The sequence below is a fragment of the Girardinichthys multiradiatus genome, chromosome Y (genome assembly GCF_021462225.1).
Source record: "Girardinichthys multiradiatus isolate DD_20200921_A chromosome Y, DD_fGirMul_XY1, whole genome shotgun sequence".
NCBI classification, from domain to species: Eukaryota; Metazoa; Chordata; class Actinopteri; order Cyprinodontiformes; family Goodeidae; genus Girardinichthys; species Girardinichthys multiradiatus.
The window spans coordinates 7,211,646-7,283,734 of NC_061818.1; the positions used below are offsets into that span (position 1 = coordinate 7,211,646).

The 72,089-nt window shown below is 40.2% G+C and overlaps 1 protein-coding gene across 1 annotated transcript; it reads left to right on the forward strand.

Moving 5' to 3' along the window:
• The first annotated feature begins 47,562 nt into the window (after positions 1-47,562).
• LOC124863874 (neuronal pentraxin-1-like) lies at positions 47,563-51,922 on the forward strand. Its single transcript, XM_047358409.1, has 5 exons — positions 47,563-48,116; positions 48,333-48,540; positions 49,058-49,302; positions 49,877-50,056; positions 50,609-51,922. Exons 1-5 carry the CDS (start codon positions 47,670-47,672, stop codon positions 50,828-50,830), a joined length of 1,302 nt encoding a protein of 433 aa, XP_047214365.1. The 5' UTR covers positions 47,563-47,669; the 3' UTR covers positions 50,831-51,922.
• Positions 51,923-72,089: the final 20,167 nt, after the last annotated feature.

The window sequence follows — 72,089 nt, forward strand, 5'->3', positions numbered from 1 at the left end:
TTTGTGGAACAATTTTGGAACTTATTAGGTACCTTCCTTTTATCAACATTTCCATGTACTTTCTGGTGCCTTGATAGAACTTCCTGGTAACTATTATGGAACATAATTTGAACGTGTCCAGAACGTGCAAATTACCTTTCTAGAACTTTCGTGCAATATCTGATTTAATTCCTGGAACTTTTATGGAACTCCCAAGTCAGTTCAAGATACTGATTTCTTACAATACAGTGATCATGGAGGGCTTATTTTTGTGAACGATTAGGTAATGACACCAGCTCTATCCCCAATGTTCTGGGAAACCACCTTTTGTTACCTCTGATAAATATGCTGACGAACTCAAAGCAGTTACATGTTATTCATCAATAATGATTACTGCAATACAGTGCCTTGCAAACATATTCATTGTCCTTGATTGTTTCCACATTTCTCCCACAACAGCCACAAAAAGAAACATATTTTATATCTGGCACTCAAAAATCTAAAAGTGTGGCATGATTGTTTCCATGCTCTCTGTTTTGGTACCTTGTATAACCTGTCAGATCCAATGAAGAGTTTCTGTCAACATCAGCTTTCATATCCTATCACAAACTTTCAATTGGATTTAGGTCAATTAGATTAAACATTGACTTACACATAAATATGTGCCAATCTAATGTATTACATTGTACATCTGGCTATTTATGTAACATGGGTGATCTGCCGGAAGGTGAGCAACTCCAGCCTTAAGTCTTTTTGCAGTCTTTAGCAGGTTTCTTTTTAAGGTTTCCCTGTATTTAACTAAATTAATATTCCAACATCTCTGACCAGCTAACTCGTCCCTTCTGAAGAAGAACAACCAGACAGGATCATGCTACGGCCACTGCATTTGACCTTAGAGATGGTATGTTCAGGGTTACAGTATCTCAAAACATGAGTACACCCCTCACATTTATGTAAATATTTTATTATGTCTTGTCAATTGACAACACTGAAGAAACAACACTTTAATACAATATATCCAGGTCTAGTTTTGCTTTAAACATAGCATTTTGCCTAGGACTTCTGGCTTTTGTTCAACAATCGTTTTCTTCTTGCCACTCTTCTATAAAGGCCACATTAGTTGTCCATTTAACAACTGAGCTCTGGAACTGCAGCTCCTTCAGATTACTATGAGTTACCCTGCCTAGCTTGTCAGCTGCCGTGGATGACCATGCTTTGGTAGGTTTCCACTCATGTCCTACTCTTTCGGTTTTTGAATGATGGATTGAAAAGACCTCTATGAGATGTTAAAAGCTTGAGATATTTTTTAATAACCTATCCTTGCTTCACAACTATCCATAACTTTCTCCATGACCAGTCTGCTGCATTTCTTGGTCTTCATGAACTATTTGTTCACTGAAAGTCATGTAACCCATTCCTTCCACTTTACAAGAAATACATTGAAGTTTGTGGTTTTAACTTAAATAAATGTGTAAAGGTTATGACTAGTTCTGCAAGGCACTCTCATTTTCCTAAGAAATGTAAGCATTGTTGATGATGCACCACACATTATTATGTTAATTTCTTTACTTGCTGTCTGATTTCCATCACACATTACATGTGTTTGTCACACAAATTGACTGTGCCTGGTAATGAGGGAATATATATACTATGTATTAACTTACCACTGTCGGATTTTTATCATCTCATCCTGGCTCAGTGAATCCCCAGTAAGTTAGAAGGCTGGTCAGTTTGACTTTGCAGAAATTCACAGCACTGCATTTTAAATCCCAGGCAGAGGGTAGGCTTTGATCGATGCAGAGACTTATGAGAGGCAAAGGGGAGCTGTCACATGTGAGGCACATTGAGTTCGAAACTGACAGCAGCTCAGCTTAGAGATGTGACAAGTGTAAGCAGGCTGAGCCTCAGAAACTTTCTGTTTTCCTGTAAAATGTCGGGAAAACCACGTTCACTGAAATTAACGCTACATCTGTTGAGTGTATAGTACCTAAAAAGAGCTGGGTGTAAAAACATGACAGGAAATCAGCCTTGTGAAAGCAAAAATAAAAGCTGTGATAGAAGTGATTTGTTAGAACCTTGTGCACATTTAATGGGTTACTTGTAACAAAGCAAAACCTTGGTCAAGTTACAAGAAACTCCAAAAAGAAACAGTTAACGTTCACCTCTGTTTTCATAAAGGGAACTGTTGACCCATTTTGACTTCTTAGTTATGAGTGCCGACGCTTTCAATTCTACATTCATTAGCTCACAACCACAAACTTTAATATATTTTATTACTACTTTTAGGGAAGATAAACCTGGTCTTTTGCAAAGAAAGAAGTGGCATTGCTGAAAGAAAGTCATAAGAAGTCATATTTGGAGTTTTCCACAAGCCACGGGACACGGGACATAGGAACCAAGAAGGTGGCAGTAAGTGCTCTGTCAGATGACACAAAAACTGGCCCAGGCCAGCTGACAGCTGTGCCTCCATATTATATCAAGGGATTTTTCCTCCTTAGAACAGGTTCTAGATGACATTCCTGCTGTAGAAGGCTAAAAGTGACACAAATCCAAAATCCCAAATAGACATATCATATAAATAATTAAATGTTCTCATATATTTTAAAGGTCTCAATTTATTACTAAGTTAAGGGATTAAGTAGGGAAATCTAATTTAAAGTTTGAAGAAATTATATGGTTAAATTCTACATAAATATATCTATTTTTTCATAACTTATTTTTATTTCCTGGACTGGAGTACATGATGAAATACTTTAAACGGATTCTGTGTCTCACTAAATAAACTCTCATATCTGCTCATATAGCTGCTGACCAATCAGTTTTTTATAGTAGTTTCAGCCCCCTTGATGGATTTTGATTTCTAAGGCTGACAGAACATGAACATGAAATGAAATAATAATTAAATTATTACTAGTAGTTGAAAGTCTGAAAATCAAGACAATAGTTATTCCTTTTCTATGATAAAATGGATACATTTATGTGAAAAATCTCCAGTTTTATTGAAAGTTTCACTTTATTCTGTTATACAAGCTGTACACTGACTACATTGTATCAAAGTATCATATCTTCAACGTTGTCCCATCATCAGATGCAATACAATATTTACAAGAAGGTGGAGTGTGTAGTCACTTTGCGAGATACTGTATACATTTTTGGCAGTCTCTGAAGTCTTGTATCTTGTATCTATGTTAAGCCTCTGTGTGGAGTAGTATCTTAATTTTTAGATGGGCTGCTAATCTCCATCTGCAAGTAGAGACAGAAAGATACGCAGTAAGAATCTGTCTCTCCACTTTGGGTCAGGTAGCCGCTCCTTCTCTTTGGTATAACGAAATAGTACCTCCTCCTCTGAGGAACGCCCCTATAACCTTTTAGTTTGTTCTCCTACTACACTGTCACCTAGAGATTACAACTGGACCGCTCTCATCTGTGTCATATGGTGTGATTTTGTTAACAAACTCAGCAGTTTCTGTCGTTTAGTTAATGAACGTTATATTTAGAGCAGGTCTGTAAGGTAAAGTTAGTCTGGAGATCAGTAATGGCTAGGCTGTTTCTTACTTTAGACTGATGTATCAACCAGACACATCCTAACTGCTCACCAGATTTAGGTGGCTATTTAGACATTGTACTGGAATGGCAAAGTTGTGCCAGCAACATGTTTGTGTTTGTGATAGGAGTGTTCTTGTACTCTAACCCATGAACAAATATGGCCTTAATTTTGTTTCCACAAACAGAGTGATTTTGAAAAAAAATATCCTTGGTCATAATTTGATAGTTGTAGGGCCTAAATGGGCATCGTGTATTTAAATACCCCACAAACTTGCAGCTCCAAGGTGGTTCTACAAAGAACCTCATAAGGCCTGAATAACAATTTATGCCATACTTTTCAGTATTATTTGTAGAAAGATTTTTTATCATGCACCTATTTCTTTCCACTTCACAACTATGCATTTATTAGTATGGGTATATTACATCAAATCTCAGTAACACAAATAAATAAGTGTATTCTTTTGCAAGGTATTTTACCAGCAGTGTGAAGAAATACTCTCCTCAAAAAATAGCATCAAGATTCTTTGCATGTACAGATATTCCAAAATAGAAAGTTCATCTTTTAAAAACCCATTGACAAGTGAAGACTATCTACTTTAAAGATGTTTTCGCAAGGCTGAGTCCGAAAGTACGCAGAATTCTCAATGAGCTTGGCTTTTAAAGAGTAAATATAGAGGCACAGTGTTTATGTGCATGCAGAGCACCCGTAGGCCGTTTGTGAGGATGCACTGCCGCAGCATATGCTGAGGCCTTGGAAAGTCTACTGGGAAAACGTAGCTTTTAGTGTTTGCCTGGGCACAAATATCCAGGAACACACAGTGATGAAACTCCACTTGTGCAACCACAAACATTCAGCCCAAGCCTCTCTGAACTAGTGATGTAATTTATGTTCTTGTTGAGCACATTTTACAAGCCTGAAACAGTGAAAGCTAAGAGGGCTGATTACTAATGAAATCCACCCCCCACCCTGTGTTTACATGATCCCACAGCTGCAACAAATCATGCTTACTGTAAAAAACAGAGGAAAGATTTACAGGCAGAAAACTGAATATTGCCTGACTCAAAATGAATGAAAATGAGAAAAAAGGTGAAAAGAAATAGATATGAGCTGAAAATAAATCTTGGTAAATGAGTAAGATTACCCAGGAGGGAGATGGTCTCTCTTTCAGTACAAATAAACCAGTTTCTCATTTTTAAAAATGGATTTCAGAGAAAACCTAATTGCTTGGTGGAGTATGTTTACCTGAGATGGTTTTACAGTTCAACAACTGTTGTATTTAGTAGAACAGATATTTGTGTCATCCCCACAGTGGCTACTTCAGCTAAGATTAGTGGCAGATGTTCATTCAAAGGTTTTGATTAGCTTAAAAATAGTAATCTTCTTTATAGGTCCAGGCTGTCAAGGGATCCTCCCTGATGCACTGAGCTCATTATTTCACCAGTTCATTTTGTTGTGCTTTTATCAAAATATTGCATGATATAATATACCTCTCTATTGTAATTTGTGTCTTTTTCTTGTTGTTTTCTGTTCATTTTACATGCATTGGGTTATTTTATGATCTGTGATCACACAACCAACCAACCCGACATGTCTGTTGCTTGTTATTGTCTCCTCTCATTCCTCCCGAACCCTAAATGATGGAAGACGGAGTCATAGTTCTGTTAAAAGACAACTTTTACTATTCACTGTTGGTCAGTGTATGCATGAAGGGATCGGTCTCGGTGGATGGATGGATGGATGGATGGATGGGTTTTCACACTCCTTGATTTTTTTCAGAATTTCTCACTTTACAACCACAAATTTCAATTTTTGTTAATGACATTTTATTTAATAGAACAACATAAAGTGCATTGTTGCATAGTTTAAGTAAAATGATAGATGGTTTTAACATCAGTCTATGCTTTGTAAGACTGCATTAGGTTACAATATTTGCCTATTCCTCGTACTCGTACTTGTCGTACTCATCGTCTTCCGCTTTATCCGGGACCGGGTCGCGGGGGCAGCAGACTCAGCAGACTCAGCAGAGACACCCAGACGTCCCTCTCTCCAGACACCTCCTCCAGCTCCTCCGGGGGTAGCCCAAGGCGTTCCCAGGCCAGCCGAGAGACATAGTCCCTCCAGCGTGTCCTGGGCCGTCCCCTGGACCTCCTCCCGGTGGGACGTGCCTGGAACACCTCTCGAGGAAGGCGTCCAGGAGGCATCCGGTATAGATGCCCGAGCCACCTCAACTGGCTCCTCTCGATGTGGAGGAATCCTTCATGAGGACTAGTAGATCGAGGCACATGACGTTGCCCGGTATGGCAGAGCCGGAGGCCTGGGTTTCGGGACTCGCCAGAGAGCACCTGGTGGCCAGGTTGCTCCTCGCGGGACCCGGCCGGGCCAAGCCCGAATGAGAGGCCATCCCCCAGTGGGCCCACCACCTGCATGGGGATCCGTGAGGGACCGGTGCAAAGAGGATTTTGCAGCGGGGCAGACTAATGTGGAGACCTCAGCAGCCCAATCCCCGGATGCTTAGGCAGGCTCTAGGAAGGTGGAATTTGCCTTTTCCTTTTCTGCAAAATCGATAATCTTAGTCAGATTTATTTAGAAACATCTGTGAACATCAAGTCCTGCCACAGATTTTCAGTTGGACTTTGACTGAGTATTCTATCATATGCTTTGATTTAAATCATTCTATCGCAGCTCGGTCTGTATATTTTGGGTTGTTGTCCTGCTGGAAGATGAATCTTTGACCAGTTTCAAATCTTTTCAGGCCTCAAACAGTTTTACTTCCAAAATTTACATATATTTAGCTCCATCCATTTTACCATTAACTCTGATCAGCTTCTCTGGTCCAAATACCAAATGAATTATGAAGTTGACAGATTCTCCCACCTGAGCAGAGGATCTCTAAAGCTCCTCCATCCATTCTTCCTTGGGCTTTATGGTGCTTTTTGATACTGATAGATGTATAATATATATATAGATATATAAGAATAAAAAGCATCCCTTTTGAACATAAATCTAAAAAGAAAATCAGCTGACAATAATAGTTTTGTGGTATGTTTTGTGCAGACAAAAAACATAAAAAACACATGTAATTGCAAATTCCTTCTTAAAAATAAAAATATTTGAGGTGCCCTACCAAAAGATGTTTATTAAACCTTTTTTTTTTTGTTTGGATGTTGTACTATTAAAAAAAAATATTTTTGCAATAACTAAAGATGCAAACAGGAAAGTTGTTTACAGTTGAGATGAGCTGATTAAACTTTTAAGAACTCAATAAATCCCAGAAATCTACAGAAGCTGATAAGGAGAGTTTAGCATACAGGATGGGGGTAAATGTTGGAGGTTTAAACCCTTTAATATTTTTCTCATCTTCAGGGATAACACAATTTCCAGATGCATTTCCAAAATACCTCTGCAGGAACCTATTCTGAACTCAAACAACTGTTTGATTTTTACATGGACAAAGAGAGGGGTAAGAATAATGATTGGGGATTACAATGGATGATGAATTGGCAGCTACAGTGCTGTGAAGTTGCTGGACCATTAGAGATTTCTGTTTTTACTTTTCAGACTTAAATGTTTCCGATCAAACATATTTTAATGTCAGACATAGATAGCCTTAGTAAACACAAAATGGTTTTTAAATGATTATTTTATTTACCAAGGTAAAACGTTACTGAAACCCACCTTTGCTGTATGTGAAAATGTGATTGCCCCTGAAGCTAATTTTGCCACCCTTGACAGCAAAAACTGCTTTCTTTGGAAAATTGTTTTGATTCAGCCACATTGGAGGGTTTTGGAGCATGAGTAAGCTATTTGAGTAAGCCAAGCACCAAGGTGGTGGTATGCTTTGGATTATTGTCCTGCTGTATAACCCAAGTGTGCTTGAGCTTAAGGTCACAAACTGATGGCTAGATATTCTCATTCAGGACTTTATGCCACAGATCAAAATTTATGATCATCCCTGAACCATGTTTCTCTGATTGATGAGAAAAGAGAAAGAATCTTATATTTTACTTCAGTTGATTCAGTTTACTTTAAGACTTTGCTTTCCTCTTAGTGTGCATAAACAATTTAAAACACACACATTTCTACTCACTGGAGTGAGTGAACTGCATTTAATTCAGCTTGTTCTGCCTACATGCTGTTGCTTCATAGCTTGGGTGCATTCAGTGCACACTGATAAGATCTGACTGCTGAAACAAAGCATTTCAGAGTTGTAGGCTTCCCCTTCCCTGGCTCACATGCGACACCAAATGCAGCAGAACTCGGTGTCATCTGTGAGAGGATCCATCCATTAATCCCTGCTCAGCTACCTTGCAAAGGTTTGTCAGATAGTTTCACTCCAAATCTGACAGAGTGCTAAACCATACATTAAAAATTCTCCCATAAATTTAGATTTCCAAATTGTGCTGAAACTCAGAGCAAGATGTAGGTGAGGTAAAACTAAAGAGAGAAGTTTAGTCCTCTGAGAACAGAGTTTTATACAGTGATTGATTTTGAAGTAGGTAGAAGGCTGCAATCAATCGCTCCTGAAAAGTCCCTTCTGATACTAAGTTCCTGCACCTTAGTTATTTATAGTCTAAGCCTAAGTCTAAGTCTATAGTCCAAGTTTTCATCAAACCTTCCAGAACATATAAACAAAGTATTTCTCATTAAAGATGCACAACTGATAAATTAGACTTGAATGTTGCTACAATTTCCTGCCTAATTCATGTTTCTGTAAACCATTGTAAAACTGACCCGGCCAATATTCTGCAATAAAACAAAGTCTATCATCATCAAAATTAGAAGCTCATTCAGACCTCATGCTGAGACAATAATAACATTAACAATAAAGATGCTATTGAAATCCAAGCTGCTGAAACCAATTTTCACATCTCATTACGCTGTGCATGTTTGTGAACAATTTAAAGCCATAATCTCAGATGATTTATGAGGCCCAAACAACAGGAATTAAATCATTGTTTGGTATTGTTTGGAGTTAGCGTAGCAGAGCATGCAGCTGAAAGAAGATGAATAATGAGCACAGTGGCTAGCTAAACTCAGATGTTACAAAACAGAACATGGCAGTGTGGACCTAAATTAACAGTTGCATCAAAGTTTTATTCTTAACCACAGTAATCATAGACATGGTCTAGCAGGACCATCTGCCTATCCATAAGTTCCAAAAGATGTCTTTTCCGGGCCTTTCAAGTGGCTCGTGTTGAACATTGTTCATTTCCTTAAGCGTAGCCTTGGAGCAAGATCTAGAAGAAATTCAGAAAGATAAACACCAAAACAGCAACAGCTGATTTAATCTAAAGCATTTTGGAAATTATATCCCACACGTGAAGGATAAAAGCTCACACACACATAGTAAATGCCTTTATTTTGTATTTTGTATGTGACCCATCAGTTAGACATCACAGAAACCTTTTATTTAGCTAAAACAGAAACAGAAGGAAACTCTTAAGTCAAGTCTTGATCACATTAAGACTACACATTTTATTGATATATTACATTTAAAAATAATATAAATGACCTAAAATAAAATTAGTAAATGTATCATTAGTTCAGTATTTTTTTGTCTGTGGTGTGCCACAAGGCTCTTCACCGGAGTCCCTCCAATTTGTCATCTATATTCAGTCTTTGTGCAATATTTATGAGAGTATCTACCCATAAAAGCTTGGTGGCATAAAAAGTGTTTTTATGGGAGCAGTATGTTCTAATGATTTTAAGATTTTAGGACTAAGAAATATTTGAAACATTTTTTTTCATATGCACACAGTGAAAAAAACCAAAATGGTTTAACTTAAGAGACTTTCAAAAGTATGGGTATTGTATAAAATAAATAATTCACATGGAAATTGAAGACTTATACAATTTATCCTGAATGCTTATTGCCTCATATTCCATAACTGTATTATTCATCATGATAAAATGCAGTTCACACTCCAAAGACTTGGTAAGGTAAAATTGTCACCTTATCTTCTGAACATTTGTTTACTATTATTTTCCAAATGCTGTAGAGTTTAACACAAGGAGACCAGCTTCCAATAGAGCAACAAGGGGGGCTGCTGGAACACTCTGTTGTTAGTGACAGAAATGGCAGCCAAACCCAACTGGAACTGCTGCTGAATAAGCAGCAGAAACATTATCACAAATTGTTGTACCGCAATAGGTTTGGATTGGCCACAAATAAGGTAAAAGAACAGTAAGCCCTACACACATATAAAAAAGAAACACAAACAACTACTCTCCAAAATACAAGTCAAGAAACTCTTTAGCTACGCTAGTAATATTAAACTAAACTACTAAGTGAAAAAGGAAAGAATAAGGAATACTAATACATTATGGAAAGAAATAGGAACAAATAGGACAAAAAAAGGACAAATAAGAAAAAAACTGAAACCAATAACCAATAGAAATATGCAGTGTGACTATTTATGTGTAAGAACCAAGGCTTGTTTTGAGGAATTTGGACAGAGACCAAATTAGCTTTAACCTCTTAAGCCTAAAGGACTCTTGTAAAGTTTGAGCTCAAAATAACGTGCAAATCTAACTATCTAATTTTTTTCTGAGAATTGACATACTCTGTCTAAACAATCATTATGTTAATAATTAAGTTTCTCAAATGGGAGTGATAATTCTGGCCTTCCTTTGCTGCTGGTTAAGTAAAACTTGGTTACGATGCGACAAAATGTAATTTTTTGGAATCTGTGAGCTCTCTGCTTACAGCAGACATGCTGGTTGTGTGTGTAGAAGCCGTGTGGTGAACAGCTGAGACTGAGTTTTGCTGTAACGTCATTTTGTGGACTTTGTTTATTTTCTGATTCAACTTCCTTTAGTTCAACTGTTTTTAGTGTCTGTAGAAAACAAAAGGACAGATGGCGCAGTGATGTCACAGCCGCAAGTAAGAACCACAGCCAAAAAAGCATTGCGTTTCATTGAAAAAGCCGTCAGACTTTTGAATAAACTGCATCAGGCTAAAAAGTCTCAGACCAAACAGAATCAACCTAAAAACCCTCAGACAAAACAGTATTCAACAAAACAGTCTCAAAAAATAGCATAAGAATGGCATAAGACAATATAGTTTCATGCCATTCTGTTGTCAAGACGCAGCTGAATTGTTTTGCAAATACGTCATAAATGTGTGACCGTGGCAAAACATTAGGTCATTGACATCACCAAGCTGCCACAACAGTTCAGGTTCCTAACGACATCACAGTGAGCCTAAGTTGTTCTCCCTTTTCTCAATACTTTTGCTACTGTTATGTTAAAGTGCGTTCAGGATGTGAAATTTGTATAAAATTATAGAAGGAAAGTAAATTTTATATGATAATCTAAAAACAAGGCCCTTTTTTTCAATACATTCTAGCTAGGGCCAGTGTTGCATTATGTAAATTTGAACTGGCAAGTAATTGCCTAGTATATGTTTCAGAGGTCACGCTGAAAGATTGTCAAGATATTTGATAAATTAATTTTATTTCTTTCTGACATTGCTATAAGATGCCATCTAACAGTGATGATGAAAGGAGTATCCGACTTTAGCTAATTAAAGCCGTAGTATGCACAGTCTATGACTCTTCCACAAATTATTCAAGAAGTGCATTAAAAATAAACGAAAAAAGTACAACTTGTTTAGTGACTTCTTGTCACCTGCGCCATATTAAAGAAGAGTTTTTATTTGCTGCTTAAAACATGTTTGTTATGGACTCTGAGTAGATGCTGCTTTTAGATTAATTATAAAAGAAATAATTCACTGGTTATAGCTTTATATGTTCATTTTAAGAGGTGCATGATCAATTAGACAATGCTTGTCACACTAAAGCTTTTAAGGTATAATAATAACTTTCTTCAACAAAGACTTGAAACAAAGGATGATCAGCTGTGTACTGACTTCATATTGGCATAAAATAAGGCAAGTCTGCATTTTACAAAGCATACGTTTTTTGAGAAACAGTTGTCATGACAAATCTCTAAAATGACAAAAGATGCAGCATGTCTTTAATAAAATGAAAGTCTTTTGAATAATTGTGTTTTACCAGTGAAAGCCATTTATAGAGTTTTTAAACTTTTACTTTTACTGAAATCACCACCTGTAGCCATATCAACTTGAAAGATCAAGGCCTGACTTGAGAAACTTCATGACATCAGATGCCGAAGACCTCAAGTATAGGTCATAGGTCACCGACCACCAAGAAAACTGCTTCTCACTGAGATGTGATAGGGCATGTGTTGGGGGTTTGCTAGCCATTAGTGTTTACAGCTCTCACTTTTTAAACACCATGGAGCGTACCCCATCAGGAGCTTCAGATATGTGGCTCCAAGGGACCGCGTGTGTGTTTGAAGTGAGGTATTTTCAAACATCACTACGCATTCAGGGGCCATGTAAAGATATGTGCCACGAGATGGACCATCTCCATGTCTCCATGCATCTCCATCTCCATGTCTCCATGTCTCCATGCATCACCATGTCTCCTATGTTTGCCATGCCCCAGTCTGTCAGGACTGCCTTTTTAGATGAGGTTGTGAACTTGTAAGATTTGAAAATATTAAACTTTCCAGCTGGTCTAAAATCCTATAACAGCATTTTGTGGCCCTAGTGTTCTTTATTTTGTAAGTTAACTAACAGGAAATGGGGTGGAGAGAGAGGGGAACACATGCAGCAAACGTCATGGGCTTGAACCCGTGATGGCTGTGTCAAGGACTGTAGCGACACCGCCGTGCCCAACGTTGATCAAAAATAGCAAAAGAAAACTTAAAATCCTTTATATGAATGAGAGAATTTGATGGCAGAGGTAAAAATGTGTCAGTGAGCAAGGTGGACACAAACTTGGCTCAGTTACACCAGTTTTGTCGAGAGCAATGGGCCTAAATGTCCGCAAACTGTTGGGAGAAGCTTGTGGAAGGATACCCAAAATGTTTGACCAAAGTCATCAATGGTAAAAAGCAATTCTATAAAACATCAAGGAATGGATGGAAGCTTATGAATCTGAAGAAGTTAAGAATATTATTTAAAAAGAGAATACCTTTTACCTTTTATCAACTTGTAAAAATGTCTTCTCTCTTTTTATATAGTGTATATTAATCCTTATTTATATTGTGTTTAATAAAATTATGTAGGTGATCATTTTAGCCTAATGTTCAAACAAATAGTCTTATTGGCACTTTCACCTAGTAGTTGTCTGTTGGGAACACTCAAGAGTTAATCCATGAATGTTTTCAGCTGCCCACAAAAAGCAGGACTGAGTCTGATGATGTTAGGATGAGAATCCAGCCACTTTAGTTTCAGGATCTTCAGAATTTGTCTACTGATAAATCTAAAAAAGAAAAAAATCCTTACATGATGGTAAATTTGGAGTTGTGTTTGGAAGAAAATATCAAATTCTCAATATTTTCATCACCTTCAGATACTTCTTTAGCTCTTTTCATAGCTTATTTTGCTTCTTCAGCTTCTTGTGGTAACATGCCTTGGCTCACAGCTCCACCTGGACCCAACATTTACCCTATATTCATCTTTGGCTGGCACTGATTTTCTTTCCGACTCACCGTTTCAAATTTAGCCAAGCTAGATATCTCTGGATGTAAATCCTATGAACACATTTAGCCGAAATATACTTACTGCAAGCTACAGTGTGGATTAATTCATGACATTATGACATTCATAAGATATGAAATTGTCAGTTTAAGATGAAGCCATGGTCTTCAACAGCAAATTAAAATGCATTCAAATTTTTGAAACTGTGCAACAAAATAATCACCATAAACAAGTGTGTAAGGGTTGGAGATTTGATGGCAATAAATGAAGCAAATTTTATTATTTTAGTTAGATGTCCAGGTACTCACTTAAACTGCAACTTTCAACACCACCCACATCAGTTTCAGGGTCTTCATCTGTAAATTAGGACATCACACCAAAAATTCAGGAATTGCATTATTTATAGACACAGTACACTGGGTTGGACATTCAATCACCCACCACATAAAAACATTGTATTTGGTCTTGGCTGACACAGCTGAGATGTTACTTTGATCATCAAAACACATGATGTTTACACAAAAGGTAAAATTATTTAATTCAAAATCAGTTTAAGTTTACAAGCGAGACAGTAGTTAACAGCAATATTGATCAGTCTTTTGCTAATTACCCAGTTGTCATTGGCCATTATAGTGTTCTTTACATTGATGTTTAAGATCAGAAACACTTCCTTATTCTTTGTGGAACTCCTCCGTACTCCACCTAGTCCCATCTGAGACTTTTTAGTCTGATACAGTTTTATTTTGAGACCTTTCATTCAGATGCCATTTAGTCAGAAGCCTGACGGTTTTTTCAAGAAACCGCAGTTCTTTTTTGTCCATGCTCTGACATCTGAAGCTGTTTAACCTGATGCCTGAGGATGTTTTTCTGAGACACAAGGATGTCCTAAGCCCATTTCTTTTTGGAGTATTGTTGGCTCAGATTCTTTCTGCAGAAGCTCAGGGTAGTTGTGGCTACAATGTAGCCTACCGATGTCAGTGTGTGAATGCGCTTTGGACTCCTTGGACTTTATAAAGCACTATATGAGTACAAGCCATTTACCAAAAATTTATGTTAGGTAAAGCAGGAATTCCTAAACTTTCGATGCCATGGACCCCCAAATAGCATTCGATTCTGGCTGGGGAGCCCCTTTGCAAACCCATGGACAATGCTACAAAATATCTAAAGAAATATAAACTTCTAGAACGTTTTTTCATACTCTTAATGACTATTCAGTAATTATTATATTTGATTAGCATATGAATATAATTAACTGACATGTTTTCAACACTATTATATTCCCACTGAATAAAAACATTTTCAAGAAACTGTTGACAAAAAAGAACAGAACTAAAGAAATCAAACCTCTCTCAAGTGTGTGTGTGTGTGTGTGTGTGTGTGTGTGTCGTGAAGTGACAGACAGAGATTACACTAGTGGAAGGGGTGGGTTTGGTGGCTCCTATACAGTTTGTCAAGCCTGGGCTTAACGATTGTCAGTGGCATACGCATGTCATTGTTCCCGTGTAGACATGCTCTATATTTTGTTTTGAGAACTTCTAAGTTAAAAGCCAGACTCACACAAGTAGGTTGTTGCAAAAGGGAGAAGGCATTTCAGTGGCCTGTCAGCCAAGGTGGGGTAGTTCTTTCTTATATATATATATAGCCAGTAGTTATACAGGTCCTTCTCAAAATATTAGCATATTGTGATAAAGTTAATTATTTTCCATAATATCATGATGAAAATTTAACATTCATATATTTTAGATTCATTGCACACTAACTGAAATATTTCAGGTCTTTTATTGTCTTAATACGGATGATTTTGGCATACAGCTCATGAAAACCCAAAATTCCTATCTCACAAAATTAGCATATCATTAAAAGGGTCTCTAAACGAGCTATGAACCTAATCATCTGAATCAACGAGTTAACTCTAAACACCTGCAAAAGATTCCTGAGGCCTTTAAAACTCCCAGCCTGGTTCATCACTCAAAACCCCAATCATGGGTAAGACTGCCGACCTGACTGCTGTCCAGAAGGCCACTATTGACACCCTCAAGCAAGAGGGTAAGACAGAAAGAAATTTCTGAACGAATAGGCTGTTCCCAGAGTGCTGTATCAAGGCACCTCAGTGGGAAGTCTGTGGGAAGGAAAAAGTGTGGCAGAAAACGCTGCACAACGAGAAGAGGTGACCGGACCCTGAGGAAGATTGTGGAGAAGGGCCGATTCCAGACCTTGGGGGACCTGCGGAAGCAGTGGACTGAGTCTGGAGTAGCTCGACCTGGCACCTGCTCACAGTGCCAAAACCACTGGTAAATGGTTTACTGACCATGGTATCACTGTGCTCAATTGGCCTGCCAACTCTCCTGACCTGAACCCCATAGAGAATCTGTGGGATATTGTGAAGAGAACGTTGAGAGACTCAAGACCCAACACTCTGGATGAGCTAAAGGACGCTATCGAAGCATCCTGGGCCTCCATAAGACCTCAGCAGTGCCACAGGCTGATTGCCTCCATGCCACGCCGCATTGCGTGGCATGGAGGCAAAAGGATTCCCGACCAAGTATTGAGTGCATAACTGTACATGATTATTTGAAGGTTGACGTTTTTTGTATTAAAAACACTTTTCTTTTATTGGTCGGATGAAATATGCTAATTTTATGAGATAGGAATTTTGGGTTTTCATGAGCTGTCTGCCAAAATCATCTGTATTAAGACAATAAAAGACCTGAAATATTTCAGTTAGTGTGCAATGAATCTAAAATATATGAATGTTAAATTTTCATCATGACATTATGGAAAATAATGAACTTTATCACAATATGCTAATATTTTGAGAAGGACCTGTACAAGAGAAGAGCCTCAAAGTTCAGTTTGTTATCTCAAACACCTCCTAATGTGACTTTAAGTCCAGACTAAAACCGACACCAGGGGCAAAGGGGTTCCTAACCAAGTTTAAATGTGTGTTTTCAAGATCACGGAATAGTCTTTAAAATATCCTTGGAGGTGCTTAAGGTGGGACTGGATCAACGGAGAGATGGATCCCAAATCATCACATGACAGCAGCTTCTAGTGAAGTAGTAGGAACATTTCTGTATCTCCCTCCTGGAGCTTATTTTATATATTTATAAATAGTATATCCAAGATGGCGCCGCAGATGGTCACCTCGGCGTGTTGGTGCGCATTGTTTTGTTTTGTTTTTTGCTTTAAAACGGTCTTCTGTGATGGTACTCTCTCACCAGAGAAGAACTCATGAACATCAGGGCTACTACACCAGAGGAGTTATTTCCAACTTTTCTGCCTACTGTTCTGGAATTTTTGGACATTCTGGTCAAAGGTGCGCTCACCTTTGTTCACGCGGTGAAACGCCGGAAGAGAGGGAAACGGGCTGGGGTGCTGGTACGACTTCGCCAGCGTGGACTACCAACACCGTTACTACAGCAGTTGTAGTTTCTCAACAAAATTGAGAAACTACAACTGCTGTTGGGGAAAAACAGGGACTTTTATTCATCGGCAGTTTTGTGCTTCACGGAGACGTGGCTGTGTGGATTAATACCGGACTCTGCGCTGCAGCTGGCAGGATTCCAGCTCTACAGAGCGGACAGAGACACGGAACTCTCCGGCAAAGCGAAAGGTGGAGGAATCTGTTTTTACCTCAACAGTGGTTGGTGCAACGACGTGACAGTGATTCAGCAGCACTGTTCTCCAGACCTGGAAGCCTTCATCATAAACTGTAAGCCTTTCTATTCCCCCCCTGAGTTCGCTTCGTTCATCCTGGTCGGTGTTTACATCCCGCCGCAAGCTAACGTGCAGGTCGCACAGCGCATGCTCGCCGACCAGATACTGAGTGCGGAGCGGACCAACCCGGACTCCTTAGTAATCGTTGTTGGCGACTTTAACAAAGGTAATCTGACCCACGAACTCCCCAAATATAGACAGTTTATAAAATGTCCGAACAGAGAGGACAACATTCTGGATCACTGTTACACCACCATCAGAGACGCTTATCACACCGTCCCACGTGCTGCACTGGGCCAATCCGACCACATCATGGTCCACCTGATTCCTGCATACAGGCAGAAACTAAAGCTCTGCAAACCTGTTGTGAGGACGACAAGGAAGTGGAGCAGTGAGGCTGTGGAGAATCCCCAGGCGTGTTTAGGCTGTACAGACTGGGATGTGTTCAGGACTACTACCAACAGTCTGGACGAGTACACAGAGGCTGTGACTTCCTACATCAGCTTCTGTGAGGACAGCTGTGTACCATCATGCACCAGGGTGAGTTACAACAACGACAAACCCTGGTTCACAGCCAAACTCAGAAGGTTAAGACTGGATAAGGAAGAGGCCTTCAGGAGTGGGGACAAAGACATATACAGAGAGGCTAAGTACAAGTTTGGCAAGGCAGTGAAAGAGGCCAAACGACTGTACTCTGAGAAGCTCCAAATCCAGTTCTCAGCCAACGACTCTGCGTCTGTCTGGAAAGGGCTCAAGCAAATCACCAACTACAAGCCGAAAGCCCCCCACTCCATCAACGACCGACGCCTCGCCAACGACCTGAACGAGTTCTACTGCCGCTTTGAAAGAGAAAGGGACAGTCCTGCAACCATCCCCCACGACGCCCCCCAACAGCTGCAGCCACAATCCACCACCCCCACCTCCCCAACCCCAAGAGGGGCCTTGGCACCTCCAACCCCCACCCTGAAGTTCCCCCCCACCAGCCTCCTACCCACGCCGAGGACGGCTCTTTCCATCCAGGAGAGGGACGTCAACAAACTCTTCAGGAGACAGAACCCCCGGAAAGCTGCTGGTCCGGATTCTGTCTCACCAGCCAGCCTGAAGCACTGCGCTGATCAGCTGTCTCCAGTCTTCACAGACATTTTTAACACCTCACTGGAGACTTGTCATGTGCCAGCCTGCTTCAAGTCCTCCACCATCGTCCCTGTTCCCAAGAAGCCAAGGACCACAGGGCTTAATGACTTCAGATCCGTCGCCCTGACCTCTGTGGTGATGAAGTCCTTTGAGCGCCTTGTGCTCTCACACCTAAAAGACATCACCGACCCCCTCCTGGACCCCCTGCAGTTTGCCTACAGAGCCAACAGGTCTGTAGATGATGCAGTCAACCTAGCCCTTCACTTCATCCTCCGGCACCTGGACTCCACAGGAACCTACGCCAGGATCCTGTTTGTGGATTTCAGCTCTGCCATCGTCCCAGTTCTGCTACAGGAGAAGCTCTCCCAGCTGAGTGTGCCCGACTCCACCTGCAGGTGGATCACTGACTTCCTGTCTGACAGGAAGCAGCGCGTGAGGCTGGGGAAGCACGTCTCTGACTCCCTGACCATCAGCACCGGTTCCCCCCAAGGCTGTGTTCTCTCTCCTCTGCTCTTCTCCCTGTACACCAACAGCTGCACCTCCAGTCACCAGTCTGTCAAGCTTCTGAAGTTTGCGGACGACACCACCCTGATCGGACTCATCTCTGATGGTGACGAGTCTGCGTACAGATGGGAGGTGGACCATTTGTTGGACTGGTGCAGCCAGAACAACCTTGAGCTCAACGCTCTAAAGAGAGTAGAGATGGTTGTGGACTTCAGGCAGAACCCAGCCCCATCTGCCCCCATCACCCTCTGTGACTCCACAATTGACACTGTGGAATCTTTCCGCTTCCTGGGAACCATCATCTCCCAGGATCTCAAGTGGGAGCCAAACATCAGCTCCCTCATCAAGAAAGCCCAGCAGAGGATGTTCTTCCTGCGGCAGCTGAAGAAATTCAACCTGCCAAAGACTATGATGGTGCACTTCTACACAGCCATCATTGAGTCCATCCTCACCTCCTCCATCACCATCTGGTACGCCGCTGCTACAGCCAAGGATAAGGGCAGGCTGCAGCGTGTCATTCGGTCTGCTGAGAAGGTGATTGGCTGCAGTCTACTGTCCAGGAACTGTACACCTCCAGGACCCTGAAGCGGGCAGGGAAGATTCTGGCTGATCCCTCCCACCCCGGTCACAGACTCTTTGAGACTCTCCCCTCTGGCAGGAGGCTGCGGTCCATCCGGACCAAAACCTCACGCCACAAGAACAGTTTTTTCCCATCTGCCACCAGCCTGGTTAACAAAGCCCGGAAACCACCCTGACACTCTCCCTTTCCCCCACACCCCCCCTTTTTTTGCTGACAGGACACCTGTAACCTGTAACTCTATGCGTTACATTAACGCTCAGCATGGACTCCTGCTTTACTTGCACTGCCATACTTGCACAATGATCACCTGCACTGTTGTATTGCTCTTGCATCTTATACTGCTCTATATTTACTCTCACTCACTTAAAACTGTGCACATATATTTATATTATATTGTAGATATGTTTATACTGTTTAATTTGTACTGTATTGCACCGACTACACCAAAACAAATTCCTTGTATGTCCAAAAACGTACTTGGCAATAAAGCTTTTCTGATTCTGATACTGATTCTGATAATCATCCGGGAGGGGCTCCTCCACATCGAGAGGAGCCAGTTGAGGTGGCTCGGGCATCTATACCGGATGCCTCCTGGACGCCTTCCTCGGGAGGTGTTCCAGGCACGTCACACCGGGAGGAGGCCCAGGGGACGGCCCAGGACACGTTGGACGGACTATGTCTCTCGGCTGGCCCGGGAACGCCTTGGGCTCCACCCGAAGGAGCTGGAGGAGGTGTCTGGGGAGAGGGACGTCTGGGTGTCTCTGCTGAGTCTGCTGCCCCCGTGACCCGGTCCCAGATAAGCGGAAGACGACAAGTACGAGTACGAGTATTTAATAACAATTATTAAAATAATTAGATTATATTAGACTATGTTTTATGATAATGATTAAAAATATATTGGACAGTGTCTTATATGAAAAGTGACAAGAGAATTTGACATTTTTAAGACTCTCTTTACTCTCCTGCACAAAGCAGTTGGCCTTGCTGGATTTCATGATTTAGGCAAAATGAGCTTAGTCAGAACAGCTCTCTCTCAAAGAAATAAGCTGATTTCTCAAAATAAATAATATTTCCTGACCCATTGTGCTTTTATAAAAACCACCATTATTGTGACCTGTCGAGTTATCACAATTAGACCAAAGCCCACTTCTGATTGGCTGACAAGGCTATTGTGATTACTCCTCTCCCAGAAGATTTGTCAGCTAAGAAGCTGTGCTTTGTTCGAAGACACAGACAGAAGCAGCAAACTGAACAAGTTACAACCAAGATGGTGCCGACGATGGCAGCCTTGGAGCTTCGCTCTCTCTTTGTTTTTGTATTTTGTGTGTTTTTATGTTTTTTGAGCCACAGTACTGCTGTCTCGGGCCACAATTCTGTGGTCTCATTCAGTAGAGAGGAACTTCTCAACATCAGAGAATCCTCTCTTGGAATTTTTTCACCATCTTTCATTGATCCGAGGTTCACTGAGCTCCTGGCAAGCGGAGCTGCGGCACTATACGGGATACTGCGCCAAAAGCGTCGGAGGGGAAACCGTGCTGGCTCGCTAGTAAAGCTCCACAAAAGAGGACTTCTCACACTACTGCCTTCAATCCACCTGGCAAATGTCCGCTCTCTAAACAACAAGATGGACGAGCTGCTTCTTCTCACCGGTAAAAACACCGACCTCCGCGGATCAGCGGTTCTCTGCTTCACCGAGACATGGCTGAGTGAAAACATCCCGGACCGCGCACTGCTGTTGCCGGACTTCCAGCTGTTCAGAGCGGATCGCAGCGCGGAGCTATCAGGGAAGAGGCGAGGAGGCGGAATCTTCTTTTATATAAATGAAGGTTGGTGCAGAGACGTAAAAGTGCTGGGAAAAACATGTACCGTATTTTCCGCACTATAAGGCGCACCGGATTATAAGGCGCACCTTCAATGAATGGCCTATTTTAGAACTTTTTTCATATATAGGGCGCACCGGATTATAAGGCGCATAGAATAGAAGCTACTGCAGTCAAACGTTTGACCGGGGTTGCGTTATGCATCCACTAGATGGAGCTGTGCTAAAGAGAATGTCAACAAAACAGTCAGATAAGTCAGTCAGTCAAACTTTATTAATACACTACAAACCAGCGTTCTGATAACTCCATTCACTCCCATGGTAAGGTCTCCTCTACATAAAATTCTATTGAATAGAGCCAACCGCACGTTAGGAATGCATTGGAGTCTATGAAGTTGAAGTTGAAATCAAGCGTTAGTTAAAACGTGAAAGGGAACTTTTCCCTGATTCAGTAAACACGTAAAAGAAACAGTTTGATGCACTAAATCAAACGTTTGTACTGTTAACCTTTCCTGTTTCTGTCCCCTGACCGTAGTCTGATGACACAGGGGAGACGCTTTCTCCAGGGCCAAAGTTACTAGTTTCTTCGGGGTTAACTCCCTCACTCATACGTTGCTGAGTTGAGCATGAAGAAACAGCATCAAAACACTGAGTTGTTGACGAGATCCGGGGTTCTTTTTAATGACTTTGCAGCACGTAAAAACACAGGGCTTACAGACTCATACACCGCTGCTCCGGTTGCCGTCTCTACCCACCCCACACACACAATAATACCGACGTCACTCCTTCACTCTTGATTCTCAGCTACGGCAGCACACAGCGCCACCTCTGTCCGGAGGAGTAATGTCAACATCTTCCATACACACACACGAAACATACATCCCACACACTGAGCTTCTAATCACATATAGTTCAGGCAATTCCTGCAACAGTACATTCAAACGTTATACACACACAAGTGGTGTTGGACTAGGAGTAAGCACAGTACAGGTGTTTACCGCTATTACTTCGGCGACACCCCTGACTACGGTAGCCGTAATGCTGCAAGCGGTGCGGCTTTGTAGTCTACCAGTCGTACTGAAACATTTTGACAGAGTGCCGTGTACAACCAGTATGGATCAACCAATTAACCAATTGATCCATATATAAGGCGCTCCGGATTACAAGGCGCACTGTCATTTTTTGAAAAAATTAAAGGTTTTTAAGTGCGCCTTATATACTACCTTAAATACGGTAGTCCGGATCTGGAGACATTTTCCATAATCTGTAAACCATTTTATTCACCGAGAGAGTTTTCCTCGTTTATAATAATCGGCTCATATTTTCCACCGCATGGCTGCACTTCTGCTGCGGAAAAACATCTTGCTGAGCTGATTACAGACGTGGAGAAAAAATACATGGACTCTTTCATCATAATACTGGGAGATTTTAACAGAGCAAACCTCTCAAATGAACTCCCCAAATACAGACAGCATATTAAGTGTCCCACCAGAGACAAAAACACACTGGACCATTGCTACACAGCTTTAAAGGACTCATATCATGCTTTTACCAGGGCTGCTCTGGGTTTTTCAGATCATTATCTAATCCACCTCATCCCAACCTACAGACAGAGACTAAGAGCTTCCAAACCCAAGGTTCACACTGTTAAGAAGTGGACTGAGGAATCAAAGCAGATGCTACAGGCCTGCTTTGAATGCACAGACTGGACTGTTTTTGAAACCTCAGCCACTGACCTAAACCAACTAACTGATGTGGTGGCATCATACACATCAGTTTCTGTGAGGACATGTGTGTGCAGACCAAGACCTTCTGCACCTTTGGGAATAACAAGCCATGGTTTACTCCACACCTCAGGAATCTGCGCAGGGAAATGGAAGAAGCTCACAGTAGTGGAGATTGGGCGTGGTACAGGCAGGCCAGGAACAAACTAACAAAGGAGATCAAAGCAGCCAAGAGAAGCTACAGTGAGAAGCTTAAGAACAGCCTTTCTACTGGTGACACTTCAGCTGTATGGACTGGTGTGAGAAACCCGACTGCCTACAGGAGCCCAGCACCCTTCCTGAACAGAGTTCTCGCCTGGCCAACCGTCTGAATGGCTTCTACTGCCGACATGACAAGAAGCTATTCACACCTCAAACCATCTCCTCCACATCCCATTCAGGAACAAATTTGACCCGTAAAACAACCAACCCCCTACCTTCAGATCTTCTGCCTGCACTAAAGATCTCCGAGGAAGATGTAAACAGGCTCTTTCAGCGCATGAAAACAAAGAAAGCTGGAGGACCTGATAACGTCTCCCTATCATGCCTGAAAGCCTGTGCAAATCAACTCGCTCCGATCTTCACAAGGATCTTCAACAAATCACTGGAGAAATGTGAGGTCCCCTCCTGCCTCAAATGATCCACCATCATCCCGGTTCCCAAGAAACCCACCATCCTAGGATTAAATGACTACAGGCCTGTAGCCTACTCTGTGGTCATGAAATCCTTTGAGCGGCTGGTGTTTAAGCACCTGAAAGACATCACAGGCCCCCTGCTGGACCCCATGCAATTTGCTTACCGAGCAAACAGGTCGGCAGATGATGCTGTTAACTTAGGTCTACACTTCATCCTGCAACACCTTGACCACCCAGGAACGTACGCCAGGATCCTGTTTGTAGACTTCAGCTCGGCCTTCAGCACCATCATACCAGACATCCTCCAACAGAAGCTCACCCAGCTCAACATCCCAGCCTCCACCTGTCAGTGGATCAACAGCTTCGTGACGGACCGACAGCAGCAGGTGAGACTGGGGAGCATCTCCCGATCCAGATAAATAAGTACTGGTGCCCCCCAGGGGTGTGTTCTATCCCCACTCCTCTTCTCCCTGTACACAAATGACTGCACCTCATCGGACTCGTCCGTGAAACTCCTTAAGTTTGCAGATGACACCACTGTCATTGGACTGATCCAGGACGGTGATGAGTCTGCATACAGACAGCAGGTGGATCAGCTGATACACTGGTGTAGTCAGAACTACCTTGAACTCAGCCCACTCAAGACTGTGGAAATGGTGGTGGACTGTCGGAGAACACCACCCCCATACACCCCCCTCACCATTCTCAACAACACTGTATCGGCCGTGGACCACTTCAGGTTCTTAGGAACCACCATCTCTGAGGACCTGAGATGGTCTTCACACAAGGACACTGTTTGGAAGACGGCCAGCAGAGACTGTACTTCCTGAGGCAACTCAAGAAGTTCAACCTTCCACAGGAGCTGCTGGTCATCTTCTACACTGCCATCATTCAGTCTGTCCTGTCTTCATCCATCTCAGTGTGGTTTGGCTCATCCACAAAACAGGACAGGTCCAGACTGCAACGAATAATCAGGACTGCAGAGAGAATAATCAGGGCTGACCTTCCCTCCATCCAGGACTTATACAGGTCTAGGGTCAGGAAAAGAGCTGCTAAAATCTCTGCAGACCCCACACACCCTGCACATAAACTGTTCAGAGCTTTACCTTCAGGCCGCTGCTACAGAGTACTGTTCGCTAAAACCAGGCGCCACAGAGACATTTTCTTCCCCCAGGCTGTTTCTCTGTTGAACATTCAATAGAGTACAAAACAACAGCATACAGATGTTGCAAATGCACCTAGTCTCTTCAACCATTTGGGTTATTGTATTGTTGCATTGGCAGTGCTGTGCCAGTTAATCCTCAACAAGAACTAGTCACAAAATAAATTTAGCCAGGTTTAAATTATTTAATTCATGTTCATAGTTCACAACCTAAATATGGCTCTAACTTGAGCTGTGATCCATCCATCTATGGTCTATACCCACAGAGTGTTGCATGAGCTTGTGACGCTGCAAATCAGGAACCAACAAGAAAACAGACCTTTGTATGTTCTGCAAAACAAACGTAAAGTTTTTTCCTTTGGGAATGTGAGGCATAAGATTTGCATTGCTTCATCATGGGACATTAATTATTTTGACAAGTTATCTCCTTAGGTGGCAATCTATAGGGTAGCACCTTTTGCAGAAAATATTGTCAAATTAAACTACCCCCTTTGGGCCAAAGACAAGCTGCTGTTTTTATCTTAATTCAACCAGCAACCTTTATATGTAAAGAAATCTTACTTTGGTTGCAGGAAAACTTCTCAACTTTTTAAACTGAGGACCACATCTTTCTGCATGTTTTAAAGCCCTATAATTTCAGTGATCTAAATACATGGGCAGTAAGTTGGAAGGTGAAAGCGTGGACATATCTGTTGTCATCTTTTCTCCTCACCTATTTAGAGGCAAAGAATAAAGAAGCCCAATGAGAGATGTTGAAAAAGCAAATAAAAAATTAATCAGTGATGGAGGTTTTATTTTAGAAACAAATGGTGATGAGGGGCGTTGCGGTTGTATTATTGATGTTGTTGTGCAAATGGGGGCTTTCTGGTTCCAGCTGGGGGAGAAGCCCAGCACCGTGTGATTCTGAGTGTGTGTGTATAGCGGCAGTGGTTGCCTCTGGTGAGAGGCCATTGCATTAAAAAGATATAATGGACATATAAAGGTGAATTACCTGGGGAAAATAGTACAAGATCACATTTGAATCTGGCTAGAGAGACTGCAAAACCCTGGAAGTAAGGGAAAAAGTTAAAAAAGAAGACAGGGATTTCTGCTGTTGTCTGAATTCAGTTCCCCACAGAGACCTGAGCTGGTGTACAGAAATATTTGCCAGCACTTTCAGTAACAGTTTTAGTATTCCTTACAGATGTGATGCTGGCTTTTTTCTAGCAGACAAATCACAGAGGAGGCACTGAATCTGCTCCTTACTCAGCGTGCAGAGGGTAGATCCTATATGTTCACACATCCTCTGTACGTGCAAGATTGATGGTTGCAGAGATATAGTATGTGAGAAACTGTGAAGTGTTTATGTAACATCTTAGGACTGGCGGCGTTTTATCACAGGTCGTCAATTAGCATCATATAAAGACACTTAAACAAGATTCATTTTATGTTCGACCTGCAGATCCTATTAATTGCCTAATATTATTCTCTCCTAAACCACACAACAGTAATACTGTAATCCAGTTCAAGGGCAGTCAGGTGCCACGTAGTGTGCTTGCTGGATTTACCACACAGCTGATAGCATACCACGGGCACAGTTTTGTAAAGCCTGTTTATATTTACTTGGGAAATATAAAACACTCTTAAGACCAAATTTCATGCAGCCATTTTAGTAAAAGTTTTATGTTTTCTATCACTGAGGGACACAAAACAGCATTCAAACTTCTTAATGCTAGATTACAAGCAAATCGTATATATTCTATGTCTACATATTTTAACCAGTAGTTGAAAACATATAAAGCCCAGACAGGGACAGGTGCAAAATAAAAATGGACCTTGTAAAAAAATTTCCCATTTTTTAGGATATTGTGTGTATGAATTTTAAATGAAATTAGAGTTTCTGTGCAGCAGATATTATGCTGAATTGTTGTTTTAATCTAGAATTGGGTCCAAGTACTAAAACTGAAGTAAGTAGGATAGGGTCTACTAGATATTAAAATGCCACAATGTTTCATGACAATGTGAATAATTTTTCACAAATTGTTATATTGTTGCTGTCACCATACAACTTCATGTAGCAAACATGTCAAATCTAATATTATGATCCCTAGATATGAAAATAAGTGCTTCAGTTTGACATTGGGATTGAACCCCCTATTCAGAAGCAATAAAGGAACTACATCTTGAGTCTATACTTGTTGTTTTGATGAAGTTGTCATCTAAAGCTGGTTTTTGGCTAGCCAACATCAATAGGTCACATTAGCACCACTTTTCAATAATTTGTTTGGTGGCATCTTGAGTACTTGAGAAAACAAATAGACAAAGTGACAGAAAAGATACGAATGATTTGTAAGACCTGTGAAAATATCTTAACTATAGCTATCCATTTACCAGGCTTTCCTACCAGTGCAAAACTATACACGGTTTATAAAAGCAGAAGAAGAAAGCATTTTAATTTGCTAATTGGGATTAGCACCACCTTAGAATTGGATAACCATAAAATCCATAAAATATAGGCTAGTCAAATCTGGACTTGAAATGTTTGGTTCAAGGTTGACTCTAGTGCTGGCAGCAACTATGGACAAAACATGAAAGTTTGAAAGATTTATTAAAAACTACATGAAGGAAAGTGTAGGTAAATGTGTAAATGACTAAGTGATCTGAGCAGCTGGTATCAGGAGGATGGCCAGAGAAGCAGAGAGGAGATTAATGGAGAGGATCTCGAGAGGATTTATCCAATGACTGAAGGAGCGAAGAAGCAGAGCATTGGAATGTGGGAGCTTGAGAATAAACATGGATGGGTTCTCTGAAAGTCAGACCAAAAGTAACGCAGAGAAAGTAGGCCTTACCAAACTTGGTGGGTAAACAATCTGGCATCTTCCTCATGGGATCTGCTCCTCTTTAAGCTCCTCCTGATTTGTCCTGACAAGCTGCAGCTGCGGGACCACCCCAGCCAATCATACCCTGCAAGGAGTAGGTGAGGAGAGGCACACAAACACACACCAACCTGCACACAGCTTTGTGGTCATGACAGAACTGCAATATTTATTAAAAATGTTAAAATGGTTAGGTATTTGTGAAACCTTTACTGTATTTCTGAAAATGAAAAAAACCTGCTATGTTTATATGCATTTACAATTACTGAGTCATGATATGAAGAAATAAGGTTATAATGTTAAAAATGTGTTGATACTAAATCAGTTTCTTCATGGTAATGCAGGCTGTCAATGGTGGCTCACTTAATCTATATGATGGTCACATAGCTGAAAACCAAATTTTATGTTTCCTAATTTTTAACTTTTTAGGGATTATGACGTATTTTGATCTAAAAATGTTTAGAAATCTGTTGGCAAATTTTTGATTGTGCTTCTTTAAGCAGAGGGAATGGATTGCAACAAATGTAATTTTCTAAAATTAGAGCTGATGTTTCTAACACAACTTCAGATTTTGATGGCCTTTGTACAACACAATCTTCTACATCTAAATTTTTGTGTTCTAAAATAATAGATGAATTTTAACACAACTTTTTCTAACTCTGTGATCAGTATCTGCAGTTTATCAAAAAATAGATTTCTTTTTCAGAAAAACATATTATTTTGTTAATTTGGACGTATGTTTGAGGTCCCTCTTCATCTTCAACTCTCTAACAGATGCTTAAAGATTTATGGTCAAAACTGACTGTTTGAAATTATTCATTATTTCATCCATGCTTACAAGAGTCTAAATTCATTCTGAAGAAAATTAACCTCAAAGCATAATGGCTCCATTACCGTGTCTCACTGTTTGGTGTTATTTTGGTGATGTCTACTGTTGATTTTTTTTTTTTTTCCCAAACACACCTTTCAAAATTGTGGCCCAAAAGCAAATTTGGTTATATCAGACCATAACATATCCCTCAACAAGGTTTGGGAATCTAGATGATTTGTTTGTAAGATTTGCAACCCTAACTTATTTTGATCATTTACAACCTCTGTGCAAACTATGGCTTAGCTCAGGATACAAATGTCAGAAAATCCTGCAAGGACCGTGGCACTTTATTTCTGGATAATAAGAATCACCATAACTATTGTTAGGTTTGAACCCAAAAGTATTGTAACTGGATCAAAAGGTACTTCAAAGTATTTGTTTAATGGTGTGCACACTTACAGTATACAGCCTATTTATTGCATTTCTGCAACCGCCGTTTTAACTGAAGTGTGCACCTTATTGTGATTCACTGTTGGTTAGACATGTGTCATACTACAACTATCAAACAGCCACTTCCTCAAATGAAATCCTTAAAGTATATGCCACAGTAGCAGTATTTCACTGAATCCAAAACTGCTCTGTTTAACCTTATGTTGATCAAAGCGAATAAAGTGTAGGTGGAAGAGAATCTCAACAAGTTTGTGTCTTTAAGGCAGAACTTTTTCTTCGTCAGCCAAAACCTTTTTTCTTCCTGGCTTTGGGTGCTCCAGCCTTATGTTTTCAGTCTTTTCTGCACAAAAAAGATGCCAGACAGAAGCCTTGAGCAAGTCAGTCACTTTCCTTTTGTGTTGCACAGCAAGTATCTGTCTCTTCATTAGACAGCATCTTTTGACAGCAATTCATGCCTCCACAGCTTCTGTGACAGCTGAGCGTTGCACAAGCCCCCACCTACACGCTCATGCATGGCTAGTTACGTTGTGTCACGAACACATGCCAGGTGCATACAGTAACCATCTCCATGTAACGTTACACTGAAATCAACTAAATGTAGTCCAAACTGAGTAGGGAAGTAAATGTTGTATCTGTATATACTGTAATTTTGCTTGTATGTATGTGGCATTACATCTCCAAATCAGCAAATTCCTGCCAAAGTGTTTTGATTCTGAATGCTACATTTTCTTGTTAACAGTAGTTTATTATAACGCCTTAGCAGGCCTTATCTGGGAAATCATTACATAACGCCTTAGCAGGCCTTATCTGGGAAATCATTACACATTTCTTGCTATCCTGCAGGTTTTCCTGCAGGATAGCAACAAGAATGGTTTGGTTTGATTTAAAGTAATGAACAGTGCTCACAGAGTCTGGGAGTCAGCCTTCAACAACGCTACAAGAATCAGAGCTGAGATTGAAATCCATTCAACAAGGCGATTTGTGTTGTGAGCCTGAGAATGTCTGATACTGAATTCATAATGTAATATCAAAAAGAGAATGGTGCCTCCTGCAGTTATCTCTAAACAGCCCACAGTGTCAGTGATAAGACAAAGAATGATCACTGGGCAGAACAAAGCAAATTATTGCATTTAAAGTGCCTTGCTAACCTACTCATATCTCTTAAATTGTCCATGTTTTTTTCCAATCCCAACCACTAACTTCAATATATTTTTATTGGGATAAAGCAACACAAATAGTAGTGAAAGTAAATCTAAAATGTCATATCTTTCTTTTTAGACTCCCTGTCTTAAATCTCCTTTGCTGTCACTTCAGCTCACTTCTATGGGGTGCCATGCATGGCCCATATATGGAGGTTTCAGTCTTCGACAGAGCTGTCCTGGGTTTGAGTCCACTAGTGTGGCAAAAAAAAAAGATGATTCACTGCTCCAGACCAGGTTTTATTTTAGTAGTTGGCCATTTTCAGCTTCATCCATCGTTCCACCAACACTGACCAGCTTCCCTCTGAAAAGCATACGCACACCATGACATTGCCACCATCATGTTTCATGGTGAGAATGGTGTATTCACACTAGCATGTACATCACTGTACTGGCTCCCTGTTTGTTAAAGAGAAGGATTTTAAATCTTGTTGATGGTCTTTAAAGGCAGTAAATGGTGTTGGGCCTGGATACATTTCAGAGTACTACTCAGGTATAAACCATGTTGACCCCTGGGGTCATAGGAAACTTGTTAACTCAGAGTTCCCAGTAGCAGAACTGAAGAAGGGGACACAGCTGTTAGTTTCTATGGTTCTCAGGTCTAAAAAAGACCATCAATTTGCAGAAACTGTTTGCTCATTTAAATTAGGACTGAAAACATTACTTCTTCCTGCAAAAGTAATTTTCAAATTAAGAAAATAAAAGCCAAGGCAAGGCAATTTTATTTGCATAGCATATTTCAGTAACAAGATAATTCAAAGGGATTTACATGATGAACATTGGGAAAGAAAGCAGAAAAAAGTTAATTGTAGTGGCATAATAAAGGAACATGAAGGCAAGTTGGATTACAGACTGAAATTAATGATGTTTGAGGAAAAAGTTTAAATATAACAGTCAGAGGCAACTATAAAAAAATGTTTTTTTTTAAGTACTCAGGGTTTCAGCAGTTTTTATGGGAAGAAACTTGTGCCATCAGAAACAAAATTTGAATTGCTCTGACTGAATTTGTATTTGTGTAATTTGAAATTAAATTGGTTTGCAAATAAATTTCACTAAACTGAAACTGAATTTAATGGTTTGAATTCATTTGCTTTTAAAATGCATTGTGTTGTATTAAAAATTTAGTTTGGCTACTTCCACTTTCAGGTCTGTAATTCAATTTCAGTTCCAAAATTCTGTTTTTTGAGTCACACATCCAGGTCCTTGAGGATAGCCACAGATTAATCAAACACAGATTCATCGATTTACGTTTCACATCAGTTTAAACTTCCTTTTCGGCATGTTGAGGTGGAGTAGTGCAGCATTCATGAGCTTGATGTCAATCACCAAGTCAAATGAGCATCTATAAGAAGCGTCATGTAAACAAATGATGATCAAACGACAACACTTATGTTATGCTACCTGTAGCTATTAGCTAAACATGCCAGATTAGCATAGTGTGCCGTCGGCGTCACGTCGGTCTATGTTTCTCTTGCATTTACCTCAGCATAACTTCTGTTGCCTAGCAACTGTGTTAGCATGAAGCACAGAGCTGTGAAGCCGAACAAATGGAGCCTGAAGGTTAATAACGCTGTCTCTACTGTAAATAACTACACGGGTTTATTTACTCTTTTACATATTGCTGATGACTTATAATGCTGTTTTGTTTTAAAATGTTATTGTTTTATGATCTTGTTCATTATTCAGCCATTTAAAATGTTGAACATATTTTTTTGGTTCATAGATATAAAAATTGAACACTAGATAAAATACATTGATAATACATTGATGACAAATACCATTTGTTTAATTTATTTGTAAAGCTTTCAACAACTTAAACACTAACATATTAACTTTAGGAACAAAGTTTAAATCAGTTTATTTGCAGAGCATAATAATTATTATTATTATTATAATAAATAAACCAAACATTAATATTAGATTTCATCTGCCTGAATTATATCTGTTTAACTTCCACCCATTGGGGAAACCTGGCAGGATTTTGAAAGCAATGTGCCCGGTGTCAGCTGTTCTCTCGGGGTTTAGTGCACCTCAACCACCTGGTCAGCTGACAGCTGGCGAGGCAAGCTGGCTGCTGGGGCAGTGGACGAACACATCGGCGCATTTGTGTAATTAAGCGATATCTTGATAAACTGATCAGATATCTTAGGTTTACACAACTACATTATGGTCTAAAAACATTGTAAAAGTTCAGTTGCTTCACAGAATGCGCAATATATCCAATTTTATTCACAGCTTTTTTCTGTCCTCCAGCCTTTGCTACTTCCGTTTGAACAATCTACTTCGACCTGCAATGAATCATGGGATAGGGATGGCCATGGAGGATACACCGGACCTATCCTTCAAATCTGGGGAAAGGAGGACGCGTTTGTTGGAACCTTGGAGATTGGACAGCATTCGTCGCCTCAACCAGGACGTTATCAGCCTACAAATGCATCCTTCAAAGGATGCAGTCCTGAATTTGGACACAGCAATAGTGAATGACATCCGTGAATCAGTAAATCTGTGTTTGATTACTTTCTGGCTTCAAGAACCTGGATGTGTGACACAAAAAACTGAACTTTGGAACTGAAATTGAATTTCATATCTGAAAGTGAAAGTACTCGTACTCGTACTCGTACTCGTCGTCTTCCGCTTTATCCGGGACCGGGATGCGGGGGCAGCAGACTCAGCAGAGATGCCCAGACGTCCCTCTCCCCAGACACCTCTTCCAGCTCCTCCGGGGGGAGCCCAAGGCGTTCCCAGGCCAGCCGAGAGACATAGTCCCTCCAGCGTGTCCTGGGCCATCCCCTGGGCCTCCTCCCGGTGGGACGTGCCTCGAACACCTCCTGAGGAAGGCGTCCAGGAGGCATCCGGTATAGATGCCCGAGCCACCTCAACTGGCTCCTCTCGATGTGGAGGAGCAGCGGCTCTACTCCGAGCCCCTCCCGGATGGCCGAGCTCCTCACCCTATCTCTAAGTGGGTGCCCAGCCACCCTATGGAGGAAGCTCATTTCAGCCGCTTGTATCCGGGATCTCGTTCTTTCGGTCATGACCCAAAGTTTATGGCCATAGGTGAGGGTAGGAACGTAGACCGACCGGTAAATCGAGAGCTTTGCTTTTCGGCTCAGCTCTCTCTTCACCACAACGGACCGGCACAGCGCCCCCATTACTGCAGCAGCTGCACCAATCCGTCTGTCGATCTCCCACTCCATTCTTCCCTCACTCGTGAACAAGACTCCGAGATACTTAAACTCCTCCACTTGAGGCAGGAACTCCCCTCCAACCGGAAGAGGACAAGCCACCCTTTTCCGGTCGAGAACCATGGGCTCAGACTTGGAGGAGCTGATCTTCATCCCAGCCGCTTCACACTTGGCTGCGAACTGCCCCAGTGCATGCTGTAGGTCTTGGCTAGAGGGGGCCAGCAGGAAAGTGAAAGTAATCAAACTGAATTTTCAATACAAGCAAAGCAATTTTCAAAGCAAATAAATTCAGTTTTAAACCATTATATTCATTTTCAGTTTAGTGAAATTCATTTTCAAACCAATGCATTTAATTTCAAATTACACAAATACAGATTCAGTCTGAGCGATTCAATTTCAGTTTCTGATGGCACAAGTTTCTTCCCATAATTTTTGCAGTTTTCTACATCAAACTGAAAGCCTCAGATATCTTGCACACAACATAACCCTTATTTATCTTGTTAAATGTTTGACATCTCAAGTAAAGATGTATGTAAAAAATAAACTGCTTGGTTTTACTCACCATCTCTGTATGTGGATGCTTATTCACAGATTGTGTTGCAACCAAATCCTGTGCAAATTAATCTCAAGTCCACACTGATACGCAGACTGAATTCACTGTGACCTCTTTTGGGTTTTATCATCATAGATATGCACCACAACTGCCCTCTTCATGAAAAAAGAACCACACTTAATCATTAAATGAATGCAGGACCCCTTCTATTCAATTCTCCACTAATTGGAGCTTGGAAGTTGAATGAAGAAAAGGTGTACAGATTTCTACACCTAATTGGATATTGGAAGCACATTTTAATATGATACAGAAATGATCCATTCATTCAAACATTCTCAAAGAGAATTAGCAGTGGTTGAGATGCAAAAGTATACACCACTGCACGTTACAAAACTGTATTCATACAGGGGTAGACCCACGACTATAGAGTTAGAATGATAAAAATAGCCTCAGTAGTAATTGTGTTAAAAACAGAACAAACTGTGGAAGCAGTAAAAGGAGAGCAAATAAGAAATGTCTGATTTCTGTTTTGCACCCATTCAAAGTATTCTATTATAATGCATGTTTCTACTGGTCTGCATGAAATGTACAGTGCATTAGTTTACACATTAATTGAAGAGATTTGTAGAAACATTATCTACCATGTGCATATTTTCATATATTTCTTTAACTTCAGTAGGAGCACAGCACTACCACCCTAGCCACAGAGTAGCGCTCATAATTGTTGTCTGAGTGCCAAGAAAAAACCCAACAGATTTATTTTCACAAGTGGAGCATTGCAGCTAACGCTTTAAAGCTCTGCTTGATATTTATAAAAAGAAACTTTATAAGAAATTGCTTTGAGATTATTTCAATTGTTACGAACACAGAGTCAGAAATGAAAAGGAATAAAAAAGTAGCATGGAAGAGAGAGAGGGGCGGCAAAAAGGAAAAGGGGAGAGGAGAGAAGAAAGATGGATGAAGAGAATACAAGATAACACCCTGCTTGATTCTACACCTGCAGAATCGTTCATATAACCAGCTTTTTTATCGAAAGTGCATGGTACATATGAAAGCAAGATGTATTTAGTGGTAAATGCGGCTCAATATTGAACATTTGTGTATCTGTTAACACCTGAATCTAAACACCAGTGGGTCTGAGTGTGAGCGCTCTTGTGTATACAAGGTTTCTCCATTAAAATATGCAATAGTGAGTGTGAGGAGCAACAGACCTGCCACCCTGGACCCTGGACAGATACGGAAGAGAGCTGAGCCATAGACATCCAAAGGCCCCCAGAGCACAGGATCCCCAGGAGAAACACCACCAGGACTACCGCAACCCCCCCGAATGGCAAAGCCTTGGGGATGGCCAGTATTCGCAAACAAATATGTTTACTTGTATTCTGCACATTATTATGTAGCAAAACGGTTCATTTGCATGTGAAGACACTTCATGAATTTGGGGAAATTTGCTCTCAATAAAACCCTTTGAAAAGGTTTGTACCGCATTGGTATAACCTTAAAGCTAGAACTGCCCATAAAGTGATTCCAGTCATTTGATGCATTGTATTAATTTCAGATGTCTTAGTCCTTCATGTAGCAAGGGAAAATAATTAAATAACAACATTTAATGCAACATAAGATATCAAAAACAATATTATAAAGTTTATTATTAGACCATGAGGGGAATAAATTGAAAAAAAGGAAAGAGCAATAAGGAATTTTAGATAAAATGTCTTGTTTTAATGAGCCTCTCTGGGCAGTTTTATTTTTACAATGCACTGCTTGACATTTCCCTTATCTCATTGCATACTTAAGTTCCACTGACCCTGAAACTGGTAGTTTCTTCTCCTGATTTGTTTTGGAGAGGATGACTGTGGCCTAAGAAATGACATACCAGCTAATTAGGTTTTGGTCACAATTTATAAATAACTTAATTATTCAAATAGTACATGCTGGCATGGTAAAATGTAGCATTATTTGGGTAGCTCTAGCTTCCTTAGATGCGATGCACTGAACATCTGTCAATTGTTATGGATCACATGTGTCTTTGATTCAATTTTAGCAGAGTTTCAGTATCTGTTTAAGTGTCATTTTGACCTGCAGTTGCACACACACACACACACACACACACACACACACACACACACATATATATATGACCACATACAGACCAAACGTTTGGACACACCTTCTCATTCAAAGAGTTTTTATTTTTATTTTCATGACTATGAATATTGTAGCTTCACACTGAAGGCATCAAAGCTATGAATTAACACATGTGGAATTATATACTGAACACAAAAGTGTGAAACAACTGAAAATATGTCTTATATTCTAGGTTCTTCAAAGTAGCCACCTTTTGCTTTGATTACTGCTCCGCACACTCTTGGCATTCTGTTGATGAGCTTCAAGAGGTAGTCACCTGAAATGGTTTTCACTTCACAGGTGTGCCCTGTCAGGTTTAAAAAGTGGGATTTCAAGCCTTATCAATGGGGTTGGGAGCATCAATTGTGTTGTGCAGGAGGTGGATACAGTACACAGCTGATAGTCCTACTGAATAGACTTTGTCAGAATTGTCAGAATTTGTATTATGGCAAGAAAAAAGCAGCTAAGTAAAGACAAATGAGTGGCCATCATTACTTTAAGAAATGAAGGTCAGTCAGTTCGAACAATTGGGAAAACTTTGAAAGTGTCCCCAAGTGCAGTCGCAAAAACCATCAAGCGCTACAAAGAAACTGGCTCACATGAGGACCGCCCCAGGAAAGGAAGACCAAGAGTCCCCTCTGCTGCGGACGCTAAGTTCTTCCGAGTCACTAGCCTCAGAAATCGCAGGTTAACAGCAGCTCAGATTAGAGAACAGGTCAATGTCACACAGAGTTTTAGCAGCAGACACATCTCTAGAACAACTGTTAAGAGGAGACTGTGTGAATCAGGCCTTCATGGTAAAATAGCTGCTAGGAAACCACTGCTGAGGATAGGCAACAAGCAGAAGAGACTTGTTTGGGCTAAAGAACACAATGAATGGACATTAGACCAGTGGAAATCTGTACTTTGGTCTGATGAGTCCAAGTTTGAGATCTTTGGTTCCAACCACCGTGTCTTTGTGCAGCGCAGAAGAGGTGAACGGATGGACTCTACATGCCTGGTTCCCACCGTGAAGCATGGAGGAGGAGGTGTGATGGTGTGGGGTTGCTTTGCTGGTGACACTGTTGGGGATTTATTCAAAATTGAAGGCATACTGAACCAGCATGGCTACCACAGCATCTTGCAGCGGCATGCTATTCCATCCGGTTTGCGTTTAGCTGGACCATCATTTATTTTGCAACAGGACAATGACCCCAAACACACCTCCAGGCTGTGTAAGGGCTATTTGACCAAGAAGGAGAGTGATCCACAGTCACTGGACCTGAACCCAATCAAGATGGTTTGGGGTCAAAATAAAAATTATTATTAAACTAAATATTAAGCTAAATTTGCCTGGAGTATGAATAATTCAGGTTTAACTGTAGGTTTTTCATCTATAACCAAATGTTTTGTGATTTACAGGTCCTTCTCAAAATATTAGCATATTGTGATAAAGTTCATTATTTTCCATAATGTCATGATGAAAATTTAACATTCATATATTTTAGATTCATTGCACACTAACTGAAATATTTCAGGTCTTTTATTGTCTTAATACGGATGATTGTGGCAATACAGCTCATGAAAACCCAAAATTCCTATCTCACAAAATTAGCATATTTCATCCGACCAATAAAAGAAAAGTGTTTTTAATACAAAAAACGTCAACCTTCAAATAATCATGTACAGTTATGCACTCAATACTTGGTTGGGAATCCTTTTGCAGAAATGACTGCTTCAATGCGGCGTGGCATGGAGGCAATCAGCCTGTGGCACTGCTGAGGTCTTATGGAGGCCCAGGATGCTTCGATAGCGGCCTTTAGCTCATCCAGAGTGTTGGGTCTTGAGTCTCTCAACGTTCTCTTCACAATATCCCACAGATTCTCTATGGGGTTCAGGTCAGGAGAGTTGGCAGGCCAATTGAGCACAGTGATACCATGGTCAGTAAACCATTTACCAGTGGTTTTGGCACTGTGAGCAGGTGCCAGGTCGTGCTGAAAAATTAAATCTTCATCTCCATAAAGCTTTTCAGCAGATGGAAGCATGAAGTGCTCCAAAATCTCCTGATAGCTAGCTGCATTGACCCTGCCCTTGATAAAACACAGTGGACCAACACCAGCAGCTGACACGGCACCCCAGACCATCACTGACTGTGGGTACTTGACACTGGACTTCTGGCATTTTGGCATTTCCTTCTCCCCAGTCTTCCTCCAAACTCTGGCACCTTGATTTCCGAATGACATGCAGAATTTGCTTTCATCCAAAAAAAGTACTTTGGACCACTGAGCAACAGTCCAGTGCTGCTTCTCTGTAGCCCAGGTCTGGGGAATGCGGCACCTGTAGCCCATTTCCTGCACACGCCTGTGCACGGTGGCTCTGGATGTTTCTACTCCAGACTCAGTCCACTGCTTCTGCAGGTCCCCCAAGGTCTGGAATCGGCCCTTCTCCACAATCTTCCTCAGGGTCCGGTCACCTCTTCTCGTTGTGCAGCGTTTTCTGCCACACTTTTTCCTTCCCACAGACTTCCCACTGAGGTGCCTTGATACAGCACTCTGGGAACAGCCTATTCGTTCAGAAATTTCTTTCTGTGTCTTACCCTCTTGCTTGAGGGTGTCAATAGTGGCCTTCTGGACAGCAGTCAGGTCGGCAGTCTTACCCATGATTGGGGTTTTGAGTGATGAACCAGGCTGGGAGTTTTAAAGGCCTCAGGAATCTTTTGCAGGTGTTTAGAGTTAACTCGTTGATTCAGATGATTAGGTTCATAGCTCGTTTAGAGACCCTTTTAATGATATGCTAATTTTGTGAGATAGGAATTTTGGGTTTTCATGAGCTGTATGCCAAAATCATCCGTATTAAGACAATAAAAGACCTGAAATATTTCAGTTAGTGTGCAATGAATCTAAAATATATGAATGTTAAATTTTCATCATGACATTATGGAAAATAATGAACTTCATCACAATATGCTAATATTTTGAGAAGGACCTGTATACTAACTGTTATTAGAATAAAACATTAAGGCATACTGTGTATCTAAGGAAAATGTTTTTATTTGTTTATTTGTTAGATATCACGTTAGAGACCTTGGTGCTATTTTAAAATGTATTTGTTTTTCTTTATTTAAAATATAAAAGTGTTCTTCGAGACACAAATGTTTTTCTATGTGTCTACCACTGTGTTGGTAGTATGATATTCCATCTTTGCAAGCACAATGTTTATTGAAATATAGGAAACTGTTACTGAAAGTAAACCTAGTGACATTTTCCTATATTAATTTTCATTTAGAGAAAGTAGATCACCCAGTAAGATAGTGCACATAGTATACAAAACTGGTTAAAATATGAAACTTGTGAAAGTCTCACTGAGTCTGAATCGGACTTCTGAAATGAGAAAACTATTTCTATTTAGAAAATTTGCTAAGATTCTAAATCGTTGTTCTGTAAGCAGGCAGTAAGACTGATGTACACAACTGTGTAATAATTAAGAAAAGGGGCAAGAGGCGCTTATAAAATCACATAAAATATTGTGCGTCTATTTCTAATCTTTTTTGAAGGCAGAGTCCCATCTAAAATGGCCCATACTACAGCAGTAAGGGAAGAATAAGTCAGGGAGAGAAATCCAGTTGGGGCACTGTGCCAGCATGTGAAATTACAGCTATTGATCTCTGGTGCTAGTGAATGCATTTCCTCTGTGTATGACTGCATTATTAAGAGAATATTGCTCAACACAACAGACGGAGAGTGGCCAAGTTTTGACAGAACCGAAGCAATAGAGAGGGTGTGATTAGAACAATTGCTACAAACTGCTGTTTTTGTTGTTTATGAGATCAGCTTCATCAACATCGATTGTTGTTCTGCCATATTCAACAAAAACAGCCTGCAGAACAAATTTTAATCTGATTCAATCTTATTATTATTTCATGAATAGTACAGCTAAATGCAGTGGAGCTTCAGCAGTTGTCGCAGTTTAATTTTTAATTTTTAAAAATGAAGCATAACACAATTTGCTTTTGGCCTGAACTCATCCAGATGATGATATGGGAGCAAAGTGTGTCTGGGAAGAGTAGGTACAGCTTGTTTATGAGGAGCAATGATTGTTTTTAGTCCTTAAGCATATGGCTCCAAGATTTATTTGTGTGGGAAGCTCTGAATAATCGTTATATTGACAGTTAGACTTTGAATGCATTTCTCTCGTTTCAGGGTGGATTGTGTCTGGACTAATGTGGCTTATTATGCTGACTGTGCAGAAAAATAAAGTAAATTTGTCATAACCTGCCTGTGTTTAGGGTTTGAGTTTGTGTCCCATTTACTTTTTGCACTTCCATGTTCCTCTCTTGCTATATTTCAGTTTATTCAGGTTTATTAGTTTCAGTTTTGTGTTTAGATATTTTAGTTTGTATTTCCTTATAGGTCTGGTTCCTCCCTGTATATGTTCTTTAGCTTCTTTTGTTCCTATATATTGAGTTACGTGTTATTCCCTGCTCATCTGTGTTAATTAGTCACTCTCTCCCTCAGTTAATATGACCGGTGGATCCAGCCCAGAGAAGGACCAAGCAAGCGAACCTGGTACGGAGCTATACTGGAGAATGCCAGGACTTTGTGTGGGGAGGTCATGTAGATCCTGCCTTCTCCCCTGTTGGAGATGGAGAGGACTTTTGGGGGTTCCAAACTGGTGCTGGCGCCGTTGGGATATGGACTGGGCCGGAACAGGTCCTCTCTGCCTCCACCATCTCATATCTCTGCACTTGCCTTTCCAGATCCAGCTGATCTTTCCTGCTTCTTCCATGCGCCATAGGCACCTTCGTCGTCCACCTACCATGTCCGCAGCCACTGCTGAGCTCTCCAAGTCTGCAGCAGCTGTTGGCGAGCTCTCCACGGCCGCACCAGCTGCTGCCGAGCTTTCCACATCATCAGCAGCAAAGCCTTCAGGTCCTCACCTGGGCCAAGCAGACCGCCACTTTTTGGACCAGCTGCATGAGGCCTTCAACCCTTTCAAGTCATAATGGACTTATTCCAACAACTGCAAGAGACAAACGATTTACCCTGGAAGAGATTAGACATGGCCAATCGGCTTAGGTCCTGGGCAGAGCAAAGGTGGAGTTCTCTGCCTCCAGATAAACTTAACAACCTGCTGATGTACCTCAAGCCTCAGCGTTAGAGAGCTCTGGCAGAATGCTTCTGGCTTCCAAGCACAGAACGTTCCACCGCTCTTTCAGCGCCCTCCGGTGGTCATCGGCAGGATATGGCTGCATGTCTACCCTCCATGCAGCTTCCTGCAGCTGATCAAGTTGCCCCACATCACCTGTGTGCTGCAGCCTAGACCACACCATGTCTCCATAATGCTCCATAATGCTCCTGGTGGGCCAGCCTCTATCTCGCATGCATGTCGCAGATGGCATCCTGCACTTTGATCCGATCCAAACCAAGAACGTGATATTAGGAACCAGCCATAAATCGGACCAAAGTGCAGATAAGAGCTTGGCAGCCGCATGATGAGAGGAAGACTTTTCTTTAATTAAAGGTCTCCAAAACGTAACATAATCCAACAAGTACAAACATGAGTCGAGCCAAAAACTTACATGTGTACATAGTTCTGTAACATAGCAAAACTGAGCATAAACAAGGGTAGTGAACGAGGAATAGTGACGGAGGAACCAGCGGGGAACAAAGAACACAGACCAACTAATATACAGGGAGAAAACAAAGGCAGGTAATCACAGGAACTAAGAACAGGTGTGGCAGGGAGACATGGAGGCATAAGGGACAGGTGGAACTAATTAACAATAAAGGAAACCATAGACCTAAGAACGGTTAATACAAAAACACAAACCAAGTCCAAGGATCTCATACCATGACACCGGGGCACCTTCTCAGCCGCCGCCGACCTCTGGGACACCTTATTTATGGGTTCCTCGTACACCGCCACTATCAATGCCAGTCTGTGATCTGATTTATAAAAACACCAGTAATTTAAAGGACATTCTATTTGGTGCAGACGTGACAAAATATGGGGTTAAAAGATTTTGTCATAAGTTATCTAAACACAATGCAACCAACAAAGCTATTCTGCCACAGAATGGCAGTTCATGTGTTACTTTTTGTTTGTTTTCATGACCAAACAAAACATACAAAAATATTTTACTGAAGTTAGATCTAGGTGATAGCTGAGCCAAGCTATTCTCGATCTTTGACTAATGTTTTATATGGATCCATTTTTGCAGACCTCCTGGTAAGCAGCCTCCCTGCAAATCTTGCACTGTAACATCAACCAAATGTCTATTTTTATCACTTTCATGTAAACTTCAAAAGCTGTTGTCTGCACTCCTGCAAGCTTTTTTCTGTTTTCAATAATATCATAGACTTTTAATCTACTCTGGAAAAAGAAAAGAGAGGAAACTCACCAAAGTTCTCTCTACACCCATTTCATTTCTCTTTCATAGACTTACAGCACTTAAACTGGATATAATCCAAAGGAGAAACAGTTCAGGGGACAGTAAACAAATACATTCAGTCAGTGATGACCACAAGTTATGTAACACATTAAAACATTTTCCAAATACATGTAATATTGACCACATAACATCGATAATAATAATTCCTGTGTTATAAAACAACATAACTACTGTGCTAATCTCAAGATTCATCTATAGGTTCTTAACCTTTTGTTCCCAAGAAATCTGATGTTCTTGTAATCATCACATGTGATCTTAGTCAGTAGTGAACACATTTTCTTTGCACTTTAACAGTTTTTACTCACTCTTTCAAGTAATTGACTGTTTTATATTTGATAAATGATTCAGGCATAAAAACGCCTCCCGTGTCTCCACACATACAACCCTATTAGAAAATTACCAATTTGAAAAGGATTTTTCAGCAGTTTGTTAACATTCTGTCATAAAGACGTAATTGGCTCCCACTGCTTTGGCTAAATCTAAAAAAATAAGCTTGAGAGATGGAAAACACTACAGCACCTTGCACAACTATTTATAACCCTTTTGTCTAAATTTAGCAGATTACAGTAAAAAACTCCAATGTTTCAAGGTAGGAGAATGTGTTATCAGGAAAACTATTAGCTGTGCCATTAACATATTTGGCAGAACAAAATGGGGAGTGGTGGCCTAGCGGTTAGAACAGGAGGTTTGTGTTCTGGAGGGGACACAAGGGGCCAGGTTCGTATCCCACAGATTACCACTCTGGGTCCCTGAGCAAGACCCTTAGCCCCAGAATGCTCCCCGGGTGCCGCTCAATGGCAGCCCACTGCTCCCTGTAAGGGATGCTCCCTGTAAGGGATGGGTTAAATGCAGAGGACAAATTTTGTTGTAATGTACATGTGCAATGACCAATAACGATGATTATTATTATTAAAAGCCGTTGATCACAGAGAGCCAGAAGCCATGTAGAGAACACAGGAAACATTCGAACAAAAGTGCTATGGTAACACAAGACCTCAATGTAACTTCTTGGATTATATGCAATACTCTGTGAGGAAGAAAAGTAACTCTGCACCCCCACATAACACATGGTTGTTGCAGCATTATGCTGTGGGGCAGCAAGAGGCAGCAAGAGGGAGAGGGAGGAGGTGGTTCACCTTTCTTCAGGACAATGGGCATAAACACACACCCAGACCTGCAATGGAACAGTTTAGATCAAGGCATATTAACGAGTGTTGTATGTATTATATACATTTCCCTAGCCTTTTGACACCATGAAAACATGTCCAAAGAGTTGACATTGCTTCAAACACTCAACAATCCTGTGCTGCTTCACTTTTTTTTCACATGCCCAAACAAACACCATATAGTCCCCTCCCCTCCTGAACCACATACCCAAGCAGCAACAAGGTGGGAATAAACATTGGTTTTTAAAATACACTATATTTCCAAAGGTATTGGGTCAAACCACCACATCAATAAATTCTGGTGTTCCAATCACTTTCATGGCTGCAAGTGCATAAAGTTTGGTATGGAGAAAGAAACTTGTGTATGTATTGTATATTGAACCGGGGGCCTTTTACTCTGGCTTCCTCTCACAGTCCAAAAAACATGTATATATATTCTTGATATATATATATATATATATATATACAGGGGGTTGGACAATGAAACTGAAACACCTGGTTTTAGACCACAATAATTTATTAGCATGGTGTAGGGCCTCCTTTTGCGGCCAATACAGCGTCAATTCGTCTTGGGAATGACATATACAAGTCCTGCACAGTGGTCAGAGGGATTTTAAGCCATTTGTCTTGCAGGATAGTGGCCAGGTCACTACGTGATACTGGTGGAGGAAAACGTTTCCTGACTCGCTCCTCCAAAACACCCCAAAGTGGCTCAATAATATTTAGATCTGGTGACTGTGCAGGCCATGGGAGATGTTCAACTTCACTTTCATGTTCATCAAACCAATCTTTCACCAGTCTTGCTGTGTGTATTGGTGCATTGTCATCCTGATACACGGCACCGCCTTCAGGATACAATGTTTGAACCATTGGATGCACATGGTCCTCAAGAATGGTTCGGTAGTCCTTTGCAGTGATGCGCCCATCTAGCACAAGTATTGGGCCAAGGGAATGCCATGATATGGCAGCCCAAACCATCACTGATCCACCCCCATGCTTCACTCTGGGCATGCAACAGTCTGGGTGGTACGCTTCTTTGGGGCTTCTCCACACCGTAACTCTCCCGGATGTGGGGAAAACAGTAAAGGTGGACTCATCAGAGAACAATACATGTTTCACATTGTCCACAGCCCAAGATTTGCGCTCCTTGCACCATTGAAACCGACGTTTGGCATTGGCATGAGTGACCAAAGGTTTGGCTATAGCAGCCCGGCCGTGTATATTGACCCTGTGGAGCTCCCGACGGACAGTTCTGGTGGAAACAGGAGAGTTGAGGTGCACATTTAATTCTGCCGTGATTTGGGCAGCCGTGGTTTTATGTTTTTTGGATACAATCCGGGTTAGCACCCGAACATCCCTTTCAGACAGCTTCCTCTTGCGTCCACAGTTAATCCTGTTGGATGTGGTTCATCCTTCATGGTGGTATGCTGACATTACCCTGGATACCGTGGCTCTTGATACATCACAAAGACTTGCTGTCTTGGTCACAGATGCACCAGCAAGACGTGCACCAACAATTTGTCCTCTTTTGAACTCTGGTATGTCACCCATAATGTTGTGTGCATTTCAATACTTTGAGCAAAACTGTGCTCTTACCCTGCTAATTGAATCTTCACACTCTGCTCTTACTGGTGCAATGTGCAATCAATGAAGACTGTCTACCAGGCTGGTCCAAATTAGCCATGAAACCTCCCACACTAAAATGACAGTTGTTTCAGTTTCAATGTCCAACCCCTGTATATATAAAATGTGAAAAGTTTACTTTTTCAAGGCACTGTATGTTAAATATCAATAAGTTTCCTAAATTCATAAAGTTTCCTAAATTCATAAAACGTTTTTCGGAAAAACCTGGAATACATTAGATGATAAGCTGAACGAAAAGGCCAGGTCCTGCATCAGTTATTTGCTAAATTATCTTCCTGTATCTTAAAGATATGACCTTCAGATATTGTGAATTTGCTGTAGACACATTTAGGCTTGACACTTTGTTTGTCCACCACTAGTCAATTCCCACTAGTGTAAGCACACACAGGTTCGGTACAAGGAATGACAATGATGACGATGTTCTGAAAATCTGATGAACCATTGACCAAGATGTCATTAGTGTTACAGTATAAACTGGTTACTTGTCAAGAGAACAAAAAGACTTGGGATGGGGTAAACATTTTGCACTACCACACCATGTAGAAAACAACAATAAACCAGTACAATAATAGGTAAAGTAAAATTTGCTATAAAACAGGGAAATTTGGTAAAATTGGTCAATTTCAAAGCTTTCATATCAGATTATCCCTCCTGAAAACCATTTAATCATTCACTTCTACATTCATGCCTTCCAAACCATTCAGCTTCAGTGACCTGCTGTAGAAGGGAGCAATTATTCAGAGGACTTTTTAACCTACTATTTAGCAGTCACATGCAGACCTATTTTTCCCAACATGCATGCACTGTATCTCCTGAGCCAGTTTTAATCTGAGAGCTGGCATGCTTTCATCACATATTAAAATATTAGAGTGGTGTGGAGAACAGGTTGCCCTTGCATCAGATAAAGTCTGGCTATGTGCATGTGTGTGTTTGGGGTCTGGAATCTATGACTTGGTCTATGTGTGTTTATGAAAAATATAATCTTTATAATAATTCACACTTTATGATCAGATGTACATCAGCTCTATCTGGACTTTAACAAGAACTTATAAAGGCAATGGCCCAAACTGCAAGTGATCACTGTTAGATATTTTAGTTAGTTGGACTGTTGTGTAGATAACTAATACTTGAATTAAAAAAACAACAACAATGATATCATAGCCTCACTTTAAACCAAACCCTCGATCCCAAGCTTGTCAAAAGCAATGAAGGCAAAGTTTCCATTCATAATCCAGCCCTGATCTATGTTTTTGGCGAATTTTAGTGAGGAGGTTTGAGTTTTTACAGACATTTTATGAAATTCGTGAAAAACTTGCTGTTTATGAGGAACCTTTAAGGAAAAATGAGTGCCTTTTTGTGTGAAAGACCAACATTTAATAGTGCAAATTTGTGAAGTGGATGGAACGTTATTAATTTATTTCATTTTTCTCTTCCAGAATTGCCCTGCATTTTGCTCAATTCTTCTTCCCATCAACTCTGATCAGTTTTTGCTGCTGAAAAAAGTACTCCCATAACATGATGTTGCCACCACCATATTTAAAAGTGGAAATGGGTCAGGTTTCTACCATTGTGTTTACAGTGAAAGCCAATACATTGAACATTGGTCTAATCTAACCAAAGGAGATTGTTCCGCATGTTGACTCCTTATTGACATGTACCAAATTAAAAGATAACTTCTCCTGGTTTTTTTCAGTTGTCTTTCAGCAATGACTTTCTTGCTCCCTCTCTCCTATCTCCCTTTCTCCCATATAGGCCAAATTTGTTCAGTGCAAAAATAATAGTTGTCCTGTGATAAGATTCTCCCAACTAGGTTTTGTATCTCTGCAGCTCTTCCTGAGACACCATGAGCCTCTTGGCTGCTTCTCTGCCAACTGCTGTCTTAGTACTAGGCAGTTAGTTGTGGCATTTGTGATGGGGAATTGAACCGACCTCTGTGAGATGTTCAAAGCTTTGGATATTGTTTTATAACCAAACCCTGCTTCATAACGTTATCCACGTACTGTCTTCTGTGTTCCTCTGTCTTCATGATGCCGTTTGTTCACTTATGTTTTATAGCAAACCTCTGAGGCTTTTACAGAACGCATGGGTGTAAAACACGCATGTGGATTCTGTTCACTTTATAGGTGATTTTTCCAAAGGGAACGGGTTGCACAGGATTTTATTTAACTGTATCATATTAAGGGAGTGGGGCAAATTTCATTTTTTTATTTGTAAAAAATGTAAACCTGTTCTTTCGATTTCACAATTATGGACTACTTTTAATTGGTCTAAACATTTGGAAGAGTTCAAGCAATATGAATATTTTTGCAAAGCACTCCATAAACGGATTATAATTGATATTTATGATCTGGTGAAATAGACAACATTTACAAAGACGACACACCGAGATTATCGGGAGGGGAAAGGACAGAAAATCCTCTCCTGGCAGCTGGAGCTGTCCTTGGTCTGAATTTAAACTTATGCTGAATGTCAAATGTATCCACCTACAGTTTTTAGAACACCCAGAACAAAACATCTACATGCAGCTGGCTGTTTTTGGCCCTCCGCCACACAGGTGCCCGCCTTCCTCCCTTCCAACAAATCCGCGTTTTTCAGATAAATAATACAGAGCCGAGAAATGACAGTCTAAGTGATAAAAAATTTAACTTGTGGCACTGTGGAGGGAAAATGGATTTCATCCCTCGATTCCGAGGCCACTCTCCTTTTTTCTATCTTCCTAAACGGGGCAGCGCACTTCCCGCCGCCCCTCCAGGTTATGATGCAGTGAAGCTTCTGTGCGCAGAACCGAGCGGGCTCGCCGCGTATAAAAGCGGCTGCGCTCACACAAGCGGAGTACCACAACAAGAGAGCACTCACTGCGGCTCATCAACTAAAACAAAACCGGGGACACACTACGGCAGGATGTGGGCCACGAGGAACGGGTTCTCCTGGAGACTTTTGTTTTTCTCCTGCGTGTTTCTGGAGAGTTTATCCCAAGACTTTGTCGGACAGACGCAGTTCATATGCACATCCGTGCCCAAGGACGTGGACATATGCGCGGCCACACTACAGAACAGCGTGCCGGGGGAAGACTTGAAGACAACCGTAATGCAGTTGCGGGAGACCGTGCTGCAGCAGAAGGAGACGATCATCAATCAAAAGGAGACCATACGGGAGCTGACCTCCAAGTTGGCCCGGTGCGAGAGTCAGAGCGGTGGCGTGGAGCCCGGGGACGCGCGGCCCGGGGGTAGGAGGAAGGAAGGGGGGACCAAAAACACCATGGGAGACGTTTCCAGGGGCCCCGCAGAGACTTTGACTCAGCTCTCTCAGACTTTACAGTCGCTGAAGCAGAGATTAGAGAATCTGGAGGTAGGGTGATGCTTCTGGGAACGCTTGCAGCGCTTTAACTCTGCGCAAAGCTCAATTCGAATTGTATGCAACAAATAACCTACAAATAATTGCAACAATAATGCATTTTCTTATTTTAAAACACATGAGCATACACATAAACATTCAGTTGTAAATACCTTTAAAGTAAAATTGTCCCCTCAAGATTAAACTGAATGAGGTTTCACTCCCTGGCAGCAATTCAGCAGGAGCAACAACTCGGTGCAGACCAACAGCCTGAAGGATCTGCTTCAAAGTAAAATCGACGACCTGGAGAAGCAGGTGTTGTCCCGGGTAAACAGCATTGAGGAAGGGAAGCCCGGTCTCAGAAATGAGACTGAGCAGCGTGGGAGAGTGGAGTCCACGCTCACCTCCCTACACCAAAGAATCACGGATCTAGAAAAAGGTATGTGGGATAGGAAATGATCTTTTCCATAGGAAAGAAGGTAATTTAAACATTATCTCATATTCCATATTTTAAATGTTACCATGCATTTAAAGGAACTCTGCAGGTGATTAAATATTGCCATCAGTGCAGAAACCCTGAGCATTCCGCAGTATCCTCCTCCACTTTTGGTAGATTAAATCTTTGCAAAGAGTCGGTTGCCCCATCTCCATTTTCAAATACTATGATGCATCATCTGTTTGAGACCCCTCTGATGCCATGCATGCATGATTGCACGTTGCAGCAACTTGTTCTAGTTACCAACGTCACTACTCCAGTGATGGATTTATCATACAACAAGATTAAAGTAAATCTGGAGCTTTACTATTGTGGATTTGTTGTGTAACGTGTAATTCCAATGTAAATCCTGAGGTTGTGTGCAAACGACGTGATGTATCTGTGTTTAACTGAATCAAAAAATGTTTTAAAAGAATTGGAAAACATATAATAGTCACCAATACATGTCTGATGCCAACAGGTCAAAGAGAAAACAGGCCCCTGGATAAATTTCAGCTCACATTCCCTCTGAGGACCAACTACATGTATGCAAAAGTGAAGAAGAGCTTGCCTGAGATGTACGCCCTGACCGTGTGCATGTGGCTGAAGTCCAATGCATCACCTGGAGTGGGGACACCTTTCTCCTATGCAGTCCCGGGTCAGGCCAATGAGCTGGTCCTCATAGAGTGGGGAAACAACCCGATGGAAATACTGATTAATGACAAGGTATGGCTCAAGGAACGTCAAATTCTTTAACCTCCACTGATTTTAGTTAAAGATGTATTTCTTGTGCAGTAGTAAAATTAACTAATAAAAGTTACTAGATAAAATTGCTGTAACAATTTGCATGTGTTTCATTCGTATAGATTTTGATTACATGTTTGTGAGCATAAATTATTTCAATTAAACAGGTAAAACACAAATAAATCCATTACTCCATCCAACCAATTTTTAAAATGTTAAACTAATGTTTAACTAATTATTAAGATAATTTAATTTGTTGTGTCCTCTATGTTGATAAGAATTAAAAACTGTGATTATGGTATTGAAAGTAGATACATTTGTTTAAAAAAATATTAAAATATATTTTAATTAAAATCCAGAAATACAAAGTCCTTACTGTTCTCTGCTGCAAGATGTATCAGAATAATGCTTGATGAAATATTTTTGTTAAAATTTGCATTGAAATGCTCAAAGTAATTTGATTTAAATAATTTAAATGGCTAAAATTGAGTACCCTCCAAAATGTCTTTTTGTAGTGCATGGATTCTGAGATATCATGATTTGCGTCTCCTTGAAGGTTGCAAAGCTGCCCTTTCTCATCAATGATGGAAAGTGGCACCATATCTGTGTGACCTGGACTACTCGGGATGGGGTTTGGGAAGCTTACCAGGATGGTGTCAAAAGAGGGAGTGGAGAGAATCTGGCCCCATATCATCCAATCAAACCCCAGGGATTGTTAATCCTTGGCCAAGAGCAGGTAAACAAGAAACGCTGTGGATTTAATGCTTGCCTGCTTTTCCAGTCTTGTCGTCAAGGATTATTTTAAAAATTGATTTTAATGATCTTCTTTTTTTATTGTGTTTAACACCGGAGTATATATTGTGTTCATAATAATGCATATTAATCTGAGACACATAGAAATGCACCATTTAATCATTCCAAGACATGAATAGGCCAATTTTCTCTTGATTAGCTCTGATTGGTTAACAGCAAGTCAAATCCTGAAAACAAACTCCCACCATTTCCAGCCTTTGAAAGCATCAAGCAACCAATGGCATGTACATTGATACATTTTTAAGTTTAATAAAAATCCGATAAAGATTGGGTACATGTGCTTCCATGATTAACTTGAGATACTATAGTTATTCCTTAATTTTCCATATGATTGAAAACTACTTCCTCTATCAAAGCAGCACATTTCCATTTAGAATGCATATGTTTCTTTCCGTTCTATCAGTAAGATTAGATTCCTGTTCTGTTCACAAAACATCTTGATCAGCCTCAGTCAAATGAATTCTCCTCACCACAGGACACGTATGGTGGGGGATTCGACGCCACACAGGCTTTTGTTGGAGACCTGGCAAATTTCCACATCTGGGATCGGAAGCTCTCTGTTGGGGAGATTTACAATCTGGCAACCTGCAGCAGCAAAGCCCAAGTGGGCAACGTGTTTGCATGGATGGAGACGAACCTGGACATTTACGGCGGCGCCTCGAAGTGGACATTTGAAGCTTGCCGTCAGCTCAACTGAACTGAACCGCAAATGAAGAAAACATTTGCAAAGCCACTTTTGCCACGGCGTTAGTCAGCCAACCTTAAGGATCAGGAGGAGACATTTTCAGTGAACAGCTCCTGGAATTTTTGTCATAGATATTTTGAAAACATTATTTGTGGAAGACTTGATAAGTTTTACCCGATTCTTGTGTAGGAGGAGATCACTGAAGGGGTCAACTTTGGCATCTGGCAGTGCTTTAATGGTTTCTTGTGGAAAAATTAAGTGATGGCACTGAAAGGAAGAGGTCGCTCTGTGAGAGCAAATAAATAACGGGCCGGATTCAAGCGTGCAGCAGGGAGGTCGTGTAGGTTTTAGAAAACTGATGTCACACAATTCAAAGAAAACAAATGAATTTTTTTTTGTGGTCGGTTCTGTCTTGACTGCCAGGGATTTGCACTGTGGAAAACAAGCAGGTGAACTTATTTAACAACTTTTGGAGGCCATGAAAAAACAAATTGTTTCTCGATCACTCTCCTTTCTCTAAAACCACCCGCTTAACGTGATTCTTGTGCAAAGAATGACTGATTTCTTCAATGCCAACGTATGAGCCTGAGTGCCTTGGGCTGTTGAAAGGACATCTCAGCGCATCCATTATCATTTGCAGTGTTTGTGTTAATTATCCTGTAAACTGATTTTAAACACAGTCTTTGTTGTAATACTTTAAAATGCAGTTGGACCAGATTGTACGCTGTGAAATGCGATTCTTTTGCATTTTTTAATGGTTGCTCGAACTTGAGTGGGAATGCTCCTTTGTACAGTAATAAGCATGTCTTAACTTCTGCGATGCTGTGACATCATCTCTAATCTTTGCTTTTACTGTCCTTACCTTTGAGTTGAGCTTTTATACTGTATTGTTATATGCTTAAAGCATGGCGACACTGACAGATGAAAAAAAGTTCTAGTTTTTGTAATAAATTGTGATACTTGAACCATAGGTAGGTGTATATATAATTATTTTTGCACATGTTGGGGATTCTGTATGAGTTGACCAACGGTGAAAATGTCAAAGCTCTTTTTGGGTCACAGTTGGTGCAAAATGCTAAACAGAATAAAGTCGTTAATGATGCAAAGTTTAGATGTTATCATCAATTTCATTAATTTCCATTCTCCAAACCATTTATGTTGACTTTAGGGAAGCAGTGGAAAAAATTTGAGTAAAGTTACACTCTCTGTTTCCAGCTCTGATTGAATGATCTCCAGATCCTCTCAAGCCTGCTGTGGGAAATAATTCCTCCATCAAGTGCCAGTTTGGGGCAAGCCAGTAATCAGCTCAGCTGCTTTTCCTCACTTAAACTCTAGAGACCCTAGGGAAATCTTTGTAATTTTTATCCTGAGTAGGGAGCAAATGAGTTCCTCCCATATTTCCAAATAAATCTTCAAGGGGTTTGAAGCAAAAGTCCAACAATGCCACTGAGAAAATGTCTTGTTGTTCCTTCTGCCATACAGCACAATTAAAAATTTGTTTTGTTTTATTTTTTTATTGTTTGTTACACTTTTATTGTTTGTTTTAGATCATTAAAGATTTTTTTTTTATATCAGACAAAGATAATCAAATACAGTTTTTAAATGATGATTTATGGCTAGAAAAGTTGAATAATGATTAATTATCTTAAAAAGCTTAAAGAGGTGAAAGAGTAAAAGCTCCCCTCTTAAATTATAAGATAACTCTGATTCACCAGTTTTGCTTTTTGTAAAGCTGAGTACGAGAAGTGCAGAATTAATAAATAATTTAAACGGAACCTCTCTGACAACATGAAGTAGGCTAAAAGATCTCAAAAAGCAACACATCATGCCCCAGTCTAAAGAAATTCAATAAAAGAAGAAGAGTGTTTTAACATCTATTGGTCTGGAGAGGGTTACAAGGCATTGGGACTCCAGTAAACCACAGTGACAGCTATTATCCACAAACAGAGGAAACATGGAACAATGGTGAACCTTCTTATGACTGGCCAGCCTACCAAAATTACTCTAAGAGTGACATAACTGCTCATTCAAGAGGTCGAAGGAAACTGAACAGCATCTAAACCCCTGAAGGCCTTTGTTGCCTCAGTCAAGTGCCGTTTTCATGACTCAATATTAAAAAACAAAACTGAACCGATATGATAACCATGGGAGAGTTCCAAGACAGAAAAAACTGCTGACTTGAAAGAACACAAAGTTCTGTCTCACAAACATTTTGATAATACCTCAGATCTTCGGACAAATATTCTGTGGAATGACGAGAGAAGAGTGGAAATTTTCTAAGGTTTTCATCCTATTACATCCGATGTAAAAATAATACAGCATTTAATATAAAGAACATCAAATGAACGGTCAAACAAGGAGGCATTAGTATGAGGATCTGGGGTTGCTTTGTTGTCTTGTGACCTGGATAAAATGGCGTAAGTGCTGGAACCATGAATTCTGATCTTTAGCAAAAAATCCTGAAGGAGAATGTCCAGCCAAAAAAACAGGTTTTATATATTATGTCGAATAGGGAATGTAACAACTATAGAATGAATAACAAGTCCATAAATTTGTTACTTCAAGTCTGGATTATTGTAATTCTTTACAATCGGTAAACCCAAAATATTCAGTAAAAAGCTTTTAGCTTATTCAAAATGATGCAAGTTAAGGTTCTGTCTGCAGAACCAGCTTCCAGTTTTAGTTTCAGACTAGCCTAAAAATGTTCCACTTGAATAAATTGTATAGCTACCGTGTTACCCTGAACTATCTCTACTTATTATGTTGCTATAGGCCTAAATCAGTTGAGAACATGCTGACCACTTTTCCTCGATCTGCTACTTTCTCCTACTGCTATCAAAGTATGCGTTCTCTGCAGTTAATACTACCATTAACTTTATGTTTCCTCCCTCTTTTTTAGATTTCATAGAAGTCACATCTGGCCTGGAGCTTCTGTTTTGTTGTAACACCTTCATTGAGAGAGCCCTTGGCTGAGCTATTGCTGCCAGTAACTTCATTTTTCTTTTCTAGAGACGTGAGATTTCTGTGTTTAACACTGTCTCTCTCCTACAGAAAGCAACTGAATTAGCTGTGGCTGCGACTACTTATATGTACTCTGTTTTTATCTCATAGCTTTTACTACTGGCTCAGAGTTTATATGTTTTTCTACTGGATGAAACCACTGAAGGAGCTGCGCTTGGGAGCTATTCCTGCCATTTAATTCTTTAGTTTTTCTTCAACGAAGAAAGTACTCCAACACCTGTGCTTTTCTTTTTTTGTGGGCCTGCTCTGTCTTGTTGGTTGCGTCAGATGACTGATCACATTGAGCCAGGTTGTCCTGGAAGCTCTGGAAGGGAAGATCGGCTTTACACTGTCGCCACAAGCATGCTCAGTATAAGCTTGCGTGTTTGGGATTGCTGCAAAGTCAGTGACTCGAGGCAATAAGCTGGGTGTCCTTAAGTGAAAACCTTTTTAACAACTGGAATAATAAATTTGACTTGACTAAATTTTTATAGCTAATATTAAATTGTGATGCATGTAACTGACTTTGAATATGTCTACATGATTGGATGGAGTTGACTGTGAATTTCTGTATTGAGATGTCATTCATTTGGAATCAGCACTACACAAATAAACTGAATTAAATGAAATTATTGAAATTAACTTGAATAAATTAAAACCTTTTAGGAGGAAAACTGATAGGTGGATTGCACAAACTACATCAGTTTATAAAAACAATTTAGAAATATAAAATAGTGCGCATTATGCCCACTCTGTAACACATAAAAAACAAACTCGATTTTTTTAAACACATACAGTATATAGTCAACAAGATGGTGTACTCAGTACACACAGAGTAAGCAGTCCAGATTTATAGTTTTCCCAGTGCTTAGGTTGCAAGGTAATTGCCCTTATTTATGGGGGGGGGCAAACTTGACCAGGTCATTGGTGCTCTATCGCAGGTGGGGGTTGTCTATTTGCTGGGTGAAGGCAAGGGAAAGTTTAGCAGTGAATCGCAGAGCCAGATCATGGTCTGTCTAATGTAATAAGTAGACACGCACTTTATAGTTCATATGCACTGCATTCAATACACAAAAATGCACACTCTACTGGTTTATTAAATAGGATAATGAGGACTACTACAGAGGGGAAACAATCCATAAAGTTACTTTGTGAAAAAGTCACCAGCTCTGCGAATGTACCCCATGTGTGAGGGTCTTTCCTTTGTCGCTAAATAAGTTGTTAGGTCCCCTTAGCTGTCAGGTCATATGTCCCACAAATTGGGTTCCCTTTCCTCTATAACTTGAAATCAATAAACTTTTCCCTAGACAGCAAATCCATCTCAGCTCATGGCTATCATGTTACCAGTCAAGGTATAGACACAGTGACCCACCCGGGGATAGCCTTCCATGTTTTTTATAGCCTGCAGTTCCTCACAGCAACATGAGGGGACATACCAAGATGCACAAATACATACTAATGCTACGTATTCTTAAAAGGTGGTTGTAGCCTTTATTGAAAATAAATGATCTCTATTTATTCCTACACACCTAGCCTTGTTGACCTTTGCTGGATTAAAGTCTTTTTTTATTGACCTACATCTCGCCCCACATCTAGCCAAGTATACACCTGGAGCTGACTCCTAATATCTGGTCTTTTGACCTCCCCTCAATATTTCTACACTCTAATTGGATTGAATCTGCATGGGCTTTGCTTAAAATGAGTTCAAAAGAAAAGGTTTAATATGCAATGGAGCTTTTTGTACAGTATCTGGCATCTCATATTTCATTAAGTGTCTGCATGATTAAAATATATTCATCAAATTTCACATTTTTTTAAAATTCAGTTTTCTGTGAAGAATGGTCTGTTTTTGACATTGATATTACCACGAGGGAACACAGACAGGAATGAACTGTTTCGAGGAGGAAAGAAAACAATGTTTGGTAAGAAAATGAAACAAAAAGGAGGGGAACTCAGGGGACCTTGAATGTTGCTGCTTGTCATCCACTTTTAATTATTTGGAATAGCTTTCAACTCTGAGAAGTAAACATCTTCTTTTCTGTATGTTCCTTTATTAAATCTCAACATCCAGCTAGACTTTCAGACCACCTTACAGCATGTTCATGAACTCTTTAATAAGATACCGAGTAATTATGCTAGGCTGAATTTCCTGATGGGTTAGGAAATCTCTTTAGATCCCAACACTGCACCTTGCATCTTTAAGTATAAAAGAAAAAAGCTCAGTGCAAAGTGCAAAATTTTCTACAGTGCCAGCCACATGTAGTAATATCATTGGTAAATATTTATTTAAGGAGGAACAGTCCAACATTAGAAATATTTTCACAAGATTGGAAAAAACATATAGAGGAATCTTTCTCTTTGCAGAAGTTCTGTAGAAGGTCCAGCGTCCTGGGTTCTTCTCTCATGCTCTCTTCTCTTTAGCTTTTTTTACAGGATTGTTTTTTCTCCAAATAGTTAATGATGCCATGCACTCTAACAAGGTAGCCAGGGATTTTGGAAGACGAACAAGCCCACAGATCCATCATCATACTTAACAGTGGGCATGAGGTGTTTGTTTCCCCACAAACCAACCAGGAGTGTGGGTTGCCAAAAAGCTTGGCCATTCAGAGAGGAAGAAACCACAAAGCAACATAAAAAAGGCAAAATACAGTTTGCAAATGAACTCAGGGTTAATGTTTTTAATTTTTAGAGACATGTCCTGGTCTGATGAAACTAACAGTGAAGTGTTTGATAATAACGATCAAAACAGGGAAGCTTGATAGACTGAAATTATCCTCATCTTTGAGAGGGAATCCAACATGTTTGCTCCAAGTTTAAAGCACAATTCCACCAAATGTTAGGCAAACTGATGAAAATTCCTGAATTTGAGGAGAGTAATACGTCATTATCTCTTATTATTCTGGCATTTAGTATTATTTTGGTAATGCTAGCTTAAAACTGGAAAACATGTGTCTGGTTTATAATCAAACAGTGAGTAAAAAAGGTTATGTCTTTCTATACAGTGTATGATAATGGTAGATACAGGTCCTTCTCAAAATATTAGCATATTGTGATAAAGTTCATTATTTTCCATAATGTCATGATGAAAATTTAACATTCATATATTTTAGATTCATTGCACACTAACTGAAATATTTCAGGTCTTTTATTGTCTTAATAAGGATGATTTTGGCATACAGCTCATGAAAACCCAAAATTCCTATCTCACAAAATTAGCATATTTCATCCGACCAATAAAAGAAAAGTGTTTTTAATACAAAAAACGTCAACCTTCAAATAATCATGTACAGTTATGCACTCAATACTTGGTCGGGAATCCTTTTACAGAAATGACTGCTTCAATGCGGCGTGGCATGGAGGCAATCAGCCTGTGGCACTGCTGAGGTCTTATGGAGGCCCAGGATGCTTCAATAGCGGCCTTTAGCTCATCCAGAGTGTTGGGTCTTGAGTCTCTCAACGTTCTCTTCACAATATCCCACAGATTCTCTATGGGGTTCAGGTCAGGAGAGTTGGCAGGCCAATTGAGCACAGTGATACCATGGTCAGTAAACCATTTACCAGTGGTTTTGGCACTGTGAGCAGGTGCCAGGTCATGCTGAAAAATGAAATCTTCATCTCCATAAAGCTTTTCAGCAGATGGAAGCATGAAGTGCTCCAAAATCTCCTGATAGCTAGCTGCATTGACCCTGCCCTTGATAAAACACAGTGGACCAACACCAGCAGCTGACACGGCACCCCAGACCATCACTGACTGTGGGTACTTGACACTGGACTTCTGGCATTTTGGCATTTCCTTCTCCCCAGTCTTCCTCCAGACTCTGGCACCTTGATTTCCGAATGACATGCAGAATTTGCTTTTATCCGAAAAAAGTACTTTGGACCACTGAGCCACAGTCCAGTGCTGCTTCTCTGTAGCCCAGGTCAGGCGCTTCTGCCGCTGTTTCTGGTTCAAAAGTGGCTTGACCTGGGGAATGCGGCACCTGTAGCCCATTTCCTGCACACGCCTGTGCATGGTGGCTCTGGATGTTTCTACTCCAGACTCAGTCCACTGCTTCCGCAGGTCCCCCAAGGTCTGGAATCGGCCCTTCTCCACAATCTTCCTCAGGGTCCGGTCACCTCTTCTCATTGTGCAGCGTTTTCTGCCACACCTTTTCCTTCCCACAGACTTCCCACTGAGGTGCCTTGATACAGCACTCTGGGAACAGCCTATTCGTTCAGAAATTTCTTTCTGTGTCTTACCCTCTTGCTTGAGGGTGTCAATAGTGGCCTTCTGGACAGCAGTCAGGTCGGCAGTCTTACCCATGATTGGGGTTTTGAGTGATGAACCAGGCTGGAAGTTTTAAAGGCCTCAGGAATCTTTTGCAGGTGTTTAGAGTTAACTCGTTGATTCAGATGATTAGGTTCATAGCTCGTTTAGAGACACTATTAAAGATATGCTAATTTTGTGAGATAGGAATTTTAGGTTTTCATGAGCTGTATGCCAAAATCATCCGTATTAAGACAATAAAAGACCTGAAATATTTCAGTTAGTGTGCAGTGAATCTAAAATATATGAATGTTAAATTTTCATCATTACATTATGGAAAATAATGAACTTTATCACAATATGCTAATATTTTGAGAAGGACCTGTAGTGCCTAATGGATGTTATGATTACTCAGCGACCCCAAGATATCACTCTTTGCAACAGTTTTTCAACCATGACCTTTGGGAATTTTATTTTTCCTCCCTTGCTTTCAGTATTTTTTTTTTCAAGCAATTATGTTTTGACCGGATTTTCATTCACGTTAAGAGAGTTTCGCCCCTGTGATTTTCAAAAATGTTACTGTAAATATGTGCAAAGACCAGATGTTATTATTCATTATAATTAGATAATTTGTGTAATTTGTACCCATCTCTTTCATTTAAATGTGAATTTTCAAGAGGAATCAGATTTGCTTGATAAATTATAATAAATCGTTCAATTACACTGGAAGATGGTCATATTTTCAACAGACTCTGAGGAAAATCTGTAAAATATCTCTTTAAGATGATAAAAAACAATTTCAGATAAAGCAGTCACTACAAGTGGGTATGAAATAATGTAAATGTCCGTCTGACACAAAACAGGAAAAATGAGGGACAAGATATGAGACTGATGACACAGGTCACCTGCTAATAAATCTTTGCAGTAAAGCACTTTCCATGGTAAAGAGATTTATTACACATATAGGAGACCTGATATAAAAACTTTTGTGTTGTGGGATTTTTATTTCTCATTAAATGCAACTTTGTTTCTTATTGAACACCTTACTTTTGTACTCAAACCTCTTCATTTATGAGACTCTTCTCAACACTTTCTCACAGCTGCTGGGAGTAGACCAGACAGACAAGAGTGTTATGAAACAGAATATACATAAGGAACACATGCTTGTCCTTAAATCTCAGTGCTACTACAGCAGCAGTCAGGGCTGTAGTCCTGAATGAATAATTGATTTCCTTCTAACACAGGAAGTTTCCATCTGCACTATCACCCAGTGAGTCTCAGCTCAAATATATACAAAAATGTCCTTTCTCCAAGGGAATTGTGGAACCTGAAATAATACCACTGATGCTTTGCCAGATGAGTAGGTACACAAGTACTTCTCAAGGGCAGAGATTATTTTGGATTGTCTTAAGACTGAAAGCTATTGCTTCCCATGCTCTTGAATTCACCATGTTTCACTTGGGGGACCTGCTAAGTGCTTCTGCTGGAAACTTAAATCTTAAAGTGATGTTCAACAGATTTTGAAGGTTTCTTATGCAAAGCAAACTTTCAAGAAACATATTTGTTAACACACCAAGAAAATATGCTAAATTTTGTCTGCAACATTTACATGTCAGACATGGTTTTATTGATTTTGTAAATGAATTAACCCCTGCCTAAGGGATTGAGCAGATCAAAGCAAATCAAAGCTGTTAAAAAATATAATAAATTTAACATTTCAAATAAAATCAAGAGTAACTACTTTTACAGAGATTCCCTTAAGGCCCTAGATGTGGTTCACGTATTTTCAAGCAAAATATTATTACATTTCAATTGGACCTTAAAGGAAAGACAATGTGTGCAACAGCCATGCCTTGCCTTTTAACCACCACTAGTGTACAAACATGAATAATAATGAAGAAATCTGTCTCAGTGTGAATGCTGAAGAATTTTTTCCTCTCCTCTCATCCCTGCTCCTTTCACACACTCCCTCTTGGTATTCTGCCAAGGCTGGTCTTTATCCACAGGCGTCCTGTGACAGAAGCTGGCACAACAGGGATACTTTTCACAGAGATGCCACCATACCTGCCATTCTCTGGGAGCAGTGCCAGAGCCTGTTTTCCATAATCAGGTCAGACACAAACAGCCACATCACAGCCTCTGTGGCCCTAACATCCACCTCAACACGCCTCAGGTGGAGCTCAGTGTGGAGGTCGGCTCACTAAATTAAACAATGACAGAGGCAACTCAGGTTAGATGCAAACCAACACTGAACTTGCAGCACACTCCTTGCTTGCTAGCACTTCTTGCAATACAGTATTACTGTATTTCCTGAAAAATAATTAACTATTTTCTACAGTAAAATAATCGGATTTCTTTTTAAAATTTCTATTAAAGATTAATAACGTGGGTGAAAAAAAAAACATCACAGAAAAGTTTATTTATTCAATTCAAAATGGGAAACATATTATATGGGTTCGTTACACACAGATGTATATTTTAAATGGTTATTTTTGTTAGTTTTAATGATTATGATTTACAGCCTAAATGAAAACCCAACATTTACTTTCAAATAAAATTACAAAATCATGAGGAAGGCTGGTGACATGAGAGTTGTTCTGCAGTCAGTCAATCACATGCTACAAAGGGAGAATAAGCCACAAAACATCATAGCTGTCTGTTGGCAGAGTGCTCTATCCAAGCGTGTTAGTGAAAAGTAAAATGTTGATAGAAATAGACCAACAGGGTTAACTGCTGTCTTGAAAGAACTTCATCTAAGCCTATTTAAGAGTTTGGTGGGGATTCGCAAGGCTTGAACTGCACCTGGAGTCAAGACCCACCACACACAGATGATCTGTTAACATCTGTCCAAATACTGAAAATGGGTCATTGTTGTGTCTTAAAGTACTCAAATTGAAGGTTAGCTTTCTCTAAACTATGCTTTTTCTATCAAATTAATTAAGGCTATTTACACATCTTTACAGGAGGGAGGGAGTTGCTTCTTCAGATGTAAATCTCTGGTGTTTGGAAAATTACCCTAAGGTAATAAATCAAAATCTCAAACAGTACTTCTATCTAAATCCTGTTAGGTTATAGTTAGGTTATAGCAAGTAGCACCGTTTTCTCTAGTAAATATAATTTTTTTTTAATGATTCAAACTATGTGGACACATACTGTTTATGGAAACATGAAAAAAGCTGTCTATGTACTTCAATATATGAAGTTTAATGAAGACATTCCACAAGTTTTTCACTGACTGACATTCCAGAGATGTTTCCTTCACCTTTTTTGCTTGTGTTCCCATGTTCTGTTCAGCTGTTCATGTAGGAATGATGGCATTCATGAAAAGGTCCAATGCAATTTCTTGTCAAGGTGAACTGTATTCTAGCTATAATTATTAGATTTAGACTCTTTTATTTAACCATGTAAAGCAAGTGAAGCCTGTTCATTTTTCTAAATCTATTGTAAAAGAAGTATAGAAATAAAAGAACATTTTTGTGCTATCATTTGTTTAAGCGTGTATATTTAAAATATTAGGTGACTCCCACAGTGCAACTAACCCTTACTATAAAAATGCAAAGCTGGATAAAAAGAAAAAAATTGTTTTACAATATAAGACTGATAAAACAACTTTGTCTAGGCACAGTATGCAGATTATGGAAAGTGCTGTTCAGTATGCTGATGTGCCCCGTTGATTGTATCCTTTGTTCCTTTTAGGCAATAAATGTTATTCCTTGTTATGAAAGAATTCCTGGACTGAGTAAAAGTAGTACCAGATGGCACAAGTAAGAAGGATGCATTCCAACAGATTTCCATGCTTTGTATATATATTTTTTTTTTTTGGAGAATATAGATCCAAATATACAGTATACACTTCAACAAATGGTGACTGACATTTTGAACAAAAGAATTGTTTTTGGTTTTTTTATTTCAAGAATGCAGATTTGTTATGTACAGGTCCTTCTCAAAATATTAGCATATTGTGATAAAGATAATTATTTTCCATAATGTCATGATGAAAATTTAACATTAATATATTTTAGATTCATTGCACACTAACTGAAATATTTCAGGTCTTTCATTGTCTTAATAAGGATGATTTTGGCATACAGCTCATGAAAACCCAAAATTCCTATCTCACAGAATTAGCATATTTCATCCGACCAATAAAAGAAAAGTGTTTTTAATACAAAACACGTCAACCTTCAAATAATCATGTACAGTTATGCACTCAATACTTGGTCGGGAATCCTTTGGCAGAAATTACTGCTTCAATGCGGCGTGGCATGGAGGCAATCAGCCTGTAGCACTGCTGAGGTCTTATGGAGGCCCAGGATGCTTCGATAGCGGCCTTTAGCTCATCCAGAGTGTTGGGTCTTGAGTCTCTCAACGTTCTCTTCACAATATCCCACAGATTCTCTATGGGGTTCAGGTCAGGAAAGTTGGCAGGCCAATTGAGCACAGTGATACCATGGTCAGTAAACCATTTACCAGTGGTTTTGGCACTGTGAGCAGGTGCCAGGTCATGCTGAAAAATGAAATCTTGATCTCCATAAAGCTTTTCAGCAGATGGAAGCATGAAGTGCTCCAAAATCTCCTGATAGCTAGCTGCATTGACCCTGCCCTTGATAAAACACAGTGGACCAACACCAGCAGCTGACACGGCACCCCAGACCATCACTGACTGTGGGTACTTGACACTGGACTTCTGGCATTTTGGCATTTCCTTCTCCCCAGTCTTCCTCCAGACTCTGGCACCTTGATTTCCGAATGACATGCAGAATTTGCTTTCATCTGAAAAAAGCACTTTGGACCACTGAGCAACAGTCCAGTGCTGCTTCTCTGTAGCCCAGGTCAGGCGCTTCTGCCGCTGTTTCTGGTTCAAAAGTGGCTTGACCTGGGGAATGCGGCACCTGTAGCCCATTTCCTGCACACGCCTGTGCACGGTGGCTCTGGATGTTTCTACTCCAGACTCAGTCCACTGCTTCCGCAGGTCCCCCAAGGTCTGGAATCGGCCCTTCTCCACAATCTTCCTCAGGGTCCGGTCACCTCTTCTCGTTGTGCAGCGTTTTCTGCCACACTTTTTCCTTCCCACAGACTTCCCACTGAGGTGCCTTGATACAGCACTCTGGGAACAGCCTATTGGTTCAGAAATGTCTTTCTGTGTCTTACCCTCTTGCTTGAGGGTGTCAATAGTGGCCTTCTGGACAGCAGTCAGGTCGGCAGTCTTACCCATGATTGGGGTTTTGAGTGATGAACCAGGCTGGGAGTTTTAAAGGCCTCAGGAATCTTTTGCAGGTGTTTAGAGTTAACTCGTTGATTCAGATGATTAGGTTCATAGTTCGTTTAGAGACCCTTTTAATGATATGCTAATTTTGTGAGATAGGAATTTTGGGTTTTCATGAGCTGTATGCCAAAATCATCCGTATTAAGACAATAAAAGACCTGAAATATTTCAGTTAGTGTGCAATGAATCTAAAATATATGAATGTAAAATTTTCATCATGACATTATGGAAAATAATGAACTTTATCACAATATGCTAATATTTTGAGAAGGACCTGTACTGCATAACCAAAACAGCTTTTTTCCTGCAAACTGTCACCAGAAAAACTAGTCTACAACTGAGGAGCACTGCATTTGGCAAGCTTCAGACAATCCTGCCTAAAATGACAAAAATTTGGATAATGGTGAAGTTCAAACAACATTGCTACCGGAATACGTAAAAAAAAGTTGCATTGCTAAATTGGATGGCGACCAGTAAAAAAGCCTTCAGCCATGGAAAACCAACACCCAATTACTATTACATGAAGAAACAAAGAAATTGAAAGAAATGCTCCACCATTGAGCAGTTTGTGAAAAATGGCATCTCATTGTGGGCCCATTTTGTTTCACATTAATACTCCTCGCATGCATTTTCTGACAGTGCAGGTTGTTATCCGTTAAGATTACATTATGTGAAAACACACAAAAAATAAAATGACTCATGAATATCAAGTCACACATGATAGTGTGTTAGAAGTGTCTAGTTTAATGTACCAGGCTCTCTATGATGTAAAATATACTGAAAACACCTTAAGATAGACTCAAAAGTGAAGTGTAAGAACTATTGATTCTTTGTATCTCATGAAATCAGTCACATACATGGGACTGCGCAACCCATAACACTTCAGTGTTTGCAAAGAAATGCAGTATTGTTTGCGGCTACTAAACTTGGTATGATGATCTTCCAAGATTTGAGTACCAACTTCCAACTTTGAGGTAAATTGAGCACACGTGTGGAATTTGAGACTGCTTACTCATAGAGCTTATAAGGGAGGCAAATCCAAGTATTTGGACAAGATCAGGTAAAAAAAAGAACAGATAATGCAGTTGGTAGCAAAAATACCACCATGGAAAGTTGTTGGTTCATCTCTGCAAAACAACCTCTAATACAAAGGGTTATATGAATATTGAATATGAAAACCCTAACTAAGGTGACTGGACTTTGACAACGTCCAAAGTCGCATGCTCTTCTTATTAATCAGGACAGGGGGATGTTTTTTTACACCTGTCAAGTCCATAAAGTTAAGTCCATCAGTCCTCTTCTTACCTGGTGACGATGTTTAATGTGACCTTAAGAAGCAGTTTCTGTTCCCAGGAGATCTGCACGCCATTCCTTCACTGCTTGACTACGCATGCTTCACTTCTCCATGAAAATATAGGTTGTTGTTTTTTTGTCTGTCTTTTATTTCTCCTCTCTTCACCATTCCTTTCTTCTGTTCCTCAAGGAAAGAGCTGCTCATGCAGCACTGATTTACACAAGTGTTTTACATCTGCTTGTCAAGCCACACTTTTTTAGAGAACCAGTGGCAACTTACTACAACTGCCAGATTGTCATCAGAGGTGGTATAGTTGTATTTTTGTAACCATGGTAAACTATTCAAAACCATTCTTCACTGCTTTAACAAGTAAGAATCAGTTCTCACACAATTTTCATTACATCAGCCATACCTGAACACCTCTAACCAAATGTGAACCAGAAGCCCTGATTCTCAATAACCCTTGATGGTCGCAGATACTTTACACTCCTAGTATGAATGAACTTAACCTTTTTTTTGTTAGGGGGAATTTTTTAGCACCGCTACCTTGGTGCGCTACCGGTTTACAGAGTTGTTTTAGTACAATCTCCAGGTTGTGTGATAGATGATTTTTATTGTTGTTTCTTGTATTTCAAAAGAAAATTCTACATAAACCATGGCTCTTGTCCAAATAATTTACTCTCTGCTGGTGATATTCACCATAAACTGTCCTGGTGCCAAACTTAGGCACTTCAGAGTTCTGCCTTGTGTGCCCAAAATTAGGTCATAAATTAACATTAAGATAATTGAGTTTTGACATTTGTTAATCCAGTTATTATCAATCAAAAGAAGATTTTTTTCTCCCACCGCTCCTGTTTAAGAAAGCATTTTCTTAATGACTTTATACATTTCTTGTTAGAAAAATGTTTTTAAATTACTTATAAGCTTTAAAAAACAATAGAAACACTGATTGTGGTGTATTGATATGTCGTACTTCCATCTTGTTTAGGTTTATGAAAACACTACACCATCAAAAAACAAAAGTAGACTTCCTGCAACTACAGTAAAACTCTTAAGTCCTGCTGCAACATGTCCACACAAGAACAAGTTTTATAAAAAAAATTTATGTAAGAACAGACAATCTAAAGTGTTTTTTTATGATGACCTGTCATTCAGTCGTGATGCTTAGGTTTTTCCCTGTTTTACCACAGTTTCACAAGTTGAAGTCAAGTAATTTAAGTCCTTACATGGGGAATTGCTTTAAATGTATTCATGCTTTCCATCCAGTAAACCCATCAATCATGCATGAACATACAACAGTATCACAGGAAGCTTGCAAATTGTATTAACCCATCATTACCACAGTCAGTCAGTCACATGAATCATCTGTAAATATTAAGTGTTATGAACTCCAACTGGGTAACTGTTTCTTTATCTTTTTCTGTTGACCTCAGGCAGCCAGCCCTGTCAAGCTTGCTGGCATATGAGCTACACACTGGGACTATGTCATCCCTTTCCACATCCCATGAATAATCCATGATCTAAGAGGCTCAGGGAGCAGCGCTGGGTGCTCTGTGAGAGGCTTTCACTAAAGCAAACTGTCAAAACAAAGACAATAGTGTCCGCATTTACTCACCAGAAGGTAGGAGAAGTTGGACAACAACAACCGCAACCAATTCACTCAACACCCAGCTGGTTCAGTTTTGTTTCTGTATGAGAGGATGAGTTTAGGGTTAATTGAAGTTTTCTCTCTTTTTAGACCTTAGGAAATGAGAATGAGAATGAGCCTGTTGTAGAGAAAGACTACAAGACTTGATGAAAATATTTTTTGTTTATTTGATAGCACACCATTACAATGAGCATATCTGTACATATATGTGCCAAGTATAAAAATATACTGACAGAACACTTTTGCACACTGATTTCTTTTTTTTTTTCTTAATGTGTCCTGTCCGCCAGAGTAGCAGTCATATTTGTTGTCCAGGTGCCAAGAAAAAGACAAATAGATTTACTTTCACAAGTGGAGCATAACGGCTAACGCTATAATGCTCCACTTTAATAGAAACTGCTTTGGGATCATTTCAATTGCAATGGACATAGAAACGGAAACGAAAAGAAAAAAAAAAGAAGCAAGAAAGAGAAGGAGGTGGGTCAAAAAGGAGAAAGGGAGAGAAGGAGAAAAAAATACAGGAGAAAAAGAAGGACGAAGAGAATACAAAATACTAGACGACTGCTTCTACACCTGCAGAAACATATATAACAACAGCAATTTTACTGAAAAGTGCACAGTATTAATGAATGCAAGACGTATTTGGTGGTAACTGCGGCTCAATATAGAACATCTGTGTATCTGTTAACACCTGAGACCACAGGGAATATCATCCCCTAAGCAGAGCCCTGAAAGAGCCAAGGGCCCCAGGCCCTGGCAAGCGGCCATCGGGAGGTGAGCCAGCACACAACAAAGCACCCGGCCCCGGACACCGAGAACCACCATTACACTGCCGGGCAGAGACACCAGCCACCAGCAGGGAGTGTGGCAGGGGTGGAACTGGACTCTTCATTTCATGGGGCCTCAGCTGATGTTGGAGAAATCCAGCGTCCTCCTCTGCCCATTCTGGGATGTCGGAGAAGACAAGCTGGTCCCGCATCCCTGTTTTACACACTGATTTCTGAAGTGGATTAAATTAAGACTTCTCACACACAGTGAAAATGTGCAAATTTAGAAGCTGAAAAGTTAATTACTACATTCTTGTAAAGCACATATTACAGTTACCATCATATAAACGTGCATTAAAAAAAAATTTTGCAAGTTTGACTGGGACCTGCTCTTTTTAGTTGCAGCAGAGGAAAAATAAAATCTCAAAGTGAGGCGTTGTTCCAGTTATTTTCATTCTGATGCAAACTTAAGCACAATTATAGAATAAACACCCATTAAATCTATTAGTGATTTTCCAGTGCTTATTGCATATTTGCTCATATGCTTATATGTTTAATTACTCAGGTTTTAGTAGTGTCACGGTTTGGGTTTGAGGCAGACCAAAGTACAGACAAGAGCTGGGCAGCAGCATGTTTAAAGGAAGGCTTCGTGTTTATTCAAAAGGCTTTCCAAAAACACAGCAAAAACGTGGCATAATCACTGCAGGAACTTTTTATGAGTCCAAAAAACTTACATGAGTTTGCAAATCAGGAGTGCAGCACAAACAGAACATAGTCAAGGGCAGTGAACGGGAGGAACCAGCCAAGAACAATGAAAACCAAAGAGCTTATAAACAGAGGGAAGTGGAGCATGGACCAATGAGACAGGGAGGCAGGAAATCAGAGGAGACAAGAATCAGGTGTGGACCAGGGTGCAGAGAACTGAGGGAATATGAGTGGTTGCTATGGAGACCAGTGTGGAAGACTAAGGGAACTAGACTATAACATAACCAAAAGGAAAACTGACTACAAAAACAAAACTATGAGTAAGGGACTGAATAATAAAACTCAGGGAAACAGATCCAAGCAAAACTATGGACAAAGATAAATAACCAAAAGAGGCATAAGAACCTAGAATAATCATTAACTAAAGTAAACTGAGAAACTAGAGGGAACATAAGAAACACCATAACCTAATTTGAGAAACTGGCAAAATAAGAATTAACAAAGGAAATCATAAAGAAACCCTAAAAGTGAACAAACCTAAACCAACACCGACTGAACTAACTGGGAAGGAAGCAGAGAACGTGAGGACTAGAATAAAAACAAACCAAGATGTAAACAATAACTAAAGCTAACCTATCAGGAGAGACTGGAACGATAGAAATTAACTTGAGGGACTTAGCTAGAAAGGACTACAATTATAAAGGGAACTAACACAGAGAAAATAATAACTGAAGGGGAAACTAATGACAAGGAGTAGCAGAGGAACAGGAAGGGCTGCACGGTGGCGCAGTTGGTAGCACGGTTGCCTTGCAGCAAGAAGGTCCTGGGTTCAATTCCCAGCCAGGGGTCTTTCTGTATAGAGTTTGCATGTTCTCCCCATGCATGCGTGGGTTCTCACCGGGTACTCCGGCTTCCTCCAAAGACATGCCTGTTAGGTTAATTGGTCACTCTAAATTGCCCTTAGGTGTGTGCATGGTTGTTTGTGTGTTGCCCTGTGATGGACTGGTGACCTATCCAGGGTGTACCCTGCCTCTTGCCCATAGACTGCTGGAGATAGGCACCAGCTTCCCCATGACCCACTATGGAATAAGTGGTAGAAAATGACTGACTAAATGGGGAAACTAAACTAGAAAACCCAAGGAAGCCAGAGAACTATAATAATCATAAAAATCATAATAAAGAGAAAACCATTCTAAGTCATAAATAAGAAAGCAACAACAACTAAAGGAACTATGGACAAGGGGAGAGAGAACTGCAAACAGTAGGAGAGAGAACAAAACTAACACTCAAAATAACTGATGGAATAAACCAACACAGAGTCCAAAATGTTGCACCCTGACAAGTAGGGCTGATATTTCAATATTTCTATACAGCTGAATATGTTTCTTCTGAAGCAAGAAGAAAAAATAGTTGCCATTTTTCACCCACCTTACCAACAGTGTGCAGCTACATATGGGGGAAAGGAGAATACTGAATATGCTCCGATGAGCTCTGGAAAGCTACGGTCACTCCCACACTTTCTCTGGTATCTCAACAAAAGGACTTTAAACTGAAGGAAGAGTATTCGGAATATTTGAGTGGTTTTAAAGTGCTTTCTTTTTGAGCTATGGTATACATTAGTGGTAACTGCCCCATGTGTATTGCTAATCCGGCCTTGTTAGAGCAACATGCATCTCTAGACAACTGTGGAAAAAAATGTTTTGTTGCTACAGGTTTTCTAACCCTCTCTCTTACTTTTAATTTGTTTTACACAGACTAAAAGTTCAACATCTGATATTTATTTAAGGCTCACAGGTAGTGAGGGTTCAAAAATCCAGCTGGAATTACACAAAAAAACTTGATTGCTATGAAAAGTTGTCAGCGGAAGTCCAACTTACTAAGAAACATTTAAAAAAATATTAGAGGAGGTTTATGTATATAGCAGTGGTGAGTGTACAGCATGTTAAAGGTATTATTATAGAAAATCAATTGATTGCTTGGTTTTACTGTTTGGAAAAAAACAAATGAGAACAAGGAGAAAGCACTAAGCTGTTTAGGATGTCATAGCTTTAAGTGTAATAAACCAGAAAATAAATCAGTCAGGCTAACAGCTGACAGCATCCAACAAACACTTACAGCAGTGAACCTTTAAAAATTGGCAGTGTCCTTCAATAACATTAAAATACTTGGTTTTATCCTTTTCCTACACTGTGACCTCTGTCTGGTTTCTCTATCTGGGGCAACCGGTGACTTTGTCAAGAAAATGTTAATAAGGATGGCTTTCGCTAGAGTCTTGCCTCAGGTCCCCCTGAGCCTACATGTTATTTGCTGAAGATAAGATGTGGGATTTTAAAAAGTTCTGGTTTCTGGGCAATTATGGTCCCTGTGTGACAGGAGTGGAGATGCAGAAATACATTGCAAAGTAATGAGCCATTCAGGGACACGAAGTAATGTTCAAATGAGTAGTTCATGGCTAACAAAAGAGCCCTGCTTTAGCATAAGGTGACCTTCCTACATACAGTGTGACTTTTACCCTGTACTACATTTACAGCAGTGCTTCTTTTGGATTTGAAACAATCTGTTTACCCAATTGACTTTAAACGATAAGATTAGATGAGATTAATCAACTGAATTTGACTGCCTGGCTTCTTTAAACAGAAAAACCCTAATTCATGATTTATTTTTTAGTACTAATTCCTTGAATTATTTCGGGTGCATTGGATGGGTACCACTCACAATCGCACTCAAGTGGCGTGAGTAATTAGCAGATAAAAAAGAGCAAAAAAAGATCAACTGCAGTTTTAATTACGCACCCTTAAAATAGTGACTATCTGTGTGCGTATTATTGCTGTAGAATAACACATTTTCAGGCTTAAAGCTAAAACGGTAGAGACAAAACTCTGTGCCTACAGGGGTAAAGCAAGAGCAGAAAAAAACAATTCACAACAAGTTTCAGTGGTTAAGCCTGTTTGCTTTTAAGTGAACTCTTTGGTCCTCAGTGTAACCTTTACCTCAGAATTCAGAGTGAGGGTTTACCCAGACTTATCCAAATCTTCCCTCTGGTACAAAGTTAAGGATTTCAGGACAACCGGTTTAATCCAGTGAGCTACACCACGAAGTCTGCAACTCTACTTTCAACTTGCCTGCCTGCAGCCTGGAATATTGTAATAACAACCCCCTCATTAAAAATTACAACTAGTGGGATATGATGGAAAAATGCAGGTGTAGCCCAGGTGACAAAAAAACTAAAACTGACTAATGAAAGGAAAAATAGAATTAATAGGAATGTATGTCCTTTAAGTTTATTCATAATGGTTAGGTTTTAAATGTTCTACTGCACTTGAATGCATCGTTCAGTGTACGTGATCATACAATGTTCAGCTGTTCAGCAGCCAATCAGGAATCACACTCAGAAGCGTGGGGTGAAGTCAAGGCACAATTCTACTTGTTTTTCTTCTGACTTGAAACACGATGGAGAAGGTCAGGTTTTTTTGAATGGACAAGAAAATAATCTTGAGGACCAGGCAAGATTCCGATCCAATTTGATGGCGAGCTAAAAGGACCTTGAAGAAGGGATCCAGAACCAGAAGAGGAGAAGAGTCAAGTACACACATATACATACACAGACCATTCAAACAGACTCAACATAACCGGTACACCTGCAACACGGGCTGTCCTTCCTATAAGAGGCCCAGACGGACAATTTTCTTTTGTTTTCATCTCTTGTGGAACATTTGCACTATTTTCTTCTTTGTTTTGGGCGTTTTCAGTTAACCGATTGTAAGCCATGGCAAATTTTATTTTTATTATGTAATAATATAAGAGTTGGTACTCCATTTCATTTCTGTGTTCGGCTTATTATTGTTGCTCTATTCCTTGGCTCCACAAACCAGGTTCTTCTGCTCTTAGGCCTGCAGATTGTTCTATCAGTTTATTTCAGTATTAAAGGTAACCCACTCTCGTATCTCGGAAAATCGGTTACACAGGTATTAATTAATCACCTTTTAAACTCAATTAGACAAAGTATCAATACATCTTTCGAATCAAATACATCTTGATTGATACCTGAATCAATAAATAGACATAAACATTAATTTAAAAAGTCACTGCAGAGGTAAACATTCTTATTTAGGCTTTGAATCTGTACCACGAGCTTTGTCACTATTAGCTCTGGTGTCACGGTATACACACCAAAATTTTAAAGAAAAAACATATAACACGATCTAATTGCTTTCATTTAAAACACAAAAGAAACAGTCAGTCAGTCAGTCAGTCAGTCAGTCAGTCAGTCAGTCAGTCATTTTCTACCGCTTATTCCATAGTGGGTCGCGGGGGAGCTGGTGCCTATCTCCAGCAGTCTATGGGC

Bases quoted from the DNA above. Each gene is read 5' to 3' on its own strand.
- LOC124863874 (XM_047358409.1), top strand. From the start codon at position 47,670: ATGTGGGCCACGAGGAACGGGTTCTCCTGGAGACTTTTGTTTTTCTCC. The intron at 48,541-49,057 runs GTATGTGGGATA...TGATGCCAACAG, and splicing joins AATCACGGATCTAGAAAAAG to GTCAAAGAGAAAACAGGCCC. The intron at 49,303-49,876 runs GTATGGCTCAAG...GTCTCCTTGAAG, and splicing joins AAATACTGATTAATGACAAG to GTTGCAAAGCTGCCCTTTCT.